Source organism: Cebus imitator, unplaced genomic scaffold (genome assembly GCF_001604975.1).
Source record: "Cebus imitator isolate Cc_AM_T3 unplaced genomic scaffold, Cebus_imitator-1.0 Scaffold18, whole genome shotgun sequence".
Taxonomy (NCBI): Eukaryota; Metazoa; Chordata; class Mammalia; order Primates; family Cebidae; genus Cebus; species Cebus imitator.
Genome location: NW_016107333.1, coordinates 9,866,434 through 9,928,740, shown reverse-complemented (window position 1 = coordinate 9,928,740; position 62,307 = coordinate 9,866,434). Strand labels below are relative to the sequence as shown.

The 62,307-nt window shown below is 52.8% G+C and overlaps 3 protein-coding genes across 5 annotated transcripts in view; 1 reads left to right on the top strand and 2 right to left on the bottom strand.

The window, feature by feature from the left end:
* Positions 1–16,589: 16,589 nt before the first annotated feature.
* On the top strand, positions 16,590–32,321 carry MYLK2 (myosin light chain kinase 2). The gene is made up of 13 exons (XM_017514823.2): positions 16,590–16,714; positions 16,827–16,926; positions 17,419–17,839; positions 18,741–19,039; positions 20,748–20,853; positions 21,534–21,627; positions 24,141–24,250; positions 24,332–24,473; positions 28,369–28,439; positions 28,564–28,692; positions 29,255–29,407; positions 29,555–29,687; positions 31,360–32,321. Exons 2-13 carry the CDS (start codon positions 16,875–16,877, stop codon positions 31,438–31,440), a joined length of 1,791 nt encoding a protein of 596 aa, XP_017370312.1. The 5' UTR covers positions 16,590–16,714; positions 16,827–16,874; the 3' UTR covers positions 31,441–32,321.
* A 10,197-nt stretch (positions 32,322–42,518) lies between these two features.
* FOXS1 (forkhead box S1) lies at positions 42,519–43,850 on the bottom strand. The gene has a single exon (XM_017514810.1). It carries the CDS (start codon positions 43,778–43,780, stop codon positions 42,779–42,781), a length of 1,002 nt encoding a protein of 333 aa, XP_017370299.1. The 5' UTR covers positions 43,781–43,850; the 3' UTR covers positions 42,519–42,778.
* An 11,466-nt stretch (positions 43,851–55,316) lies between these two features.
* The window catches only part of DUSP15 (dual specificity phosphatase 15), a 10,598-nt gene continuing 3,607 nt past the window's right edge, over positions 55,317–62,307 (bottom strand). For all 3 annotated transcript variants that reach the window (XM_037733424.1, XM_017514772.2, XM_037733431.1), the window contains exons 3-7: positions 61,278–61,360; positions 59,458–59,507; positions 58,117–58,191; positions 56,786–56,957; positions 55,317–55,928 (exon numbers count right to left, since the gene is read on the bottom strand). In XM_037733424.1, the coding sequence (XP_037589352.1) occupies positions 55,656–55,928; positions 56,786–56,957; positions 58,117–58,191; positions 59,458–59,507; positions 61,278–61,360 (653 nt within the window). In that variant the 3' untranslated portion in view covers positions 55,317–55,655. The remainder of the gene's footprint in view (positions 55,929–56,785; positions 56,958–58,116; positions 58,192–59,457; positions 59,508–61,277; positions 61,361–62,307) is intronic.

Below are 62,307 nucleotides of genomic sequence, written 5' to 3'. Positions count from 1 at the left end.
TGAGCCACCGCGCCCGGCCCTTATATTCCTTTTTTTATTCAGTGAACATTTATGAATCTCTTATGTACAAGCCGTTGTAGTCTCAGCATTAGTTGACAAAGCAAGATAGTGTTTCTCCCAGTATGGTTTGCAGGTGCTGGTCCCCTGAATTCCCATAAACGGATGTGTGGAGGGTAGAGAATGAGGGGGTGTCCTGGAACCAATCCTCCATGGATACTGAGGGATGACTGTAGATGCCTTGGCACTGTTCTCGTCTCTGGGAATACAGCAGTGAATAACAAAAAGAAGACCTTGCCTTCATGGAGCTCACATTTTAGTAGGGGAGATAGACAATAAGCTAATAATTTAAGCTCTTGTGTCAGGTGACAGATATGCTGACTGCTGTGTGAATAGCTGGGTTGGGAGTTGGGGGGCATGTGAAATTGTAATTGGGAAGGTGAGGAGGTTCTCCATTGTGGTCCAGGTAAGAGCTGACAGTGACTTGGGTTAGGGTGGTAGCAGTGGCAGAGAGAAGTGGCTGGATTCTGAATGCGTTTTTTTGGTTTTTTTTGAAACACAGTCTCATTCTTGTTGCCCAGGCTGGAGTGCAATGGCGTGATCTTGGCTCACTGCAACCTCTGCCTCCTGGGTTCAAATGATTCTCCTGCCTTAACCTCCTGAGTAGCTGTGATTACAGGCCCCTGCCACCATGCCCAGCTAATTTTTGTATTTTTAGAAGAGACATGGTTTCATCATGTTGGCCAGGCTGGTCTCAAACTCCTGACCTCAGGCCATCCACCTGCCTCAGCCTCCCAAAGTGCTGGGATTATAGGCGTGAGCCACCATGCCTGGCCCTGAATATGTTTTAAAGTTGTAACTAGCAAGACTTCCTAACAGATTGGATGTAGACAGCGAAAGAAAGGGAATTATAGAGGGCACCCAGGTGTCAGCCCCAAACAGAGACAGGGTCCATCTCTTGTACTGTGAGGAATCCAGTTCCACCCCAGTTCTTTTATTTCTTGTGGGTTCACAGCGGCGTTCATTTTTTTTCTGGTTACCTGTTGTTTTGTTTTTTCCGCTTCTGCTCATCTCTTGATCTCTGTGTCTGTTCTATGTAGATTTTCTCTCTACTGGTATCAGCAGTTCTCTATCACTATCTTTCATGCGTTTTTGTCTGGTATCATTTTTCCATATATTTTGTCTAGTTTTGTTTGTTCTTGCTTCAGGTAGGGGAATAAATCCGGCTCTCAGATTGAGGGTTTTGGGAGTATTACTGAGAGATACTTCTGCCCCATTTGCTCCGTTCTGGATAATCTCCTGTGCAAACTCATGTCAGTGGTAATAAGTGACAGTCTGTTAGAAGCCACAAAGAAGAGTTAAATGACTTTAGAGAAAGTAGTTAACATTGAGACATCAGCATTCAGTGCCTATTCCTTCCCAGAATTGCTCAGCTTCCCAGTGGCAATCTGTTTCTGCACCGCATGGTCTCTCGCCTAGTACTGAGCCCTCTGCTTCTGGGCCACCTCATATCACTGTCATTTTTCTAGCACACTCTCCCATTTTCCCCAGAAACTCAAACTTTCTGCTTTCATTTTACAGAAAAATTATTTTTTAATCCCTTTAGGCTATGTGCTAATAGGAGCATCATCTTTCCACACTCAGGTCACTCAGGAATTTTCCTAAATAAAGAACATGTCCTGAGATAAGAATCTACTGAATTTTAAGAAATTTGGCTGCTACTCTTTGCTTGCCTTTTTTTTTTCCCTTGGGAGATAGAGTCTTGCTCTGTCACCCAGGCTGGAGTGCAGAGGCATAATCTTGGCTCACTGCAATCTCTGCGTCCTAGGTTCAAGTGATTGTCCTGCCTCAGCCTTCCGAGTAGCACACGTCACTGCACCCAGCTAATTTTTTTGTATTTTTAGTAGAGATGGGGTTTTGCCATGTTGTGCAGGCTGGTCTCGAACTCCTGTCCTCAAGAGACCTGCTCACCTCAGCCTCCCAAAGTGCTGGGATTATAGGCATGAGCCACCATGCCTGGCCTTTGCTTGGCTATGTTGCAAAGCTCCTGGCACATGCACACATGCAGATCGTCAGAATTCCTGCAATTCTGGGAAGCATGCTTTGTTTTCAGTGCATTTTTAACTTGGCTATGATTTCTTCTTGCTGATATTTTTGTACTAATTAATATACACATAAGATTACTGCTCACTCTTAACTTTGGTTGATTGTTTTGTCTTGTATAATTGCTTGGTTACCATTTTGCTTGTTTTATTCCTTACCAGTTCTTTGCTGTAGAGTCTTGTCCCTGGGAAGTGGAGCCAGTGTGGCAGAGAGACTGCAGTTGCAGTTGCTCCAGTATTTAACAGAGATGAGACCTGGACATGAATAATCGTAACACAAGATGGGATGTGAGTCAGTAGCGTGAGACAGAGTGCTGTGAGAGTTTAGGGATTGTTGATGAAAGTGAGGTTGCAGTTTGTAAAGAAGGTTTTTTTCTTTTTCTTTTAAAGTAAAATTTGCCAAAGTAGTACTGCCTTTTGGACACAATTAAAATGCTACTAACTGTATGAAATAAAACACGAAAGTGTCCTTCCTTCCCTAACTCCCATGTTCCAGAGTAACCTATGGTTCACAATAGGATTCTTCCAGAATGTTTTCTATGAGCACACACATTTATAGAGCATTTTTTGAAGAAATAAGACAGTAGCATTCTGTATTTTTAAAAATTTTAATTTGTTCTTTAAAAAGTTATACGTTCACATAGTTCTGAATTGAAAAGATACAAACATCAAGTCTTCCTCCTATTCCTCCCAACTGTTCAGCTCCACCCCCCAGAGATAGTGCTGCCAGTTTAAGTTTCCTTGCAGAGATGGTTTCTTCCTATACATTCCACCTACCGTCCTATTTTTTTTTACACAAATAGCATCATACTTTACACTCTGTACCTTGGTTTTTTCATACGTGTTGTGCATTTGAAAGATGTAGTCTGGCCAGGCACGGTGGCTCACACCTGTAAACCTAGCACTTTGGGAGGCTGAGGCAGGTGGATCACAAGGTCAGGAGTTAAAGACCAGCCTGGCCAAGATGGTGAAACCCAATCTGGACTAAAAATACAAAAATCAGCCGAGTGTGGTGGCACGCACCTGTAATCCCAGCTACTTGGAGGCTGAGGCAGAGAATTGCTTAAACCCGGGAGGTGGAGGTTGCAGTGAGCCAAGATTGTGCCACTGCACTCCAGCCTGGGCAACAGGGTGAGACTCCATCTCAAAAAAAAAAAAAAGAAAAAAAATGTAGTTCAGGTCGGGTGCAGTGGCTCACGCCTGTAATCCCAGCACTTTGGGAGGCTGAGGCGGGTGGATCACAAGGTCAGGAGTTCAAGACCAGCCTGACCAACATGGTGAAACCCTGTCTCTACTAAAAATTCAAAAATTAGCTGGGCATGGTGGTGTGTACCTGTAATCCCTGCTACTCGGGGGGCTGAGGCAGGAGAATCACTTGAACCTGGGAGGTGGGGGTTGCAGTGAGCTGAGATCACGCCATTGCACTCCAGCCTGGGTGACAGAGCGAGACTCCATCTCAGAAAAAAAAAAAAAGATGTAGTTAAGGTGTTAGTTACCTCAGGCATGTCCTGGCTTCCTTCCTGACTGAAGAATGAAGACTTTTATGACAATGTAGTGACATGGAGGCAAACTTCTGCATGACGTCCTGGGTTTGTGACCTAGGGTCCCAAAGACTAGAGGGCAAGATAGCAGCACCTGGTCCTCATCTCCTCCTGGCTCAGTTGAGCTTTGGGGGCTTGCTTATTGTCTTGAGTGTTTGGTTGAGCCTGTGTATCCTATTGGGTCAATCTTGATATTGCTTCCTTTTCAGTTCTCTCGATGAAGGCTGTCTTACTGGATCTTGTCTGCTGGGGAAGTTCCTCGTTGCTGAGAGTAGCAGTTAAAAAAGCTGTTAGCCACGTGGCTGAGCTCCTATTTCTGCACAGGCAGGCTGAGTTACAGCTCGGTGGTGTGGATCCAGGTAGGAATTGGTCAACATTCTGAATCCTGAGCTGCCATCTGCCTTGCAACCTGCTGGGATGCTCAGTTTAGACAACATATAAAGTTTCCTGGATACGGGACAAACCCAGGCCTATGGAAAGAGCAGGAAGGTTAAAGTGTGTGGTACTTTGGGCAATGACGAAGGCGTAACCAGGGAGCTGACATGTTTGCTCCAAAGCCAAGAATTCCAGGACAATTTGTTATCCAGCTGAAGCCAGTGTAGTTGCTACAAAAAAGCCTGGAGACAAAAACGCTTTTTTCTTGTTTCCTTGTCGTCTTGCACACCTACTCTGTTTCCTAGCGCTGTAGTAAAGGTTGCTGACGTTGGAAATGTCTGATGATTTTTGCTCTTCTCCTTGTAAATGAATAAGAGTCTGGGCTCAGGCCACACCATGGCTTTAATGTGCTGAAAGTATCAGCTTCCTGAAACAGCTTCACAAATGCTGACATTTCACTCAGACCAGGAGGGCAGGGGAAAGGCTTAAGCAAATACTATGTTTTATCATGAAAGAATGATTTCAACAGACTAAACCTGGTCTGATGGCATCAATTGCCCTCCCCATTTTTAAAAAAAATTTTTTTAAATTTAAGCTTTATTGGACAGAGAAGAAATAGAAACCTGGCCTGTCAGATCTGAAGAGACCCATGTATCATGGGACTGGTGTCCTAGAACATTGCAGGTGTGTGAAGGTGCAAAGAGTTGCATCCAAGTGCCATTGCCCAGCTTGTTTTTGGCACTGATGGTCTTAGGTCTTCTTTCGGGAGCAAGGGTGGGAGAAATTTCCAGTGGGTTAAGATACTAGTCAGTGGTCGTAACTTGTAATGTGAAAAGCAGTCTGGGGCAGCCTGCTTGCTTAGTGGTAAAGAGAGAGGAGAAGGCTCTAGCCTTGCACTGACATACCTCCATTGCCACACTTGGGGACACCCTATTACACAGATGAGTAGGTTTTTTCTTTTGTGTAAAACTCTGTCTGGTTTTATACATAGTAGAGCTTTTCTCTATATATATATTTGGTATTATTTTTCATTTAGCATAATGATAACTCATTTTTCCTATATTTTTGCATACTTTGTAAATACCAATTTTAACAGCAGGATGCTATTCTATTGTTCTGAGTTTGCTTCTCCAGATTGAAAAGGCTTGTGTTGCAAGGATTTTTCTGAGCTCTATTTCTAGGACAGAACTGTCTGTGTTTGCTTTCCCCTAACACATCATGTTTGTCTCTAAACTTTATTATTATTATTGTTTACTAGTTATCTTTTATGTGGAGGTTTATTTACATTTGGATATAAAAGATTTAGCAATGATCACCTTCCTCATGGAAGAAGGGCTCTGGGCCAAGGAGGTCATGGACAGGAATGTGGAGTGTGCTCTCCATGCTGGCCGCTCTTCAGTGGTACCTATGTTTGAGTTCCTTATAAGAAAGGCAGTGGCCGAAAGGCATGTAAGCTGCCAGCATCATAGAAACCCCGGCAACACTCCCTTTCTTAATAGTACCTCAAGTACTATTAAATACAACAACTCTCTTTGAAATGCTTCAGCAGTGCCTTTGGTGGTAAAAATCAGCACCCAGCTCCAGCTTGGCAGCTCCCTTAATTTGACATCCATGAGTTTCTTGTTCACTGGTATGACTGATGCCATTGTGGGGTCCTGGTGCCTGCTATTTCTAAACTTTAAATGGTTGTTCTCAAACCACTTACCAGTCTATGTTTGTAATTAATATATAAGCTTGAGAGAGAATAGGAGCCCTTCCCAAAAGCATAGTTAACAACATTATCCTGGCTTGCACATTTGCTGAATGGAAAGCTCTTTTTGGCTGATGTGATGTCAATGTTACTGACATCCATGCCTGGAGATAACGTTCATTGGCATTTAGCAAAGCCTTTCTGGAGATAATTCTAGTTATGTTCTTTAAAGTCTTGGAATGCCACATTTTCAAGTAGATTTGTTGTCTCTACTTTAGATCAGATTTGAAAAGAGAAAGCTCTTTGTCTTTAACTCTACCTAGAGGCTGGGTGTGGTGGTTCACACCTGTAATCTCAGCACATTGGGAGGCTGAGGTGGGTGGATCACGAGGTCAGGAGTTCGAGACCAGCCTGATCAGCATGGTGAAACCCCATCTCTACTAAAATTACAAAAATTAGCCAGGTGTGGTGGCATGCACCTGTAATCCCAGCTACTCAGGCTGGGGCAGGAGAATTGCTTGAACCTGGGAGGCAGAGTTTGCAGTAAGCCAAGATTGCGTCACTGCACTCTAGCCTGGATGACAGAGCAAGACTCTTTATCTTGAAAAACAAAACAAAACAAAACCTCTACCTGGAGCTGTGATGTGTCTTTCAGGAAGAAGGGTGGGGATTATAATCTCACTCCTGTCTGTGAAATGATTGGTGACCTTTAACGAGTTACTCCTCTTTAGGGGTCTTCAGTTTCCACATTTGTCAAATAAGATTGAGCTGAAACAATTAATAAGGCTCCTTTTAGCTTAAATATTTTTAGATTTTTTTTTTCTAGGCAGTTTTTTAAAGCTGAACCAGCCCTACTTTTGCATTTGTATGTCTTCTGTACGCAGTTGTGTAATCCCTGCAAGAGCGCACCTCTAGCAAGCCCTCCTGTCCCTGGGTTTCCGTGTGGACTTCGATGAAGTATGGTGGAGGCCAGTGTTCTGTCTTGTTGAGGACTTTCCAAGGGTTGTTCTGGAAATGGAAATCTAGCCCAGATCACTCCAGGGGACTAATCCCTGAATAATGTTGTCCCTTGACACACACATATTTTCTGATGTTTCTCTTGACCTTGGAACTGGTTAAAGACTGCACAGAATGTTCAATGAATTCTTAGAGACTACCACAAAGAAGTCCTTCCCAAGCCAAGATTGATTTTTTTTCCCCCAAAGATTGAGTATTTAGGAAGTGGTCCTTCTATTGTTAGAGGCAGTTTAAGGACGTCACCATAAAACTGAGACTTCACCTTCTTCCTTTTCTATTTCTCTCCATTGCAATTCGATTTTTATGTGTTCATGGTCAAGGAGACCTGGGTTATTTTTGGATAACTGGCACAGGGTTCAGGAGGAATACAGAATCATTTCATGGAATAAATCCTAGATTGGGAACTGGGACAGCTGCTCTCGCTTTGTGACTTTGAAAATGTTGTTTATATTCTCTGGGTTTCAGTCTCTTCATAGAAGTTGGGATGATCTTTGTAGAAAGGACCCTTCCTCCAGTGCAGTGGAGAGGAATTTTCCCCCAGCTTTAACGTGCCCCAAAAGCACTCTGGGCAGCAATGGTGACTGTTACCCACCCAGCTGGCCAGTGCGACTCAGTGTGGCTGTGCTTGAGTCACATATTCAGTGTTGTCAGTGGGTGTGTCACCGGGGATTGCCAGAAACCCTTGCTGTTTACCCATAGCTAACAACCTGACAGGACAGGGTCAGCAGCTTCTAGTTAAGAGCTGGCCAAAAGAAGCTGGGAGACATCTCTGCAGGGGAGGACGCTCATGGGAGTTGGTGCAAGCAAGAGAGCCTTTTTCTCCCTCGTGGTAGTTTGTTACTGCAGCAATAGAAAATGAATGCTGGAAGCAACATGGAGCATGCAGTCACTCAGGAGCTGGGAGGGGGTGCCAGTGTGCCACCCCTTCACAAAATCACTTTAATTTAATTTTTTTTTTTTTTTTTTTGAGACAGAGTCTCTCTTTGTCGCCCAAGCTGGAGTGCAGTGGCGTCATCTCAGCTTATTGCAACCTCCACCTCCTGGGTTCAAGCAATTCTCCTGCCTCAGCTTCCTGAGGAGCTGGCCAGCCACCACAGCCAGCTAATTTTTTTGTATTTTTTGTAGAGACAAGGTTTCACCATGTCAGCCAGGCTGGTCTTGAACTCCTGACCTCAAATGATCCACCCACCTTGGCCTCCCGAAGTGCTGGCATTACAGGTGTGAGCCACCATGCCCGGCCATAGCTTCACTTTCTGTGCATCTCTCTCTCCTTGGAACATTCACTTTACTGATGACTGGGTCTCAGTGTTCTGTGTTCCCTCACACATCCCAAAACACTACTCTTGTGAGCTATTCAGAGGCCTCATGCACATGGGTAGGAACTGGAAGGTCACCGTCTTGGCCTGTGGGACTTTTATTCTCCAAGACAGTAGTCCTCAGAGTGTGGTCAGCATCATCAGGGACTAGAAATGCAAATTCTCTATTCCCACACTGGACCTACTGAGTCAGGCACGCTGAGAGTGGGGCCCAGCAATGTATATTTTAACAAGCACTCCAGGCCACAGTGATGCATGCCCAAGTGTGAGAACCACTGTGCCAGGAGAGGAACCTGCAAATCCTGATAGACCACAGCTCTCCTAACACAGGTACCTGTGGGCAGGGTCTTCTTCCCCCAGCAGCCGCTCTCTCCTGTGACCTTAGTGCCCAGCCAGTCAAGAGCCTATCTCAGGGTGAGAACACCTTCCTTCCTTCCACAGCCCCTTGTGGGGGTCACCTTTGTACAGTCTGACTGAGTTACACAGGACAGCTGCCTGAGTTTGTTGAGTGGATATTTATCTTCTTAGCCAAGACTGCATTCCCAGAATGAAGATGGAGGGAAGAATGCTTTTCCATATGTTCTTCCAACAAGTCATATGACAGACGAGGAAACCGAGGCTCAGAGTTTAAGTTACTCATCCAAAGTCACGCTGCTAATAAGTGGCAGGGTCAGAATTTGGACTCAGGTCCATCTGCCCTCAGGTGTCCTTTCTACCACAGCAACTTGCATCCGTTGGCCAGAACCAGCTCCAGGAGGATAGGGCCTGGCTCTTTCTGGATTTGAGCTGGAGCCCTCACTGAACTCCTGACCTTGCTGTGGGAACCTCCAGCTAAGCTTCCCAGACACTGGGAGGCAGGTCCTCTTTTTGCTTTCACCCTGTCAGCAGAGCAGGCATCTTAGACCGTGCTGGATCCTGTCAGGGATGTGGCAGCTGCCAGTCAATTAAGTCACAAGCCTCAGCAGGCCTGAGTGAGAGCCAAGGTGGTCACCATGCCAAGTGGCCTGCAGCCAGGAGGTGCCTTATCCAGCCCACCCCTCATCCTTTATTTGGAGGCCCCTCCCCATCTCAGGCAGGGTCTTCTTCCCCCAGCAGCCGCTCAGAGCTTGATGTGCACCCCCTGGATCTTATGGTAGCCCAGTTTAGCAAACGGACCTGAAGTTTTATAAATAGCGCAATGGCGGGCTGGGAAGCTGTCCTGTGCAAGAGGACAGAACATGCATTCCCTGCTTCTTGAGCCATTTCCTGGGATCGGGTGATGGGAGTGACTTCTAGTGCAGATGAAGTCAAATTACTCTTATCTCCTGGGTGTATGCTCTGCACTTGGTCTTGCTTCTACCCTTTGGCATGTCTGTGGTTCTCCCCCCACTGCCTCTGCCTTTGTGTGATTGCTGGTGCTTCCAAGTCTGCTCCTGGGACATTTCCTGTTCTTGGAACAGCTGCACCAGCCTGGGGTACCCTCCTGCTACTTGATCCTATAGGGAGGTGTCCAGTGGCTGTGGGCAATTTTCAGATGACCTTGTTCCTCTGACGTCATTAGATAGCTATTTTTGGATTTGCTGTTTATGCTGCAGAAGTTGGGCTGGGTTGGGATAGAAGGAATGAAGGAGGGGCTGCTCTTGGTTCACCATTGTTCCAGGGTCCTACCAAGTAGGTGCATTTATTCTTCAACATTTACAGAGCACCTACTGAATGTCGGGCCCTAGGGCAACCAAACTGATTCTTCACTCGCTTGTTAATTTATTTTCAATGGGCATTGCTTTGTAGTACAGAGTAGTCATTAAACGTGGGGCTCTGGAGCTTGGGTTTAAATTCCAGCCCACCATTTACTACCTCTGAAACTCCTCTGTGCCTCAGTTTCCTTTTGGAAATGGGAGTGATTACTAGTATCTACCTCATAAGGTTGCTATGAGGATTAAAAGAGTTAATATCTCTGACGCATTGTAAATGCACAGTAAATGTTAGTGGCTATTACTACTAACTACAACAGCACCACATATTGTACTAGGTACTTGGGATATGAAATTGAATGTGATGTAGTCCGTGTCTATTTTGCACTGGCATCTGGTGTCCCAGGGTCTCACATATTGGGATGGGGCACCCAGTCAACACCAGTCAGAAATAATACCTGTTGTGTGTACTACTTTTTCCTACCTTGTGGTGGAGGGCATTCAAGGGAAACAGAAAATGAAGTTCCAGCCTGGGTGTGGTAGCTCATACCTGTAATCCCAGCACTTTAGGATCACAGGGAGGCCGAGGTGGGTGGATTGCCTGAGGTCAGGAGTTTGAGACCAGCCTGGCCAACATGGTGAAACTCCGTCTCTACTAAAAATACAAAAAATGAGCTGGGTGTGGTGGTGCACACCTGTCATCCAGCTCCTCAGGAGGCTGAGGCAGAAGACTCACTTAAACCCAGGAGGCGGAGGTTGCAGTGAGCAGAGATTGTACCACCGTACTCCAGCCTGGGTGACGGAGTGAGATTCTGGCTCAAGAAAAAAAAGAAACAAAAAAGAAAATGAAGTTCCTGTTCTAGGAAAGCCTCAGAGCAGTGGCTCTTCACCCTGACCACATATCAGAATCTTTTGGGGAGAGTTTTAAAAATACCAACATTTTGCACCACTCCAAATGTTCTGATTTAATTGGTCAGAGCCCAGGAAGGGCCCAGACTGCCAGGTGTTTTCAGTGTGCATCAGGGTTGAGAAGTGTGGCTCCAGGTTACAAGGATATGAATCCTGGAAGCTCTCCACTCACTGCACCAGCGTGACTGTCAGGAGACTGCCTCAAAGCTGGTCCCTCTTCAAGGCTCTCAGGATGCTTTCTAGAGGGCTGGCTCTCTGACTTGGCAGGTCTTGAACTTGGATGTGCGTGAAAAATCACCTGAAATGCTGGTTTATAGAGACATTTCTGGGACCTCATTCCAGGGAGGCTTCATTTTATTTTTTATTTTATTTTATTTTTATTTTTGAGACGGAGTCTCACTCTGTTGCCCAGGACAGAGTGCAGTGGTGCAATCTCAGCTCACTGCAACCTCTGCCTCCTGGGTTCAAGTGATTCTCCTGCTTCAGCCTCCTGAGTAGCTGGGATTACAGGTGCCCACCCCCACACATGGCTAATTTTTGTATTTTTAGTAGAGATAGGGGTTTCACCATGTTGGCCAGTCTGGTCTTGAACTCCTGACCTCAAGTGATCTGCCCGCCTTGGCCTCCCAAAGTGCTGAGATTATAGGAGTGAGCCACTGCGCCCAGCCAGGAGGATTCGTTTTAAACCAAATTCTGGGGCTTAGGCACTGAACAGCCCTGCAGTAGCTGAATTGTGAGTTCTCTGAGGCCCTGAGCCCAGAGGTCCTTCCTGATTATCAGTCCCAAAGACTGCGTCTAAAACTCCATGGTATTTTATAGCTCTTACCATTTTCTCTCTGAAGAAATCTGTGTCCATGTTGATATATTTGGAATTAATTATTGATCTGATTAAGAGTTACAAGGGTCATTTCTAAAAAAAATTGGAAAATCTAGATGAATAAAGAATAACAATAATCTCTTCTGACGCCTGTTAATGTGTCCATTTATATCCCTTCAGATATTTTCTTTGTAAATATTTTGAAAAAAAAAAAGGATTCTACTCCATGGCTGATTTTAATTTAATATCTTTATTTATTGAGACAGGTTCTCACCCTGTCACCCAGGCCATCATGCAGTGACACAGTCATGACTCACTGCAGCCTCAACCTCCTGGGGGTCAAGCAGTTTTTCTACCTTAGCCTCCTGAGTAGCTGGGACCACACAGGTGTGCACCGCCATGCCTGGCTAATTTTCTAAATTTTTTTGTAGAGATGAGGTCTCACTCTGTTACCCAGGCTGGTCTTGAACTCCTGGGCTCAAGTGATCCTCTGGCCTTGGCCTCTTAACATGCTGGGATTACAGGCATGGTTGACTTTTATAGTCTTTTTCCATCTAAAATGTAATATGAGGTGATTCTATAGCTCTCCCCCAGTTTCATCTCTGTGTCCCCAAAGTGACCAGTTTAGTCCTTGTCACAGTAGAGCCCCCAGTAAATAATCTTAGCAATAAAATTCTACAATTCTGGGATGGAACAGTGTGTCAATGGCATTTCCAGAGAAATCTATGTCCGGTTTGCACACACAATGCCCATAGAGCTCTGCTTACTAGCTTGGCTGAAAGAACAAGGTCTGCTATAAAGACAGCAACCTTACGTAGGGCTTTTCCAGAGGCCTGAGAGGTCCTGCCAAGGCCCTGGGCTCAGGGGTCCAAGGTGGGAAAGGGCAAGAGAAAACAACGTGCTAATGCAGCCTTGAGTGGCTCTCAAACAGGAGCAGAGGGAAAGCTGTAAGGGAGTTGGCTGCTGTCTTTGGAGTCAGGAAGGTTGTTGCTCAACTCTTTGGATTTTCCATCACAGCCGAGCAGGGAGAGGGTCAGACTGGGCATGTCTCCTCCGAACAGGTCCTTTTAAAGCCTCTTGGCTGGACTGATTTCCTCTCCGGAGCCAAGGAAGCAGTGCCTGGGCGGAGTTAACCCCTTCACCCCCAACACATTCTTCCAGAGCTAGGTGAGCCTGGAAGCCTCGGCTCCTGGAAGGCAGAGCTACACAGGGCAAGAGGCCTAAGGAGCCGTGAACTCTGGCTGGAGAAACCTTCCCTCTGGCCTTGTTAAATCCAACAGGCATAATTGCATCCTGCTGACCTTAATTCCCCTGGCGGATTTAATTGGTCTTGGCATTGCCCCACTTCCTGTCCTGCCCCTGTAGAGGCAAAGAGGGTGTCTGCACAGCTGGTGCACAGCGGGGATGCCCCTTCTTAAGGGTGGGCAGGGGTTCTGGCAGCCCCTAGGTGGGTGGAGGAAGTTTCCCTGTGCCCCACCCCTGTGCCTCCAAGGGAGTGCTGAGAAGCTTGGGGACTCCCAGGGAGCAGCTGGCTGGAGCAGGCAATCCCGGAGTAGATTCGGAACCAGGCCAGCCTCTCATCCCAGTGGGAGGCACTGCAGGGAAGCTGGCGGGAACAGCTAAACCCTCTACCTGGGGTGTCCACGACATTATTGAGCCCCCACAGTGCTGCAGGTACTGTGCCAAGCACTCTATACATGTGTGCTGGCTAAATCTCCCAGCCATGCTGTGAGACGGAGGCAGTGGGGCAGAATGGTTGTGAGCAGAGCCTTGGGTTAGATGGGTCCAGTCCCAACTCTGTGACTTTGCCCTGTGACTCAGTTTTTCTGTCACACCTGTGAAATGGGGATGAAAGAGCTGACATTTATACAGCACCCACTATGCACACACACACACTGTTCTAATGCCTTGTATACCTCCCGTGAGGCAGGTGCTCTTCTTATGGATGAGGGAACAGGTGAAGCTGCTGTTCCAGGCTCACAGTTACAGGTCACAGCGCTTCATTGACAGATCTCCCAGTCATTGCATGGTAGAATGGAAGAACTGAAGGGAGGATACTCATGAAGCCACTTACCCCAGGACCTGGCCCATTTTATGAAGAGTTCAACAAGAGTTATTATTTGGCACTAGTACTTATAACAAAAGTAGCACTAATGCCCCTGAAGTTGTCCCAGCCTGGATTTTGGTCTCATTGGGAGGTGGCTCTGGATTTGAATGTGGGTAGTTTGAGGTCACTCAATAGCTGAGTGACTATGGGGATAAACCACTTACCTTTCTGAGCATCAGTTTCCACACCTTTTAAATGGTTTAACACTTGGCCCCTACAGTCCCTTCTGAGGATCCAGGGAGGATCTTTGTCATAGTCAGGCCTGGCCCTTGGAGGGCACTCAATAAATGACTGGTGTTGATAACCACAGTAATAACAAGGAAATGCCAGCAGGGTCCAGCATAGCGAGGTAACCCCATAAACCCTGTCTAGAGCCTGCTGGTGACTCACTTATTTACTCATCAGACACCCATGGGCAAGTCCACTCTGTGCTGGGGATATGTTTAGCCCCTGCCCTTGAGGGGGCTCCCAGACAGTGTCAACCAATGGTAGGGTCAGCGGGGGCACTGCAGGGAGGCCAGAAGTGGGGTCCCAACATTCCAAATTAAACTAGAACATGCTCTGGGCCAGATAGAGGGCCAGGAGGTCCTAATGATCAGTGTGGACAGGAAACATTTCAACCTTGTGAATGCTGCAAGATCCCCAAAGAGGTTACCGAGCTGGGAGAAGGGGGCGAAGCACAGGCTGGGAATTCAGAGGATTTTGGACTTTGAAGAACTACATTCCAAGCTCAACTCACTTCCTTGCTGAGTGACTTTCGGCAAGCTACTGATTCCTTTAACTCTCCTCACTCTCATCCAGAAAATGGGATGAGTGCTCCCCACAGAGTTATCAAGATGAGGCTTAAAAAAGGCAAGATGGATAAAATGAGTGGGATGTGCTCAGCAAGTGGGAGCTCCCTTTCTGCCGGGTACCTGAGTTCAGGGCTCACTCAGTTCAGCCCCTTCCAAGCTGTGTGACTTTGAGTAATTACATAACCTCTCCACGCCTTAGTTTCCCATCTCTGTAGTACCCACCGCACTGGGTTCTTCTGAAGACCACTTGGGTGGATCCACATAACTGAATGCAGAGTGAGGCCAGGCACATGCCAGCGCCATAGAAGCATCAGCTGTTACTTTTGCTTCCTGGAAGCGACAGGCTATCAGCTGGACTTTAAAGAAGAAAAATGGAGGAGAGGAGGGCCAGGCCTGGAGAGGACAGCCAGGGAGGGCAAAAGCAGTCAAGGCTGGGGAAGGAGCGCCAACTCTGGTTTTACCAGCTTATACCAAAAACCCTTGACATTTGCTCACCAAAATAAAAAAACATCACTCATTTTGAATAGTAACCTGTTCACATAGTTCATGGTCCAAACAAAAAAGTAAAAGTATATTCGGTGATGTTTCCTTCCCACCCCTGGGCCCAGGTCCTTATCCTACCAAATAAATTCTTATGTGTATAAAGTGAAATAGTGTATATTATTCTCCCCTCCTTTTGCACAAATGATAGCACACTCTAGTGCTACTTTGCACCTTGCTTTCCCGCCCCCACTTTTGTGGTCACTTTTTGTCAGTTCATTAACAGCTACCTCAATCTTTTTGTACAGGTCCCTATTTCCCCACTGTGAAGAGGGGCTGCCTTCTCTTTTCTTTCATCGAGGGGTTTTCCATTGGCTTCCCATTCGATAGAGGAGCCGCTGCCATGAACTGAAGTGACCGGTTGGCTGCCGTCAGGACCTGAACCTGGACAACCACTCTACAGCTACTTCTTTTAATTTTACTTTTTAAAATAATATAGAGATGGGGGCCGGGCGCGGTGGCTCACGCCTGTAATCCCAGCACTGTGGGAGGCCGAGGCGGGTGGATCACGAGGCCAAGAGATCGAGACCATCCTGGTCAACACGGTGAAACCCCGTCTCTACTAAAAATACAAAACATTAGCTGGGCATGGTGGCGCGTGCCTGTAATCCCAGCTACTCAGGAGGCTGAGGCAGGAGAATTGCCTGAACCCAGGAGGCGGAGGTTGCGGTGAGCCGAGATCGTGCCATTGCACTCCAGCCTGGGTAACAAGAGCGAAACTCTGACTCAAAAAAAAAAAAAAATATATATATATATATATATATAGAGAGAGAGAGAGAGAGATGGGGTCTTGGCATGTTGCCCAGGCCAGTCTCTAACTCCTGGCCTCAAGTGATCCTCCTACCTCAGCCTCCCAAAGTGTTAGGATTACAGGTGTGAGCCACTGCATGTGGCCTCTACAGCTTCTTCCAATGCACCTAGCTCTGGCGAGTTCTCAAGGGCCCCTCTGAGAAAGGCTCTGGGTGATGGAAAGCTCCTTGGATCATAGCTCTTCCCATCCCATCTCAGCTTGAACACTTCGGGCTAGAGTGCCCCCAAGGGCACTGTAGTGGACTGTAGTGGAGGATCCTTGAAAAGACTCTCTGCCAGTCCCCTCTTCCACGTGGATCATGGGTGAGAACTGGGTAAGCTCAGGGAGAGACACAGAGCACTGTCCATCTCCCATGGTTCCTCAGGGCAGATTCCATGTCCCCAGGAGTCCAAGAAAAGGACAGTTTTAAAAGAAAAAGCTTTCAGACCTATGGAAATGTTGAGAAGTGCCCCCGAGACATTTTCTTACCCAAAGATGATCCAAGTAGGTCCAGATGTCAGGGGCACAGAGCTGGATGCCTAGGTCAGGGTGATTATCCCTGGGACTTTGTGACTCTAGCCAGGTTCTGGGGAGCCCTGGGAGATGTGGCACACAGGTGGGCAGAGCCAGGGCTCAGCCTGGGCATGGTCTTGCCCTTGCGCCCTCCCTGAGTACCCCTCTTCTTCCAGGCCCCCTCTGATCCTGTCCAAGTCAGGGATACTGAGCAAGGCCTGGGGAAAGGGCTGCTCCCCAGGGCCCCAGATACCCCTCCCTTTTCTCTTCCCGCTTGTTCCAACACCATTCTCCCCCTAGTCGGGCCATGGGAAGAATGCCGTGTCCTCTGAACAGGGGCCAAGAGTGACAGGTGGTGGCAGTCCTAGCTACATGGCCCCTGGTGTAAGAGATCCTCTCCTCTGTCCCCGCCTCCTCTGCCCACACCCCTGCCTCTGCCTCTGCCCACCCGGCCCAATCCCTTACAACTGCCCAGGACTGCTCCTGAGCAGCCGCCGGGAGACAGACGGCCACCAGGTTGCCCCTCTCTGCTCCAGGTACCTCTCTCCCCTCAGTTAGCAGGCCTCGGCTTCCTGGCTTCCTGTCTCATTGCAGCCAGATGAGAGGAGGAATCGGAGAGCCTGACACACCCTGCTCTTGTTTCTGCAGCTAGAAAGACTTGAGTTAGACAAACAGCAGCCCACGCCTCCCTACCTCATGGCGACAGAAAATGGAGCAGTTGAGCTGGGAATTCAGAGCCCGTCAACAGGTGCCAAGCTGGGACAGGAGATGGAGGGAGGAGCCTGGGAAGGGGGGTTTGAATCCAGGGCTGGGAAGTTTCCTCAGTGGGAGCTCTGTGCCTGAGCCTTCTTTGCATGGTGCATGGGGGACCCAGAAATCAGAGGAATCTCTGGCTAGAGTTGGGCTGGGTCCAGGGCCTGTATGAAGCCCTTCCTGGAGAGATCAGGAAAATGTGAAGCCACCAGGATGGCTGTTGGGGATGCACCTAAACAGTCAGGGCAAGGGATGGTGGGGCCACCAAGGCCAACCCAAAGGGCTGGAAGCCTCCCACAGAGGCCCTCCAAGGTCCCGGTAGCCCATCTCTAGGGCCCATCAAGTGGCCCCAGAGACTCAGTGGGACAAGCATTTGCAAGTTGTTGCCTGGGTGGTGATCTGGACCCAGAGCTGGTCTTTGCCCAGCCTGGGTGGGGAGGGAGGGAAAGGAGGGTGGATCCTGATGGGTGTCTCACCTCCTTTGCAGGCAAGGCACCTAAAGGTCCCGCAAGTGAAGAACCTCTGGCTGCCGGGAAAGGCCCTAGCCCCCCAGACCTAAAGAAAGCTCCTGGTCTACCCACCCTGAAGAAAGACGCCAAAGCCCCTGCCCCAGAGAAAGGGGGTGGTACCCTGTCCCAACCCTCAGCTAGCAGCCAAGTCCCAGAGGGAGAGGGTGACAGGGGTGGGGGGCCCGCGGAGGGCAGTGCTGGGCTCCCAGCAGCCCTGCCCCAGCAGACTGCAACAGCCAAGGCCAATGTCAAGAAGCCCAAGGCTGAGCAGGGAGCCTCAGGCAGCCAGGATCCTGGAGAACCCAGGGTGGGCAAGAAGGCAGCAGAGGGCCAAGCAGCGGCCAGGAGGGGCTCACCGGCCTTTCTGCATAGCCCCAGCTGTCCCGCCATCATCTCCAGGTGAATACCCCCTCCTGGGAGTTGGGAGGGGTCCTGTGGCTCTATCTCAAGGGGTCCTGCTTCATTCCCTTGTGTTAGGCATGGTTGTCATCACATTCAGTGCTGGGGAGGGTAGTTCTGACATTCGGCTTCTGCTGTCCTGCGCATTGCCTCTACCACCTTGTCCCCTGCAGAAACCAGAAGCTTGCCACAATGCATAGAGGACTGGAATGTCAGACAAGAGAGATCCTCAAAGACACCTAGGCTGGATATCTCTTCTCTAGGCTTCCAGGCTCCAGAGTTCCCCTTACTCCATGGGCTTGGGTCTAGCCAAGGGCAGGATTGAGATGCCAGGCAGAAAGGCTAAAGGTGTCAGGCAAAAGGCTATGTATTTCCCAGGACATCCAGCATTTCCCTGTTCTTCCTAATGTAATTATTAAGATATGAAAAGATGACTAATAACCAGACTGGAGGATCATTGATAATATCTTCAGAACCAAAATAGAGCACATCTGTGATGCAATCAGTTGTACTTACCTGAATGCTAACGAGGTCATTCATGATATAGTGTAAGCCGCAATAATAGCACTTACCATATCAATTTGATAATTATGTATTAATCTCAATTATATCACAATAGTTTGTATGAATCAAGAGTTACATAACTCCCTAGTTGTATCTACATGAGGATTGATCATATCAACAGTCCTATTAATAGTTATTAATGATCTATTAGTGTGTTGGTAGCCAAGATAATGACCACAGCCATGAACATCCCTCAGTTTTGTACCAAGTGAATTTGGCTGTATTATACCATGCATTCGGCATGGGGTTGTGTTAGCTCTGCCGACTGCATTGAGACTTGCCTGATGCCACAGGCCGTGGCTGCTGAGGGCTTCACCTCTGTGTTCTCACCTTCCAGCTCTGAGAAGCCGCTGGCCAAGAAGCCCCCAAGTGAGGCATCAGAGCTCATCTTTGAAGGGGTGCCCATGACCCACAGCCCCACGGATCCCAGGCCGGCCAAAGCAGAAGAAGGAAAGAACATTCTGGCAGAGAGCCAGAAGGAAGTGGGAGAGAAAACCCCAGGCCAGGCTGGCCAGGCTAAGGTGCAAGGGGACACCTCGAAGGGGATCGAGTTCCAGGCTGTTCCCTCAGAGAAATCCGAGGTGGGGCAGGCCCTCTGTCTCACAGCCAGGGAGGAGGACTGCTTCCAGATTTTGGGTAGGCCGGGGGCAGGTGGGGGCTGGGGCTGCCCTGGGGCCAGTGGGAGGGAAGGGGGCTGTCAGTCCCAAGTCTCCCTATTCGGAGGTCTGAACTGTCCTGAGCCACGCCTTACCCAGGCCCATTCATCTAAGGGTCACACAACTCCAGAAAGTATTCCCTTTTTAATGTATATTTATTCATTTGTGGGTTTTAAAAGACAAGGTCTTGCTATGTTGCCCAGGCTGGCTTCAAACTCCCAGGCTCAAGTGATCCTCCCGCCTCGGCCTCCGAGTAGCTGGGACTACAGGCATGTACAACCATGCCTGGCTTTTTTCAATCTTATTTATTTTTATTTTTAAATTTAGAATTCCCTTTTGATAGATGGGAAAAGGAAGGCTCAGAAAAGGGGAAATGAACTGCCCAAAAATATAGTGAAGACAGGATTTGAACCTGTCAGGCCACCCAGACTCCAGAGCCCACTTTTGACTTTCTTCTACTTTGACTAAAATGGGGTTAAGAAAAAGAGAAAGATCAGGCAGCTTATTGGAGTAACACAAACTTGTTGGGCAATGGAATTTGGAGTCAATCTGTAGAAGAGCTCAAATGCCAGGCTTAGTAACTAAACTGCATAGTGGGGCGGGGTCATGGGAGCTATAGAGGGTTCATGAGCAGAGGAGCACAGGTGCCTGTGTGTGGGAGCAGTGACCAAGAAAGCTGGGCATGTGCAATGGGGCAGGACTGTGGAGTGGCCTTCATTGATGATTAGACAAGCAGCGGGTGGCTTGTTTGTGGGCCGCAGAGAGCACGGAGTGTAAGTGAGCTTGGCCAGCAGGTGAATAGGGAAAGGGCCTGGGCAGGGGTGCGGCAGGGCTGGGGGTGGGGTGAGATGGGGTCAGGAGAGCCCAGAGTGTCCTGATACCCCCCTGCCTGCCCTGGGAGATCCGCCAGCCTGCCTGGTGAGCGGCACCATGCCACCCAGACAGGGTGGGAGGACCTGGCGGCTGGGCGGCAGCCAGGAGCCCTGCCTCCGCCCCCAGCAGCCGCGGAGACCTCCGCCCCGCCCCAGAATCACATCCCAGGGTGACGGGGTCTGAACCACCTCCAAAGGCTGTCTGATTTATCACCAGCCCGGCTTCCCCGCCACCTCTTGCTATTTATAAAGAGGTTTCCATTCCTGATGACAGCCTGCCGGCCTTCAGGCAGCGAGGTTCCCCAGACTTGCCGCTAGGTGGTGACATCTTCCCACTAAACAGCCCGGTCCCTGGTGCCGCCCCGCCATGGGCAGTCTGGCCAGCGTGCGGTGTTATTACGATGGCGGGTGGGCAGGTCCAACCACCTATGCCATCACTGAGACAGAGCAACCCCACTGCCTGGCGTTCTGCTTTATAGCTGCTGTGTTTGTTTGGTTTTGGTGGAAATGCAAATAGCTTGGGATGGAGTCCTCGTGCCTTATAATGCAGAGGGTCCCAGAAGTCCAAGCTCCCATTCCGTTTGTCCTGCTGGGAGAAACTGGGTCCTCTCTAATAGGGGCAGAGGCCTCCCACGGCCACTCTGTGAACTGACATTGGAAACTGGGCCCCACAGCCCCTATCCTGGAGCCAGGTGTTCCCAGGTATCACTTAGTGAACTTCCCTGGATGGGGCTTAGGTCAGCAGGAGGGGGTGGTGCCAAGGGAATCCTCAGTAGCCCCTGGCACTGATCATGAGGACTGTGCTCTGTCCCCCAGATGATTGCCCGCCACCCCCGGCCCCCTTCCCTCACCGCATGGTGGAGCTGAGGACCGGTAATGTCAACAGTGAATTCAGCATGAACTCCAAGGAGGCACTTGGAGGGTGAGATCTGGGACCCCAACTGCACACTCATGGACAGAGAGAGCACCGGGCTCCTGTGGCTTCACGTTTTCCCTGTGCAGGACCCAGACACACCCTGCTTAGACATGGCCATGTGGACACGCTCACCCCTGTGTGGTACACACACTGTGCACAGCTGTCACGTGCTGATGTACTCACATCACCTGCTGTTGCTATCACTCACTCAGATGCACCATCAGCCATTCGGTGCTTCGGTAGGAAACACACAGCATTTTCCCGCTGTCTCAGCTCCAGGCACCACACTGACCCCCTCATGGTGATTCCTGCTTTGTAAAAAGCCCTGACTCAGTCTTGTACCTCTGCAGATCCTCCCTCTGCCTCGAGGTGCCCTCCCCCAGGGCCCAGGGCCTGCCTGCCCTAAACCTCTAAGGGTCGCATCCCAGGGCCATCCTCCCTACACATCTGCCCTTCCTGTGCACGTGGCTTGTGTGGTTCAAAGAACCTGCTTCAGCCCTTGTCCTGGCAGAACAGCTCACAGCTTCAGGAGGGAGTCAGGGCTGGCTGGGGTGAGTGCTCCCCTCTCACCCAGGGGGATCCAGAGGCACCACTGGGTCTGGGACCAAGTTAGAAGCAGAACAAAGAATGCCACTGACCCCGGTGGGCTATGGGGTCCCCTCACTCACAGCCTCTTCTCTTTCCAGTGGCAAGTTTGGGGCAGTCTGTACCTGTATGGAGAAAGCCACAGGCCTCAAGCTGGCAGCCAAGGTCATAAAGAAACAGACTCCCAAAGACAAGGTAAGAGGGGGTGCAGGCTACCCAGGACAGGGAGGGGACCCTTGGAGTGGGCACCTCTTGCCTCCCTCCACTGGCGCTGCTGAACCCGGGGCCTGGTATGGGAGTCTGTTGCAGTGAAAATGCTGCACAGATAGAGGGATGGACAGACAGCCCTGCTGCAGGGGCCTGAGGCCCCCACGCGCAACCAGGTACTTCAGGTAGTGAACTTATCTGGGGGCCTCCCTTGTTGGCACGGGCTATTCATGCCCCCTCTGGTTCAGTTCAACAAACACTGGTGAGTGTGGGCTCTGGACCAGGCCCCGTGCTGGGCACTGGGGGTCCCAGAGTGAAGTGGATGTGGCCCCCGCCCTCAGGGAGCTGATGCCAAGGTCAACAAACCTAGTCTAGAGCTTTGCCTCTAGCGCCCAGCCTGGGTTGGGTTCAGAGGAGGCCCTGAGCAGCATTTGTTCAAGGAATGAATGGATTCAGGCAGGCAGGGTGAGGGAGTCTGCTGTGTGAGGAGGTAATAGCAGCCTTGTGTGATCAGAGCTGTCACTCAAGGAAACTGCGGGGTAGCATGGGGGTTCAGGAAGGGCTTCTGACTCAGGCCAAGGGGTCAGGGAGGCTTCCTGGACCAGCTGCCTTTTGAGTGAGGGGTTTGAGGAATGAGGAGGTATTCCAGTGAAGAAGGCAGGGACAGAGTTTCTGGCAGAGGGGGCTATGGCAGGAAAGGCTTGAGGGCCAGAGATAGCAGGAGGTACCGGGGAGTGAGGTTCTGGGCATCCCAGGCAGAGACCACAGTGTGGGCACAGGCCCGAGCCTCGCGAGAGCGTGAGAAGCAGTGCCGGTTGCTGCAGCCCTGAGTCCCCATCACGGCTCTAAGCACACTGGAAGAAGTGCATTTTCTTTTCTTTCTTTCTTTCTTTTTTTTCTGAGATGGAGTCTTGCTCCATCACCCAGGCTGGAGTGCAGTGGTGCGATCTCAGCTCACTGCAACCTCCGCCTCCTGGGTTCGAGTTATTCTTTTTCCTCAGCCTCCTGAATAGCTGGGACTATAGGTGCACACCAGAATGCCCGGCCAATTTTTGTATTTTTAGTAGAGACAGGGTTTCACCGCATTGGCCAGGCTGGTCTCGAACTCCTGAGCTTGTGATTTGCCTGCCTCATATTTCCAAAGTGCTGGGATGACAGGGGTGAGCCACCGCGCCCGGCCAGGAGTGCATTCTCTATGTGATGACATCCTTCTCTGTCTCTCCCACTTGACAGGCCTGGATCTGTATCACTGACTCCTAGGTCCCCGGCCTCTATTACAGACTCCAGCTCCGTATACATGCTCAGTACCTACCTGCGGCTCAGTGAACGGGAGTCAGTTATCAATTGATGGTCATTGAGTGCTTTTCCTCTGCCATTCACTGGGTCAGGGGCTGGGGAAATGTCAGTGAACTAAAAACGTCCCTGCCCTCACGGGCTGACATGCTGGAATGGAGGGAGAGACAGCTAAAACATAAAGCAAAACAACAGCAACTACAACAACACGCAAATGCCTGGGCGCGGTGGCTCACGCCTGTAATCCCAGCACTTTGAGAGGCCTGTGCCCACACTGCGGTCTCTGCCTGAGATGCCCTGAACCTCACTCCCTGGCACCTCTTGCCATCTCTGGCCCTCAAGCCTTTCCTCCCATAGTGTTTAAGGGTTAGTGTTTAACCACTGGCTCTGGGTACGGCAGGTGTGGGGCGAGGCCTGATTTACAGCATTTGCCAATTCCCGTGGTGTAAGTATTCTTATTACAGCTTGTATATCAGCCTGCCGATGTGACGGCTGGCTTGCGACGTTCTGAAAGTGACAAATAATGGTGGCTTAGACTAGGAAGGCAGTTGTGGAGGAGGTGAGAATGGTTGGATATATCATCTAACTTGAAGGTAGATATGCTGAAGAGTTGGGTTGGATGTGGGGTGTGAGGATGCAGGAGTAAGGGAAGAACCTAGTTCGGCTCCTAACTTTCTGTCCTGCATGCTTGGACAAAGTGTGGGGGTACTTTTGCTGCCGGGCAAGCTGAGAGCAACTCAGTTGTAGGGAAGGGGTAATGTCAAGGGTTTAATTTTGGACAATTTTGATAGATTTGAAATGTTTATTAGAAAACTAAGGCAAGTGGACAGTTGGAGATATTGGAGTCTGGAGTTCAGTGGAGTGCTCAAGGTTCAGATATGTATTTGGAAGTTGATGACTTTGGATTAAATGTAAAGTCATGAGACTTGATGCAAATGCCCAGGGACAGAGCAGAGAGAGGGAAGGGATGAGGGGAAGGGTGGAGCCCTCAGGATGTCAGTACTCAGGAGAAGAGCCAGCAGAAGGAAGATGTCCCAGCAGGAATGACTTGGAGTGGTGAGGACCACAGATGTGGGGCTGGTGGGAGGGGAGAGACAAGGGGACCAGCACAGAGGAGGTGGGGCAGTGGTCCGGGCAAGGCCTGGTCAAGGGTAGGCGGCAGGGAGTGATGGTGGCCGGCTGGTACCCTTGACTTCCCTGGTCCCCAGGAAATGGTGTTGCTGGAGATCGAGGTCATGAACCAGCTGAACCACCGCAATCTGATCCAGCTCTACGCGGCCATTGAGACCCCGCATGAGATCGTCCTGTTCATGGAGTAGTGAGTGCCTGCAGTGGGGGTAGGGGCTGGGCGGGGGTACAGCAGGCACAGAGCAAGCCGTGGAGGGGTCTGTGCACACAGCATCGAGGGCGGAGAGCTCTTCGAGAGGATTGTGGATGAGGACTACCAGCTGACCGAGGTGGACACCATGGTGTTTGTCAGGCAGATCTGTGACGGGATCCTCTTCATGCACAAGATGAGGGTTTTGCACCTGGACCTCAAGGTATTTTGGACTGGGGCCTTCTGGGAAGGGTCAGGGGCAGCATCTGACCCCCTGAGATCAGCGCTGTCACCAGCCATCCCCCGCCCTCCATCCCTCCCTCTGTTCCTTCATCTATCCTTCCCTTCACAGAGTCAGAAAAGGTTTATGGAACACTTGCCAAGTGCCAGGAGATGGGGACACAGCAAAGAGAGAGACAGAGAGAAAAAGAGAGAGAGAGAGAGAGAGGAGACATGGTCCCAGCTTTCATGGAAGTTCTAATCTAGTACTAAGTATTTGTTGAAAGGCCTTTTGCAGTCCTGTAAGCCCCAAGCTCAGTGGGTCGCACAGACAAGTGGCTAATAAGTGTTGTAATAGCACCTGCCTCAGTGTTGGCCCGTGATAGGTACAACACATGTCTGATCTTCTATTCAAAATCAACTAATATATCTTGAGGGCCTACTTTATGCCAGGCAGTACCCTAGGTTGTGGAGATCCTGTGGTGAATCAAACAGATAAAAATTCCTGCATTCTTAGAGCTCTCAAATAAGTCAGTGCAGCAATGTGCATGAGGTAGGCGCTAACAAAAATGTTTCATGAAAGAATATTGATATTCCTCTTCTTTTTTTTTTTGAGGTGGAGTCTCACTCTGTTGCCCAGGCTGGAGTGCAGTGGCAAGATCTTGGCTCACTGCAACCTCTGCCTCCTGGGTTCAAGCAATTCTCCTGCCTCAGCCTCCTGAGTAGCTGAGATTACAGACATGTGCCACCACACTAGGCTAATTTTTGTATGTTTAGTAGAGATGAGTTTCACCATGTTGGCCAGGCTGATCTCAAACTCCAGACCTCAAGTGATCCACCCACCTTGACTTCCTAAAGTGCTGGGATTACAGGCGTAACCCACTGTGCCTGGTCTGATATCCCTTTTCTGACCTTGCTCAATACTGTGCACATAATAGGTCAGGAAGACCAGATAGGCTTTAAACATTGCACCAACTCCAATCAGTTGTCAGTAGCTGTCCAGAGCTCATTGTGGAGCTCTGGGTGTGGGGCAGGTAAGGGCAGCGGGAGCGCAGGGTGTTGGCGGTCCCGATGGCAGGTGTCAGTGCTGTAGGTCAAGTGACAAGGCTAGCGGAGGACATGGAATCTTAATGTGGAGGCACGTGAGCACCCATCAGCAAAGTGGATGATATTTTCATTCATTCATTCGAGAAGCACATGCTGGGCACTTTCATTCATTCATTTGAGAAGCACGTGTTGGGTACTATAGGGACTAGGAAGGAAATGGTCCCTATCTTTTGGAGCCTCCAGGGGAAACAGACACTCATAACACTCATAAAACAATGACTAACTACATAGGTCATTTTAAGCAATGAAAAACTGTGTGAGAAAATACATGAGAGTAATGAGGAATTGCACTGGGTGAACTTGAAGTCAGCACGGGTCTGAAGCAGGCAGGAGATGCTATTGCCGCCTCTGACACCTGTGCCATGTTTGCTCTATGCCCGGTGCTGTGTGAGTGAGGGTGCCATCTGCCCAACAGCCCCCTGGGTTAGGTGTGTTAGTATCACTGCCACTGACAGAGGAGGTCACAAACAGGGTGAGGAGGTGGGTTTCAGTGGGGCCAGAGTGGATGCAGGGAATTTAGAGGCTGACGGAGTAAGTAAGCCAGGAGAGAGGTGCTGGGGGCTTGAGCCAGAATGGCAGTGGGGGGTGGGGAGAGAAAGGGGCCCAATGGAGGATACATTCTGGAAATAGAGCCACTCTAATGTGCTGAGGGTTTGCATGGGTGGGGGCTAGGAAAAGAAAGGGTCAAGGGTGAGTCCCGAGTTACTGGGCAGATGGCGGCCCCTTCACTGAGCTGGGGGCGGTTGGTGCCTGCGTTATGATGTTGGAGGCCTGCCTTTCCCTTGTGAAGGCTAATTTCTTTGGGGTAGAATAGGGTCCCCCAGTTAAAATGCAGTGCTCTGAGGAGCTCAGTCATGAGCCTCTGCCATCTAAAATGTGTTTTTTTCAGGATAACAATAGGTTTTTCCATCAAAAAATTATTTCATGGTCAAGTAGGTTGAGTGCACCCCAGTCCAAAGGCCGTGTCCTGGGTCTCTTGGCTGCAGGGCTTCTGAGGGCCTCTCATTGGTAGACTGAGAATCTCTGAAGGGAGAATTGAGTCTGCTTCATTTCCCCAAGTACTTGTACCCCGGGACCCTTCTTTTCTTTCCCGTTTTGTGGGACACCAGGCCAAGCTATTAAAATCATTAGTATCTGCTCTAAGTGAATCTATCAGTCCTAAATACGCCTTCAGAGAGCATTTCATCAGGGGACTTGAATCAAATGCCCACAGAACCCAGACAAATACCAAGAACATGTTGAATGGGAGGGATGGCGGGGGTGGCGGCGATCACGGGAGAGCTGGAGGACTGTTGTCCCGTCTCAGGGTGTCAGTGGCAACTTGCTCCAAGGCGTGTGGCCCATGTGGCCAGGACTTCCAGTGTTTAGGAGACCCTGGAATTCAGGGTTTTGTACAAAATCTCCTGCCTTTGAACCATTGTTAACTTAAAAATGTTTATACCTGCAACCTCAGGTTAGCCCTGAGTCCTTGTGTGATAGGAAGAGGAAACGGAGGTCCAGAGTGGACAGGATCTGGCTTACAGTCACTTCATCCACGTGTTCACTTGTGCGTGGGACACAGGTTCCCCCTGAGCCTTGGCTGAGCCCCTACTGGGTGCCTTTGTTGGACCCTGAGGGTGGGAACCGGGAGGCCAGGAGAAGGTGGTCTCCACCCTGGAAGAGCCAACCCTGTCATGTTACATTTGCCCCAGAGTGCAGGGCCAGTGGTGGGAGAGGAACATCACAAGGCCAGTGCCGGAGTCAGCCCTGCGTTCAAATCCTGGCTCTGTCGCTTATTTGCTGGGCGACTGTGACCAGGTCACTTCTGTGCCTGAGCCTCAGCTTTCTCAGCTGTCCAATGGGAATGGAGGGTAATAGTATCTCAATGCCACAGTTTTCTCTCAAGGTAACAGCGTGTGCCTCTTAGGCCTTCGTGGAGGATTGGTCAGCCAAGGCGAGGAAGTGAGTGGTGCTGGGCCTCATGTTTTGCAGCTCAGCATCTTCCCTAACTGGGGAGACAGGAGTAGCGCATCTTCCAGCGACCCTGGAGTGGTGTGAAGCCCTGTGTTGTGAGAGGCTTACTCTCAGGAACTGAGCTGACATCTTTCTCTGCTCTCTGGAGTGTCACGTATCTGGTGGTGGTCCTGCATTGGCCCCCCAGCCTGGGGCAGGGAGTAGCGGGCTGTCATGCCTCCTCTCTGCAGGCTTCCCTTTCCCTATCCTCAGAGCCACCAGAATGTGGTTGTTCTGCTGGGCGCGGTGGCTCACGCCTGTAATCCCAGCACTTTGGGAGGCCGAGGTGGGCAGATCACCTGAGATCTGGAGTTTGAGACCAGCCTGACCAATATGGAGAAACCCCAACTCTACTAAAAATACAAAGTTAGCTGAGCATGGTGGCACATGCCTGTGATCCCAGCTACTTGGGAGACTGAGGCAGGAGAATCACTTGAACTTGGGAGGCGGAGGTTGCGATGAGCTGAGATCGACCCATTGCACTCAAGCCTGGGCAACAAGAGCGAAACTCCATCTCAAATAAAAAAGCATGTGGTTGTCCTTTCCTGGCCTTAGATGAAGGGAAATCTCACCCGAACCCCTTGCAGCAGGTCCTGTGCTTCAAGGCCTCGCACAAGTCCCTCTTCGGGACTTGCCTCAAGATCTCTGTGCCCAGAGCAGGCAGGGCTGCAGGGTCTCTGGCAGCTGCCTACTCTGGCAGCCTGGGCCTCTGCCTCAGGGAGCCTGGGACTCACATGGACCTGGGAGAGGGAGGGTGAGCTAGGTCAGAGGCCAACCCAGGCCACCCCCTTTCTCCTCAGCCAGAGAACATCCTGTGTGTCAACACCACGGGGCATTTGGTGAAGATCATTGACTTCGGGCTGGCACGGAGGTACCACCTGGGTGGGTTGGGGAGGACAGGACAAGCCTCTGAGGTTGGCAGGGGACGGGGTGGGGTGGCAGGGGCATGGGGACATGCCAGGAGCTGTGCTCTCAGCCCTTGGTCTCACCTCCAGGTATAACCCCCACGAGAAGCTGAAGGTGAACTTTGGGACCCCAGAGTTCCTGTCACCTGAGGTGGTGAATTATGACCAAATCTCCGATAAGACAGACATGTGGAGTATGGGGGTGATCACCTACATGCTGTGAGCTCCGAGGCGGGCAGTGCTTATGGGGTTGGTGGGGCATGGGGGTGACTGGCCGAGGCCAAGATTGGCCCTTGGGTCCTGGTAAGGTGGTCCCGCCTCCCTGATCCCTCAGTCAGGGGTTTGCTGGGGTTGGGAGTGCTAGGGAGAATAGGAAAGGGGAACATGGTACCCATTTTATAGATGGAAAAACCAAGGTCCCTATAAGGGCATAGCATCTGGATAGCACATCTCGGATGACCTGGGGCGGGCAGAGAGGCAGTGGTCATTTCCCATGTGCTCACCACATGCCTTGCACTCGTCATTCCTCATCTTCACTGTCACCCGGGAAGCTGGGATGATTATGCCCATTTTACAGATGAGAAGAGTGAGGCTCAGAGAGGGGAAGTGACTTGCCCAAAGTCACCCAGCCAGATTCAAACCCAGGTCTGTCCCATGAGAGGCTGGGGGTCTTTTCAGCACATGGTGCTGCCTCCTGGGACCTGCCCCTATTTCCTACCCCCGAAGGTGACTCAGCACCTCCAATCTCACCTCCCTGCCCCCTGCTATCCCCTCCCTCTAGGCTGAGTGGCCTCTCCCCCTTCCTGGGAGATGATGACACAGAGACCCTAAACAACGTCCTATCTGGCAACTGGTACTTTGACGAAGAGACCTTTGAGGCCGTATCAGACGAGGCCAAAGACTTTGTCTCCAACCTCATAGTCAAGGACCAGAGGTGAGGATCACCCCAGAAGCTGAACTGTGTGTGTGCAAGCTTAGCGTGTCTGTGTGCCAGCAGGGCGGGAGCCAGGTGGAGAGGCCAGCAGAGCCCCCCGAGCCTCATGAGCATGCTGCCCACCGCCACCATGCTGCCCTTCCCCAGGGCCCGGATGAGCGCTGCCCAGTGTCTTGCCCACCCCTGGCTCAACAACCTGGCAGAGAAAGCCAAGCGCTGTAACCGACGCCTTAAGTCCCAGATCTTGCTTAAGAAATATCTCATGAAGAGGCGCTGGAAGGTACAGCTGGATTCGGGGTGGGGAGAAGGGAGGGCTTTTGGGTGGGAAGAGATCCTGGCACCAGATCCAAGCCTCCACCATCCGTGCCTTGGCAGGTTCTGTTGACCAGGCTGGGACCTGTCTGGAAAACAGAGTTGACTTTTCTGTTTTTGTCCTTGGGTGGCTCCTGCACTGGAGTGGAGGCCTCCACCTAGCCTTCCACCCAGCCCCACCCATCCAGGGCTCCGGCTTTCTTCCTTCATTTTTCAAATATTTCTTGAGCATCTACTACTTCTAGCCACTGAGATACAGCAGTGGACAAGAGAGACGAAGATCTGTCTTTGTGGACTTACTTTTGGTGGGAGGTGAGGCATTTTCTTTCCTTTTTTTGAGACAGAGTCCCGCTCTGTCATCCAGGCTGGAGTACAGTGGTGTGATCTTGGCTCACAGTAACCCCTGCCTCCCGGGTTCAAGCAGTTCTCCTGCCTCAGCCTCCCAAGTAGCTGGGGTTACAGGCACCCACTACCACACCTGGCTAATGCTTGTATTTTTAGTAGAGACAGGGTTTCACCATGTTGGCCAGGCTGGTCTCGAACTCCTGACCTCATGATTCACCTGCCTCGGCCTCCCAAAGTGCTGGGCTTACAGGCGTGAGCCACTGCACCTAGCAGAAGTGGGGCATTTTCTAGAGCCCTGGGGAAGTAGGCAGGGTTAAGGAAGGGCTCTAGAAAAAAATAAGGGCTGTCTGCCAGGGGAGAGGTTGAACTTTTATTTTTATTTTTTTGGAGACAGGGTCTTACTCTGCCTCCCCAGCTGGAGCGCAGTGGCACTGTCACAGCTCACTACAGTCTTGACCTTCTGGGCTCAAGCAGTCCTCCACTTTGGCCTCCTGAGTAGCTGAGACCATAGGCACATGCCACCACATCCAGTTAATATTTTTAAAAAATTTTATGGAGATGGGGGTCTTGCTGTGTTGCTCAGGCAAGCAATCCTCCTGTCTCTGCCTCTTGAAGTGCTGGGATTACAAGTGTGAGCCACTGTGCCCGGCCTGCACTTCTAAATAGGGGGGTCAGGGAGTCCTCACTGAAAAATGTGAACAAAGACATGAAAGTGGGGAGCGGTGAGCCATGCCAATACTGGGAGAAGAGCATTCCAGGCAGTGGGAAGAGCCAGTGCAAAGGCCCTGTGAGGCGGAGGTGCTGTTGGTGAGTTTGAGAAACAGGCAGGAGGCCAGTATGGATGGAGTAGGGTGAACAAGGAGGTAAGAATGAAGTCAGAGAGGAAGAGGGGGACAGGATGTGGAGGGACTCATCAGCCATGGCAAGGGTTTATCTTTTACTTGGAGCCAAACTGGGGCCATAGAGTATTTGGAGCAGAGCTGTCCTCCATTCAGGTCTGGCTGACCCATCTGTTGAATGAGGGAAGGAATCCTGGACAATGCAGTGTCATGGCGCCTCCTGTGGCCGTTTTGGGCACTGCGCCTTCCCTAGCACTGGGAAAAAGCAGGGAACAGTCCTCTCCCCTGAGGCTGCTGGGGCCCCACTCCAGCAGGGTGGCACCAGCGGCCTCAGGGGAGAGGATTGTTCTCTGCTTTTTTCCTGGACCCAAAGGTACTAAAGGAGGACGCTCAGACACCCTGCAGCTTCCCCCCTGCCTGGGCGTTCACTGGGACTCCCTCTCTTCCATCCTCCAGAAAAACTTCATTGCTGTCAGCGCTGCCAACCGCTTCAAGAAGATCAGCAGCTCAGGGGCACTGATGGCTCTGGGGGTCTGAGCCCTGGGCACAGCCACACAGCGGCCGGGGCTGAGGTCACACAGTCCAGAAGGCCAGAGAAGGCAGCCAGGTCCCCAGGGCAGGCTTGCCAGGACAAGGCTGTGCCAAGCTGGGAGGCTCGGGGCTCCCCATGCCCCTGCGCAGTGACCGCTTCCCCGATGTGAGCTGCCTCAGAGTGTGGCCTGAATCCATCCTGCTAGCGCCTCCCCAGACAGGGCTCCAGCCTGTCAGCCACACCCAGACTCCAGGATCACCCCCACCCCGTTGAAGCCGCTCCCGGTTCCCTCCCCAGCTCCCCCTCTTTGAACTGCCACCCTGGTGACCCCTGCTTTTCCCCACTGGGGGCATCCTCAGCCTGGGCCTGCTCCTAGCTGGGGTTCGATGGCTGGGGGTCTCAGCATGTAGGGCTTCTGTGGTCGTGGATGGGAGGCTCCTGGCGGGGCAGGAAGGCTGCAACACCGATTCCTGAGGCCCAGCTGCCAGGGGAGACAGAGCAGGCTTTGTGAGAGAGGACCTCCGTGCCCCACCGCCCCACTCCCAGCAGATAAGGCCGAGCCCACACCATCTGGCCCAGGCTGGCCCCCACCCACCTTCCTTGCAACCACCAACACACAGGAACTCTGTGTGAGAGAGGGCGCCTAGCCCAGGCCTGGTGGAGGGGGAGGGGAGAAGCCAGGGGACACAGGAGACCACCCCGGAGCTTGCCTCAGGGCCAAGACGGCCCAACCCAACCACTCAGGGCCCCCATCTCGGGGGTCACCCATGGCCTCAGATGATGGGGTCAGCAGGCCCAGGATAAGTAAGAAGGCCATGGGGCAGCCCCCAACCTGCTCTCAGCTTGTGCCTTGTAAATAAATGTACAGGTTGGATGTGGCCTCCTTCCCTCTGTGTGCGCCTGCGCTGGTGTGAGGTTGCCAATGACCACAGTTCACTGAGCACCTACTGTGGGCCGGGCACTTGAGCAACATCCAGCAGCTCACAGTGCAGTGGTTCACGCAGGCTCAGGCGCCAGACTGCCGAGCACGTGATGTGGGCAGGTGGCTTCTGCACGCTGTGCCTCAGTATCCTCACCTGTGAGAGAGAGATCGCAGCAACAGCCTACACCGGGTGGGTGATTACTGTGTGCCCAGCTTTACTTAAAGCACCTGTGCATGTGTTAACTCAGTTACTCCTCACAGCACGGTTACAAGGCAGGTTTTATTTATTTATTTATTTACTTACTTACTTACTTAAGATGGAGTCTCGCTCTGTTGCCCAGGCTGGAGTCCAGGGGTGCGATCTTGGCTCATTGCATGCAACCTCCACCTCTCAGGTTCATGCGATTCTCACGAGGCAGGTATTATTATTTCTCTTTTACAGAGGGAGAAACTGAACCAGAGACAGTGGCAGTGCTGGGATCTACCTCAGAGGGTGGGGCCCTAAAGTTGCTCAGGGCTGTTCTTGACCCAGGGAATGATAATGTTCTTATCCTCACTCCACAGAGGAGGAAACTGAGGCTCAGAGGGGAGAAGGAACTTGAATGCCACTCAGCAAATCAGGGGCTGGGGCTTGAAACAAACTCTTCTGTCTCCCAGAGCAAGGCTCTGTGCATGCGTTCACTCTGCCTCTTACCAGGACAGGGTATAAGCAGAGAGCCAGGTCTCCAGGTGGAGGCCAGGTTCGGCGAGCCTGCGATGCCTTTGCTGGGTCTGCAATGAGGGGGGCTCCAGTGGGCCTCAGGGGACAGGACTATTCTCTGCTTTTTCCCAGTTGTCATAGCCCCCTCACCCCAGGTCAGCAGTGCGGGGCAGGGGAGGCTCCATCTGTTGGAGGGGGAGCCCAGAGGGCAAGAGAGCTGAGCCCTGATAGGTAGCAGCCTTTCTGGCTGTGAGGACGACTAAGTGGGACTGGCCTGTGGGAACACAGAGGTTCCAGCAGGAAGAGCAGAGACAGCAGTTAACATGTGTCAAGCACCTGCCGGCTGCAGGCCCTGGGCGCCGCTTTGTGTTCATGACCATGTCAGCTGCACCCAGTGACTCTGCGAGGTATTGTGTCCATTTCTCAGAGGGGGAAGCCAAGCCTCAGAGAGGTTCAGCCACTTGTTCAGGGCCACACAGCTAGTCAGTGGCAGAGCCAGGATTTGTACCCAGATGGTCTGGGCCCAGAGTACCTGCTCTTTACCACTGCCTGCCTCCTGAGAAACCTTAGACTTGCCCTCGGACAGAAACCTTGACAGGTCATACTGTCCCTTCCCTGCCTTCAAGAACACTGTCCTCACTGTGGTCCCTGCCCTGTTTGAGCCAAGGAGTTCAGAGTCCCATTGCAGTAGTATCACTTGGGGTGGTGAATGGGTGACTCTGAGGCCTGAGCCTGACTCTTGCAGTCTGGGTCTCTGGGGGCCTGGGGAACCTGGCTTGGGCTCTTGGTGGGAGGTGTGCTTATGGGCAGGGCTGTGGATTCCTGCCTGCCTGCCCGTCCGCCACCTGCCAGCTGGGCCAGGCCTGTGGTTTCCTCCGAGTAGTTTTCTCGGCCTTGCTGGCCCCCACCCAGGCTGAGCGTCGGCCACACAGCGTGTTGATGAGGGATGAGTCACCACCATGGGGGGAGGGAAGGAAATGAAGTCCAGCCAAAGCAGAGATGCAGGGCCTGGATCCAGCTGGGGAAACCGAGGCCAAGATGGGGAAGGTCCTTCAACAGAGACAGTAACAGCTGGAACTAGAACCCAGGACTCCCGACTCCCAGTGCAAGCCTCAGTTTCCCCCTCTGTAATATGAAGATGACAACGTCAGCTCTTTTCTCCTCTGCCACTCCTGGGGCCATTGTGACAGTTGAGAGATGGGATGGGGTGCTCATGCACCATATTTTACAGGTGAAAAAAACAGATTCAGAGAGGGAAAGTGACTTGGCTAAGGCCACACAGCAAATTAACATGTCCTGTGCAAGAAGCTCATTCAGAGGCCGGTGCAGGGGCTGACGCCTGTAATTCTAGCACTTTGGGAGGCCAAGGTGGGCAGATCACCTGAGGTTGGGAGTTAGAGACCAGCTTGACCAACATGGAGAAACCCCGTCTCTACTAAAAATATAACATTAGTCATACGTGGTGGCACATGCCTGTAATCCCAGCTACTCAGGAGGCTGTGGTAGGAGAATCGCTTGAACCTGGGAGGTGGGAGGCAGAGGTTGCCGTGAGCTGAGATCGTGCCATTGCACTCCAGCCTGGGCAACAAGAGCAAAACTTGGTCTCAAAAAAAAAAAAAAAAAGCCCATTCAGAACCCAGCCCCACCCCTTCCCAGGAGCACATCTTAGAAAGCTCTTTATGACTCATCAGGTGCTTCCTTTGGGCCTCCCCTGGTCCCCAGAGGCAGAGACTATAAACTCGATAACATGGGTGGGGAAATGTGGGTTCCAAGACACCATGTTCCCACTGAGGGCCATGGAGCACACTCAGGGCAAAGCTGCGGCCGCGGCCCCTGTGGAGAGCGGGGTCTGCCTCTCTGCAGGCTGAGGCCCCAGCCCCATTGCTTTCAGGAATGCTCCCATCCTTGGCAGCTACAAGGAAGAAAGATTTTTCACCCTAGGAGCTGCCAGATGGAGGGAGGGAGCCCATAGCTGGTTTGGGACTGCCAAGCTGGACCAGGACTGAGCAAGGGTTCCCAGGGCATAAATTTCCCCGGTGTCAGGCTGAGCTTCCCTGTCCCTTGCATGGTTTGCTCTGCCCACCACAGGCACCAGGGCCATGGGCCTCTCCTGCTCAGTGTCCTTCCCAATGCTGATGCTGTGGTCTTCCCCTGTAAGGCGCCTCTGCCTGGGCTTCCCCTGAATGGGGTCCTGGGCTCTCTTTGTGAGCTAAGAAGGGTTAACAGCCTCAATGGGAGTGCTCCTCCCAGTTGGTCCCAGCCCAGAAAGCTTTCCTCCAAGACCATTTCCTGACTCAGGGCCTTAGCCAGGCCCACAATGACCACCCCCAAGGGTCTGGAAGCCACTAAGGCCACATCTGGTTTGGATTACATCAGGGCTGGTGACGCTGCCTTTTCCTGTCTGGGTCTGGTGGCCTCGAATTCCACTGGCCACCTTGGACCCAACAAGACAGTGGTGGGTAAAGATTCAGCCAGTGACAGGGCTACCCTGAGGGCATGAGGCAGCCGGGGCTGTCCTGGAGGATGTGCCCACCTGGATCAATCTACCTGTGCTGCTGCCTACACACCTGTTTCTTCCTTCGTGTTAATGGGTAATATTGATTGGGCACCACACACTATACCAAGTGATTCCCATCAATTAACTCATTTTGTCCCCACCCCATGAGTAGGTATTTTCATTATTGGCATTTCACAGATGAGGAAACTGAGGCACAAGGAGTGTATGGACAAGTCCGTGGGCTCCCAGCCGGTGAATAGGGGAGGCAGGATGCGAGGCCGGCCATCTGACTCTTCCCACACAGCGGCCACTTCACAACCATTTGTTGAGCCTGGCTCTGGGCCTGGCCCCTAGTGAGAGCCTGGGGGTGACTGAGTCATGGTCCTTGCCCTTGAGGAGCTCCCAGCCTCTGGAACCCCAGTGGGAGGATGGGGTTCATGGTGAAGCTGGAAGGAAACTCGTCAAACCATGAGGAAGGAAGGAGACATTAACCCCTATTCTCTTCAGCTCACACCCAAGCTGAGGGCACACACGGAGCAGGGTTTTCCAGACAGGGGAGAATGCTGTCCAGAGACTTGGAGCTGAGAATAAGTTCACCTTGGAGCAGGCCAGTAGGGCTTTCGAATCAGATGAAGCAGGAAATAGGTCTGGAGAAGTTAGCAGGAGCCGGAATGGCAAGCTAACTTGGGACAATGAGGAACCGTGGAAAGGAGATCAGATCCAGGCTTACAAAGGATCCCTGCAGCTAGGGAGGTCAGTGAATCAGAGAGAGAGGCTGGAGGCAGGGAGACCCGGTAGAGGCTGGGCCATGTCTGCTTGAGAGGCTGTAAGAACTGTTGGGAGGGCCGGGCGCGGTGGCTCACGCCTGTAATCCCAGCACTTTGGGAGGCCGAGGCGGGTGGATCACGAGGTTAAGAAATCAAGACCATCCTGGTCAACATGGTGAAACCCCATCTCTACAAAAAATACAAAACATTAGCTGGGCATGGTGGCGCATGCCTGTAATCCCAGCTACTCAGGAGGCTGAGGCAGGAGAATTGCCTGAACCTAGGAGGCGGAGGTTGCGGTGAGCCGAGATTGCGCCATTGCACTCCAGCTTGGGTAACAAGAATGAAACTCCGTCTCAAAAAAAAAAAAAAAAGAACTGTGGGGAGGAGAAGAGGGAGACGCCTCCAAGAGAGAAAGGCTGGTAGCAGAGAGATTGGGCTCCAGGTCAGACAGAACAGGGTTCCTATCTACTTATTTGCCCTCCCTGAGCCTCAGTTTCCTGTCTGTAAAATGGGGTAAGAAGTGTACCTGCTTCTCAGGGTCAGTGAGAAAGTTACATGAGATCTATAGGTGGAACCTGGTACAGGCTACTGAAATTATGTTTGTTTCACAACTGTTTCTCTGGCCCCGGCTATATTCCAGACACTGCCCTAGGTGCTGGAGACAAGCAATGAATAGACAAAAATCCCTGGCCTGGTGAAGCTTCATTCCAGTGGGGAGACAGACACTGAATGGCAATAATGAATTTAGAGTATGTTAGTGGTGGGGAAAGTGGGGAATGTGGTGGTCAGGGTGGTCAGGGCGGGCTTCTCTGAGGATGTTTGAACAGGAACTAAAAGATGAGAGGGAGTGAACCCTGTGGACATTCATGGAAGATAAGGCAGAGCCAGTGTACAGGCTGCTTGGAATGCATGAGGGGGAAGGAAGGAGAAGCTGGGGCCAGACCACAATGGCCCTCTCCCATTAGCGAAACAGGGAACCTTGCTGGGGGGTCTTTGAGAATTTTTTTTTTTTTTTGAGACAGAGTCTCGCTTTGTCACCCAGGCTGGAGTGCAGTGGTGTTATCTCAACTCACTGCAACCTCTGCCTCCTGGGTTCAAGTGTTTCTCCTGCCTCAGCCTCCCGAGTAGCTGGGATTACAGGCATGGGCCACTACACCTGGGTAATTTTTGAATTTTTAGTAGAGACAGGGTTTCACTATGTTGGCTAGGCTGGTCTCGAACTCTTGACCTGAGGTGATCCACCTGCCTCCGCGTCCCAGTGTTGGGATTATAGGCGTGAGCCACTGCAGCCAGCCTTGAGATTTAATTCATGACGAATGAATGAACAGGTGACCATGACTCCATCCATCCACTCCTAAACCTTTATGGAGGGGTTACTATGAGCAAGTCATCGAGTTAGGGAAGATGACAAAATGCATAAGGCAGACCCAAACGTGGCCCTTGAAGTTTACATTCGAAGGCAGAGACACAATAAAATGTGAGGACACGCACACATGTGTAATACATTGCAGCAGATGCTGTCAGGGATGCAAATGGGAGGCAGAGGGAGAATAATCTGGGGGCATCTAATTAGACAAGGAGGTGCAGGAAGGCTTCTCAGAGAAGGGGATGTGATGTGGGTCCTGGGTGTAGAGAGGCAGCCATTGTAGGCAAAGGGAACAGCCACTGCAAAGGCCTAGAGATAGAAAGGAAACTTATGGGAGGCAACTGTCCTAAGGGAGTGGGAGGGTTGGTCCTCTCTTTTTTGTATTCAAGTGAGCTCAGGGAGACCTCAAAACTGGCCCTGAGGGCTGTGGTCGAGAGGAGGCAGCCCTGGTCTTTCTGGGGACACCAGGCTGGGTTCTGGCTGACAGTGGTCTGTTTTTAGCTATGGAACTGCTTCCTTCTGCCCCACAAGCTGCCTCCCCAAGTCACCACCCAGTACCAGCAGGGTCGGAACAAGGGATTAGGCACCTCTAAGCCTGTGGGGATGTGGGTTTTGCTGTGTGTGAAGGGAGGGATGGGGAGCACTGAGGGTGTGAGGTCCTCCAATGGGGTTGTTTTATTAATAAATTCTAATTTCATTCCTGCTGACTGAATTGTACAAGCAGTGTGCAGGACAAGGCTTCCCACATACCAGTCCTGGGGGCTGGAATCACTGCCCCCATTTTACAGATGAGGAAACAGACTCAGAGAGGTGAATCCACTTGCTCAAGGTCACACAGCAAGGAAGTGAAGATGCCAGGAACTGAGTCAAAAGCCTTGTCTATGTAACAGCCCTTCTTGCCTCTGAATCCTGCCCTCCTGCCTCCACAGCAGCTAAACATTCCTTTGGGGCATAAATCAGGTTAAGGGAGACGTGTTCAGGACCCAAATACCTATTTATTGTACTTAACAAACATTTATTTATTTATTTATTTATTTATTTATTTATTTTTGAGACAGAGTCTTGCTCTGTCGCCTAGGCTGGAGTGCAGTGGTGCAATCTCCACTCACTGCAACCTCCGCCTCGTGGGTTCAAGTCATCCTCCTGCCTCAGCCTCCCAAGTACATGGGACTACAGGCATGTGCCACCGCACTCAGCTAATTTTTGTATTTTTAGTAGAGACAGGGCTTTACCCTGTTGGTCAGGCTGGTCTCAAACTCCTGACCTCAAGTGTTCCTCCCACCTTGGCCTTCCAAAGAGCTAGGATTACAGGCGTGAGCTACCAGGCCCAGCCAACAAATACTGACATCGTAGCTTCCACGTGCCAGACCCTGTTCTAAGTGCTTTGCCAATGTTAACTCATGTAATCCTCACAATAGCATCATGGGGGTAGGTATTGTCAGGGTCCACATTTTACAGACGGGAGAAACCCAGAAAGAGGAAGCAACTTGCCCAAGGTCACAGTCATAGTTAGGACGCAGCGCCTGTCCATGGGTGGATGGGAGTCTGGGTGGGGAAGGGATGTTTTGGCGGAGGCCCGGATTCCTGGGTTCCATACGCTCCCAGCAGGCAGCATGCCAGGCTGGTCCACACAACCTCCCCGCTTTCCCTCATCACGAAGGCAGCCTTGCAGGGGCCTACCCTCCAAGGGAGAGGGTCTCCTTCCTCAGCCAAGGCACTGTCTGGGGTGTGGGCAGGAGTGTCTAACTCTGGACCATGGAATGCCATAAGCTGGGGAAGGAAGCGGGTGGGCGGAGAGCAGGCTGGAGATAAGGCATCTGGGAGGAGGGGCCGGCTAAGGAAGGCTAGCCCTGTGGGTGGGGGAGGGTGGTCTCCCTGGGGCCTAGGAGTCCTCCTGTCTCTTGGGAGAGCAGAGACTGAGGCCCAGCAGATGAAGCTTCCTGACGGTCCTTCAGAGCTGCCACACTTGGGTGGGAAGGGGCTGGCCACCTGGAAAGGCAGTGGGCTCCCCGTTCGTGGAACCCACGTGATGTTGACCACTTGATGTAGAGAGGATTCAGAAATCAGGCAGGAGATGCCCTTCCAGCTCTGATATTCCAGGAATCTGAGCTGCTATGATTAAAAACTCTAGAGGATTCTGAAATACCCATTTCAGATTCTGATTCCCATGTTAGGATTGGATTCGTCTAACTCTGCAAGGTGTCTCAGTATCCTTTTTGGCTGTCACCTGCTAAAGAGGAGGAATGGGGACTGGGATTCCTTCCTGGAGATGGACATGCTTCCTATGAGGATGATCCTAGATGCAGAGTCTGATGCGATGGCCCCATCCCTCCCCTCCAGAGTGACACAGTTAAGGCATCAGAGGGGGTGCCATGGATGGGTTGAGAAGTGGCTCTGCTCCTGCTTTGCTGTGTGACCTTGGGCACATCACCTATCTTCTCTGGCCTTGGTCTCTCCCTCTGTGCCAAGGGGCTCTCTCTAGGTCGACACAGGCATTCACTGTCCCCCGCAACCCCTGTCCAGATGAGGGTGGTCAGGTGGGAGCCGGAGGTGAATGTTGGTCATGGAAAGAATGTGAAGGCAGGAGGCCCCATGGGTGGGGTCCCCAAGCTGGACAGCTAGCCAAGGGCGCATGAGATCATGGTGTGTCTTTGCCCAGCACCTCCAGAGAAGGGACCTCCTCCAGCCATCCCTCAGGTCAGACCCATTCCTGGGACTCAGACCCAAAGAGGCTGCCCCTTCCCCCAACCGCTGGACAAAGGGAGTGAAATGCAGAGAGGCGGGCGCTGGTCCAGGCTCATATAATGGGTCCAAGACGTGCACTGAGCCCAGGGTCTTGCTTGGGGGTTGGGCGGGGGGGAGGGGCCTGTCTTCACTTCTTGACTGTGTTGGAGGCCAGAGAGAGATGTGCAGGGGGCTCTGAGCCTGCATTGGGGCGACGCTTTGCACTTTCCCCAAGGGCGAGGGGTGAGCAGGAGACTCAGACTCCTTCTCCACAAGTTCCACCCTAGTGCAGAGCTAAACCCCCATGGGTTGGGGGGATGCTGGGGACTGTGGCGGCCTGGGCTCCCCCAGCCCAGCCAGCCTCCTATCCTCCTAGTAGCTCAGAACCCAGGCTGGGAAGGGACTGGGGTCACCAGGGCTCCACAGGAATTCGAAACAGGAACGGTGCCCAGCAGAGGCCTCTTCCCTGACCCAACTGAGAAAAAACTCTCACCCCTTTGAATCTGTCTGTCTCTGCCTCTGCAGGGTCTGTCTCTGTGCATCTCTTTCTCTGTCATATACATCCACCCAGCCTGAGACATACTGATCCACACAGGCACATTTGTTGTACAGACTCACACAAGCGCCTGCTTCCCCATCCTCACCATGCCCTATGCACAGAGGGCCTTTCCCCTCCTCTCTGCCCTTTGAAGCTGCACATAGGAGGCAGCACAGACCCTTGCTCCTTCTCCCCGTTGTTTGATGGGTTCCAGGCTGGGGCTCAGCAGCCATGGTGGGGAGGGGTCCCACAGCTGGCCAGGCATTTCCCAGCCCCTCTCACCCTGCAGGTCCTCCTCCACCCCGACTCTGAGACTGTGGGAACCAGACAGTTCAGGCTGTCCAGCCGGGCTCACTTCCTTCCAGGCCCCAGGGGACCTGTTGGGGGAGGAGGGAGCAGCAGAGGCTGGAGTCCATGGGGCTGCCTGGCAAGGGAGGGCCTCTGGAGGGGACAGGGCTGCCTGCCCCAGAAGGGGTCTCCTTGGTGTAACCTCATGGAACATAAGACCCTCTAGACCCCATGCCAAAAACCAGAATGAGGGAGCCCCAGCATTCCTCTCTCCTCTCCCTATGCCCATGATCCAGATAGAAGGACTGAGGCTCTGGGGAGGAAGCAATTGGCCTTTGCTCCTCCAGTGCTGGGGGCTATGGGGACAGTGACGTTTCATGTTCCTCTGTCTGTTCCTCTAACAGGGGCCATGAATATCCCCATTTCTCCTGCTTCCATGCAAAGCAGTAGAGAAGGTTGAAGGTCAGGGTTCAGTCAATTTTGAATGATACCTAGGACAGTCACAGACCATGCCTCTGGCCCCAGAGAAATGCCGTCTTAAAGAGACACCAGAGGATCTCAGAGAACTGGGGACTCAGGGGAGCTCCCCGGTTAATGTGGGAAGTCCACAGAGGGGATAGATGCTGTCTTTTGAACCCTGGGTGCCCTGTCTGCACAATGGGCGAAGGGTGCCTTTCTAGCCCTGGCCTTCCAGGATTTCAGCAAAGCCCTCCCACCCCTGGGTGTCACCACCAGCTCTGCTCTGACACTCTTCTCCACCCTGTGTCCTTACTCAACAAGCTGCAGGTCAGAGGCTGGAGGGTAGAGCCACACAGATGTGGCTTTGATATCCTCTCTGCTACTCATTTGCCATCTGAAGTTGGAGCTGGTGAGCCTGTTTCCGCCACTGTAAACGGGGCCAACATTCTATATCACACAGGTGAGATGATATACAAGCCCAGGACAGGATCAGTGTCACAAATTGTCAGAGTTATAATGACTGCTCCTATGGGGGCTGTTGAGTCCCAGCGTCTGAGACGGGAGAATCGGTCGCTCAGGCCAGCCCAGCCTTGCCCCTGCCCAGTCTCTCCCTTGCCTGTATCCTCCTCTCCCTGCCCTTGTTCCCTGCCTCCCCTTCCTCTCGCTTTCTGGGAAACTCCCTGAGAAAGTCCCCAGCAGGAGAAAAACCTCATGTGAGACATTCCTACCCGGGGGCTCTGCCCCAACTACACAACCCCCCGGCCACAGCCACCCCACATACAACCAGGTGCCCTGGCCCTCAGCCACCAGGCAAGCTGACCCTCATCATCACATGGCTTTATTGGCCCTCAGAGCCACAGAGTAAGTCCCAAGGGGTCCCGCTCCCCCTCACCCCCAAGTTTGTCCGGAGGCCCCAGGGGCGTGGCTGAGCATCGCTTCCATCTTGGATTTTCGTCCTGGTTGTCCTTGGCTCGCCAGGGCTGGGGCCTTTGAGAGTTCTCCAGGTCCTAGAGCCAGGCTCAGCCCAGAGGATGTAGTTGGCAAGGGCCCTGTAGGGACTGCCCGAGGCGAGGCTGCCTTTACTCAAAGAAGAACATTCCTGGCGTCCGGTATAGGCAGGGGGTCAGCCCCAGTGGGTAGCCGGAGCCTCCCTGGACAGGGAAGCCACCTGCAACCCAGGGTTCCTTGGGGTCAGCTGGCAGGGGCAGTGGGGCTCGGAGTGAGGCTGGAGAGGTGGGTGGTGCAGTGGAGGGGGCTGCTGAGGCCAAGAGGTGCTCAAGGCCTGGGTCAGTGCCCATGCAAAAATTCAGCGCCTGCAGCCGGCACTGGTAGCTGCTCCCGATGCCTGCTTCTGGGGACAAGGCGGGTGTAGGGGCCTTGTTAAAACCCTCAGCCTCGGAGAAGCCAGCAGGAAAGCCAAATGCTGGGCATGAGGAAGATGCGGTGGCCACGGGGAGCTCCCCTGGGCCTGCAGGCTTGGGCGTGGAAATCTCTTTGGACTCCATGGGTGGCCGAGGCCTGGCATCAGTGATTGCTGGGCATATACTGGCTGGCATGGCCCCCACCAGACCCCCAAAGCTTAGGCCCTTGGGGTCTGGCAGCTCTGGCAGGAATGAGCACTGCCTGGCGGTCGTGGTGTTGGGGTCTCCTGGGTCCTGGCTGGTCGCCCTGAGGGGTCCACGGCGTGGCTTAGTAGGGCCCCTGGTGCCCTCCGCACCTGTCCGCCGGGTGAAGCGGCGGCGGCGGCGTAGGAAGCTGCCATGCTCAAACATGTCATGGCAGTCAGGGTCCAGCGTCCAGTAGCTGCCCTTGCCTGGCTTGCGGTCATCACGAGGCACCTTGACAAAGCACTCGTTGAGTGACAGGTTGTGGCGGATGCTGTTCTGCCAGCCGGGCCGGTTGTGGCGGTAGAAGGCAAAGCGGCCCATGATGTAGCGGTAGATGCCACTGAGGGTGGCCCGCTGCCCCGGTGAGCTCTGGATGGCCATAGCAATAAGGGCGATGTAGCTGTAGGGAGGCTTGGTCGACTCGGCCGCAGGGACCCGGGGTCCAGGCGGGGGCTGCTGCTGCTGCTGCTGCATCCTGGCTGCGCTGGCCGGGCTGCCGGGACCTGGTGGGTCAGGCTCCGCGTCCAAGGCTGGCGTCGGGAACAGCCTGCCCGGGCTGGTTAAAAGGTCCACTGGCCCAGCCTCCCAGCCTGGAAAGGCAAAAAGGGGTGGGTCTGCTGAGCCGTCCTCCCCTCCTCCCTCGCCCCACTCCCTCAAGGGCCAAGAGAGGCGGGCAGGAGAGGCCAGTAGTGGGAAGCCGAGCAGCTGCCAAGGATGAGAAAGTGGGAAGGAAGGGACTGAGACCCTCAGCCCACGTGTGCTGGGTGGTGGTGGCTGGGGAGGGACAGGATGTGAAACTGAGCGGGCCAGAGACAAAACCAAAGTGAGACAGGCAGAAACAGAGACAGGGAAAAAAGAGAGACAGAGAGAGGGAGAGACATCACAAGAGGGAGAAAGAGAGGGAGAGACAAAGATAAGACAGAGGCAGACACAATGAACAGAGACACAGAGCCTCTCAGACACACACACATAGACACACAGACACACAGACACAGAGACACACACACAGAGAGACACATAGAGAGACACACAAACACACATAGACACACAGACACACATAGACATACACACAAGCACAGACACACAGACACCCAGATATACACACACAAACACACGGACACGCAAGCACACACACAGACACACACGCGGTATACAGAGAAAGTGAGAATCACTGAGCAGGCAGAAGGATATCCACAGAGCCAGAGAGAAAGGAGATACAGTGAGACGCAGGTGCAAACACAAGGAGTGACAGGAGCGAATAGAGAGGAGAGGCAGGCCTGAGCCCAGTCCCCCTAGAGTGAGAAAAGCCCCAGGGGCCTCTCTGATCTCTGCCTCTACTCCCGCTTTTCCCTCTCCTCCTCCCAGGCCTGTAGTCTACTGCCTCCTCCTGTGGGGCAGAGCCCTTGGGGCCACACCACTCCTACCCCACCCTCCTAGCTCTGGGGTGTGTGCAGGGAGGGGCACCTAGGATGGTAAGGAGAGGCCACGAAATTCAGTTCTGCTGAGCCCCTGTCGCCCCCTAGTGACTGGTGTGGGAAGGACAGCTTTCTGGGGAGAGATCCTCCCTCCCAAGAGGCCCCTCAAAACCCTGGCTGAGCCTCAGTTTCCCCATCTCTAAAATGGAGCTGGTGACTCCTCAGCTGTCCAGGGCATGGTGAGGAGGCAACAGGTTCCCCTTACACAGAATCCAGCACCCTCAGAGAGAAAGTGAAAACGGATAGGGGTATGAACATGGCTGCGGATTGTCACTCTGAACTGAGGCTACCTCAGCTGCAGCCTGGGGTTGGGAGGTCCAGACAGGTCAGACTTAGAACAATCAGGCCTTCTGAAGCAGGGAGCAGCATCCTCTCTGCTCTCCATTCCCAAGTCACACAGGCCAAGTGTACCAGGCCAGCTCACCTCCCCAACCCTACACTCACTTCTCCAACCAAGCCTGCTCTGGAGGGCTTCATAGCTTCTTTATTTTATTTTATTTTATTTATTTGTGACAGAGTCTTATTTTTCTTGAGACCAGCCTGGCCAACAAGGTGAAACCCCAACTCTACTAAAAATACAAAAATTAGCTAGGTGTGGTGGGTGTCTGTAATCCCAGCTACTTGGGAGGCTGAGGCAGGAGAATTGCTTGAACCCAGGAGGCAGAGATTGTGGTGAGCCCAGATTGAGCCACTGCACTCCAGCCTGGGTGACAGAGTGAGACTCCATAATAAATAAATAAATAAATAAATGGCCTGCTATGTGGGGTGGAAAACACCTGCTTTACTCACATGGCAGGGGAACCAACTTTCTGGCTGTAGTCCCCCCTCCAGTTCCCAAAGATTCCCTACAATTTACAGCTTGCAAAGACCAGTGGGGCTTGGAGGAGGGCCGGTCTTCTCCATCGGCCTCTGCCTTAGGGCTATGTTTGGAGGTCTGCTGCCGTTTCTTCAAAGACAGCATCCTACAGATTCTGGTGGTCCAGTGGTTACCATCCAAAGCCCAGAGTTCAGCCAAGTCCTCTGTTTTGGGATCCTTCCCAGCTCCCTGAATAAAGACGAGAGACTAGCTTCGGGGAAGAGGAAGGGTCTGGAAATTCAAGGCCCCTGAGAGGCCAGGCAGTTTTGTTATGGGTTGGTTCCACACTAAACAACCCTGATGATCTAATTGTTGGTAAAAGCTTTAAACAAACTTATCATGGACTCAACTGCAGGTTAAGGCTGGCTCTGAGACAAGTGCTACAGACAAGTTGCGCTCTCAGCAAGAGATGAAGTCTTGCTTCTGCCCCAGTTGCTGCTTTTTGGAGCCTCAAGGTCAAGTTCAGTTTTGTGCCAAAGTCCCATGCCCAGCTGCGGGGTGGTGTGGCCTACTCTCAAGGTCCGGGGCCCATGGCAAAGGAGTGGAAGCTGCGATCCACCTCTGCCATCCAGCGGACCCAGGTGACGTGCTGGGGGAGGCTCATGTCCATGGGCTTAGTGTGGGCAGGGTTGGGTGGGAGTAGGGAGCCCCTATTTTGGGGGCTGCCTTCAGCAGGTACAGGAGAAGGAAGCGGCCTGTTTAGGACGGAGGCAGCTGCGTTGAGGCAGCTACGCCATCGGGGATGCCAGGCTGAGGACCCATCAGGGAGCTCGGCCAAGGCACTTCGAGTGCAAAACAAGGTCCTAGGCTGCACCTGCACCTGCTGGGAGGCGGGCGGGGCAATGAGCAGACCCTCTCCATTTCCTGCCTCGGGTGTCCCGGTGCCGGTGGGAAGTCACAGCCCTAGTTACAGCCCTATCCCTACCTCCATTTTCCAGGTAGGGTCCTATAGACCCAAGGGTGCTAGAAGGGACAGAGGCAGAGCTGGGACTGAGGACGTGGGAGGGGCTGTCTGAAGGGGACTGGAGGGCACTGCAGGGCGTGCTCCTCAGCTGGAGTGGAAGGAATGACTCATGTGAGCCATGATAAGCCGCTTCTCTGGCTGCTCTGGGGGACCCAGGTCCTCCTGGCCAAAGCACAGATGGATCCGGTACTCTGACTCTGGGTTACCATCCTGCAGGTGGGTGCACGTTTCTACGGTACTGAGACCGTGGGGACTGGGCAGGAACTAGGCATCCCACTGGTGTCCACCTTGTGCCCACTTCCTGTGCCCCGAGTCCTGCGAGCCCACGTCCCCATTATATGCCTGTGCCCCGGGCCCCTGTCCACATCACTAGGCCCGTCCCATGTCCCACATCTGTGCCCACTTCCAGGGCTCATGTCCCTTCCTTGGCCCCTATGCCCACTCCCACACCTTTATGCCCAAGCCATACCCACTCACATTCGCCTATACCTACCTTGTGCTCGGTGCACCTGACGCCCTATGCTCCTAAGCCAACACATGTAACCAAGGCCTGTGCTTATGCTCCACACCCAACACCTCAAGCCCGCCCCGTGCCAGCACCCCATGTACCCTATATCCATATTTGTGCCCAGCCCTTCTGGTGCCTGTATTCTTTCCCATCCCTGGAGCTTCTGTGCCATATTCTTTGTGTCAATGTCCAGCTTATGCCCAGCACCCTTAGGCTCGTTCCCCTGAGCTCACATTTCATGCGCCCACTCTCCTCTGTCCATGTTCCTTTGCCCGCCCTGTCCTTATGCCCCCGTGCCCACGCCACTCTGTTCCAGTCCCCCAGCGGTCCTACAGCTTTGAGGAAGCGGCGTGTGTTCAGGAGCTGGCAGGTGGGTGCGCCCCCGCTCCAGCTTTTTGGGCTGCGCTAGGGGCAGGGCGAGCAGGCCGCGCCAGTACAGGCGGCCCTGGCACAGGCGCTTGGCGAATTCGCCCTCGGGAGCCACCTAGAGCTGCACATGGCACTCCAGGGGAAGCAACAGGCGCTGCAGCCCGTGAGCGCTGGGCGGTGGTTCGGGAAAGTGAACCTGCGCGCCGTGAGGCTGTGGCCCCGGCAGGTGCTGGGCAGCGCGGACGGCGACTCAGACGGCAACGCTGGGCTGTGCGCCTGGTGGCTTCTCGCACCAGCGAAGAGCCACACGTGCAGCCAGCAGGCTGTGGGGCGAAAGAGAGGGTGCGCGGGCTGGGAGTGGGCGGCGCCAGCTCCCCCCACCTTCTTACCCTCCCCTTCACAACCCTGCCGGACCCAGAGGTCGTCCCAGCCTCCACCTCCGGAATTGTTGGTGCTCGCACCCTATCAGTGAAGATAAGAATTCTAGTAATAATAGTTGTAAATAATAGCTTCCAGTATAAATGAACTGGTAGTTGAGCTCTGTGGTTAAAAGCTGGGGCCATCTGTACAGTGAGGGCATGACCCTCCCAGCAAATCCTCTGGGGTTCTAGGAGCTTCCTCCCAGCAAAGATTTTGATGCAGGTAGAAATAACTAATAGCGACAGTAATGACAGCCCAGCAGTGTCTCCTGTGAGAAACCAGCCATCGCGCTCAGTGGTTAGGATTGTGGGCGCTGTAGCCAGGCCCTTGGATTCTAGTCTGTCACTGCCACTTACAGGCTGTGACCTGTTAGTAACTTTTCCAGGGTTACCAGCTGTGTGACCTCAGGGCAAGGTTTTTCACCTCTGTGTCCTCATTTGGGTATACATACAATGGAGCATGGAAGGGTGTCTGGCATAAACTATGACCTCAGCAAATGTTGACTGTTGTGTCTATTATTGGGAGCCTGGGTTGGGTGCTTTGACTGGGAGACAGAGGCTGGCTGGCCCTACCCCAGGGCCCTCCCCGGTTCTGGACCCTGGTCATTCCTTACCAGGTTGCTGAAGTCATTGGAGGGCACTGGGCACCAGGGGTGTTTGAGATCCTATGCCTGGTACCCTGGCAAAGGAGAGGAAGCAGTCAGGCACCACCTCACCCTGACCCTGGACCCATAGGTCAAGGAGGAGGCCAGGGAGGAGGAAGGGGTGGGTGCGGAGACCCAGTCCTTACTGTGGTCCACCAAAGGGCCAGGAGGAGGATGGGTGGTAGTAAGGGACCCTGCTGGGCCAGCCTGTGGAGCCACTCCTTGTCCTCATCCCCTGGCAAATCTGGAGCCATCCTGAGCATTGGGAGAGGGGGCCACAAGGGTGGAAGATGGGTGCGCTCCCGCTCCAGCTTTTTGGAGGCCTGTGACTCAACAGGAGTTCCCAGACCGTCCCCACCAGGACGGAGAGAGGTCTGAAAGGACTGAAGGCCAGCTGGGGTTGACAGTTGCAGCTATGGGATCCATGGATAACGAGGGTTGACTGTGTGTGGTGGGTGAAGAGCAAGAGAAATTAAGGAGGAAGAGGTAGGTTGAGCTAGATCATGAATGTCCTTGAAGGCCAAGTTTTATTCCATGAGCTTTGGGCACCAGAAGGGCTTGAAGCCAACGAGTCACATGTATGTGTCAGTGGTAGACTGAGGGATGTGTCAGAGCAGCCAGAAGGATGGGGAGGCCAGCCGCCAGAGTCTCTTGCCTCTGAACAACAGCATATAAGCCTTAAGGGACAGGACATGCAACCATCCATTCAACGCTTATTGAGCACCTACAGTGTGCCAGGCAAAGTGTTTGGTGTCACCACCCTCAAGCGGCTCATGGTCTGCTGGAGAAGACAGACTCACACCAGACATTTAAAATTCATAGGGAAAGTTGTTCAATGAGCCTTCACCTATGGAGTCAGTGATGACTTGGAAGAAGCACTGAAGTGGAGCTTAAGAAATGCATTAAATAAATGAATGCATCGGGGAAGGCTCTCTCTTTTATAAAACATTTTTTATTTCCATAGGTTTTTGGGGAACAGGTGGTATTTGGTCACATAAGTTCTTTAGTGGCAATTGGTAAGATTTTGGTGCACCCATCACCAGAGCAGTATACACTGAACCCAATGGTAGTCTTTCATCCCTCACCTCCTGGGGAAGGCTGTCTTGAGGAAGAGATGGTTACACTGAGGAGGGGGGAGCTGACCAGTAAAGGGGAAGCGAGAAGGTGTTGCAGGCAAAGGGAACCGCATGTGCAAAGGTTTAATGGTGATAAAGACATGAAACATTTAAAACGAAAAGAGCTAAAGTAGGGGCGGGGAGAGGGTGGAGACAGATGAGGCCAGCGAGGGGCAGTTCTTGCGTGACTTTGAGGCCGTAGTGAGGAGTTGGGACTCCTTCACAAGGGCAATGGGGAGCTATGGAAGGAGTCTGAGTAGGGGACGGTCAAGGCCAGATTTGCATTTAGAAAGATCCCTTTTGAGGACTGTGGGGATTGCTGAGGGACGGGGAAGCAGGAAGCCCGGGGAGGTCACTACAGAGAGCTGGTAGAAAGGGGTTCCGGCAGGTGGACTGAAGAGGTGTTCTGCAGGGAGAGCCAGCAGGCCTTGGTAATGGAGTAGAACGAGGCTGGAAGGTGGGAAACGGCCAGCGTTCCGGCACCCAGGTGGAAGTTTGTGGGGCTGAGCTGCTGAGTGTGATGTTTGGAGTGTGTTGAGTTTGAGGTGCTCGCGGTCCATCCAGGAGACAGCGCCCAGCAAGCAGCTTGATGAGCAGGCTTGGGGTTCAGAGGAAGACCCAGAGCCGCCATGCTAAGGCCATAGAAGGGGAGAGTGGCACATGAAGAAGTGGGTCCAGGAGTGAGTGCTGGGAGCACCGGCAGAGGAGGGGACGGGATGGAGGCTGAGAAGCAAAGGCCTGGAGGGGTTGTGGGGCAGGCAGCGGAGATTCTGGAAGCCATATGAGAGTGTTTCAAGGAGGACAGAGGGCCTATGAGATGCAGACCCACCCGGGAGCCAAAGAAGATGACGACAGTGACATATGCTTGGATTTGGCAACTAGAGGCATTACCAAGAGGGACAGAAGCGGGACTGGTCACGGGCAGCTGGGAGCCTGAGAGGGAGGGGGTTAGTGTGAGGAGGCTCTCCAGGTGCTTCCCACTGTGGAAGGCGGGGAGGCCACAGAAGGAGGGCTGGAGGTGACTTTGGGGTTTGGGGTGGTGGTGGGCAGATGTGCAGTTGTTTGCTTATTTCTCAGGGGAAAGATCCCAGAATTGAAATGACTGCAGCTCTCCCTCCACAATGCCAGAAGTCCTCTAAGGGATGTTTCTAAATGCAAATCTGGTCTTTTTTTTTCTTTTTATACAGCTGGGGTCTCACTATGTTGCCCAGGCTGGTCTCAAACTCCCGGGCTCAAGTGATCCTCCTGCCTTGACCTCCCAAAGTGCTAGGATTACAGCTGGGCCACAGCTCCTGGCCACAAATCCGGTCTTCACCCTCCCCTACTCAGAATCCTTTCATAGCTCCCCATTGCCCTTGTGAAAGAGTTCCAACTCTTTAAGATGGCCTCAAGGCCATGCATGAACTGCCCCTCCCGGGCCTCACCTGCCTCCACTCCCTCTCCTCCCCACTTTAGTTCTTTTCGTCTTTAAATGCTTCATGTCTTTATCACCATTAGACCTTTGCACATGCGGTTCCCTTTGCCTGCGACACCTTCTCCTCTTCACCTTTACCTGGCAAGCTCCCACCATCCCCAGCTTAACCATCTGTTTCTCAAGAAAGGAGCTCATTTGGAAGAAGTTAATGATGACTGGGAAAAGAAGGACATTCCTGCAGGAGGTCTCTGAGAAGGGCTGGTGCTGGGAGCACTGAAAAGTTTCTCGAGCTGCAGAGGTTGGTGGGCTTGGGGGTGGGGGGCTGAGGAAATTCCCATCGGAGCGTTGGTAGAGTGGGAGAAGAGGCCCTCGGCGGGGAAGGGGGTGCATGCCATGGCCACCTTGGCCGATTGTTTTCAGAGAGTGTCCAAGGGTCCCTCATATGTAGAGAACACTACCCTCAGCCCTAAAGGCCAGCAAGTGGCCCAGGGTCACCAGCTATCAGTCAGTCCCCGTGCTGGGGCCACGTGTGTCCCGAGCCTGCCCAGTGCTGAGCGTCTCCAGTCCGCTGTCCCCTGACAATGCTGAGTCTTGCTGTGCCTCACAGCCCTGCTTGGCTACGTGCTGCCAGGGGATGCGAAGAGGGTCTTGCCCGAGTCCTCCCAGCGCAACCCCACCCAGCAGACTCTCAATCTGCGCCACCCCAGTCCCAGTGGCACAGGGGACCTCTGGCTCTGCCACCGGTCTGCCTGCTGTTGGGGACCTTCCCTTCCTTCTGGCCATCGGGGATGCAGTGTTCAGGGGGCCTGGTCTTGGGCTCGAAGTGGCTGGATCCACGTGGGCCCGGGACTCTGGGGCACCTGAATGGTGTGCAGAGGCGATGAAAGTGAAAGTCTGGGTGGGCAGGTCTCACTTTCTGTTTTGACCCTTCTTCTGGGAGGCCCTTTCCTTTTGCCCCTTCCTGTGGCTGCCTGGCCTGGAGGGCATTGAACCTCTTCTGTGGGTAGGCAGGAGGCGCTGTGGGACACAAGACCCACCCAAGTGGGGTAGCCTGGGCTCTGCGGGCCCCAGGAGGGGTGGCCCCCACGAGCATCCAGAGACACAGCTTTCCCCACCCTGCACCCATCACCTGCTCTTCCTGGCCCACCTGGAGGCTGTCAGTCTCTTTTCAGGACCTGGACCATTGAGATTGGAAAGATATAGGGCTTCTCAAACTAGCTCCTGCCAGAACGGGGAGGCAGCAACTCGTTTCAAATGCACACTCATGCCCTCCATCCCAGACCTGCAGAAGCAGACTTTCTGGGCAGGAAGCCCAGGAAACCGAATTGTAATGAGTTCCCCTGAGGGGTTCTGACACAGGTGGTCCAGGGGTCACACTTATTTCCTTAAATTTTAGGAGTTCCCACTTACTGACTGCTCGTCACAGTGCTGGGCCTGGCTAAACACTTTCCTGAAGTGTCTCAATTGCTTCTTACAACAGCATATGAGGTTAGTAAATTGCCCTGTTTTAATATTAAGACTGAGGCTCAGAGAGGTTAAAGCCCTCTAACAAGGTCACAGAGTTAGTGGGTGGTGGAGCCAGGAGCCAGACTGTCTCTCTCCGCTCCTTAGAGCCAGGGAGCCTCAGCAGTGCCCACACTGCCTGCCGACAGCTACACCTGCACTTTGCGGGTTCTTGGTGGGGTCTCTGACCTCCTAAAAGTGAATGTAAATCTCATGTCTATGCATTTTTTTTTCTGGGGTTTGCAGCTTTCATTAAATTGTCAAAGGATATTTGAGATATGAAAGAGATCAAGTTGCTCAGATTACTCCACTCCTTTCTGTATTTATGCAACTGAGGCTCTGAGTGACAACGCCCCCCACTCCCCACACCTCTGCTCTGCAGTGGGCACAGAGCTGGGCACCCAGCCAGCATTGACCAGAAACTGGAAGCACCGTTCCTGATGTGTACCGGTTGGGAGGGCTTCCTTAGTGCTCCTCCTTTCCCCCCGCCCCAAACTCCAGCAGCCACTTGGCTCTGGTCCGTCCATAGCTGCAGCTGGGATTCAAACTCAGGCCTGTAAGGCTCTGAAGCACAAAGCATTTCATACGATTAAATACAAGAGTAATAATTACATTAAGCAGGAGTCTTGAGGGTGTCAGATGATCCTTTCATTTTTCTAGGTTGCAGAGGGAAATAATTAAGAGGTTGGGGTCTGCAGCCAGACTGCTTGAGTTCACATCCCCGCCCCACCACTTGCTAGCTGGTGACCTTGGGCATTGGCCTCCACGTCCTCCCTTGTTAAATAGCAACACCTACTCCATGGGGTTGCTTGAGGATGAAAGGTGATGCAGGGAAAGTGTTTTGCACACTGCCTGGAGTGAGAACTCAATAAAGGAGTGGTATATTTTTGTTGTTGGGTCAGAGTGTGGTGAGGTAATCCTGGAGGGAGGAGGGAGCATCTTGAAGGATTGATCAGATCATCAGATCAATCTTACAGATGATGGGGGCATAGAGGCTTTCTTTCTTTCTTCTTTTTTTGTTTTTTAAACATGGTCTCACTCTGTTGCCCAGGTTAGAATGCAGTGGCACGATCTCCACTCACTGCAGCCTTCGCCTCCATGGAGGCTGTTAAATAGGGGAAGACACCCTCAGAGGTAGAAGGTGTTTTAAATGGGGCAGATGGCAGCACCACTAACCAGCCTGGAGGACTGCAGGCTCCCTGCACTCTGCTGAGTCCTTGCACTTTATTTTTTATTTTTATTTTTTGAGATGGAGTTTCACTTTTTTTTTGAGATGGAATTTCACTCTTGTTGCCCAGGCTGGAGTGCAATGGCACGATTTCGGCTCACCGAAACCTCCTGCCTCCTGGTTTCAAGCGATTCTCCTGCCTCAGCCTCTCAAGTAGCTGGGATTAAAGGCATGTGCCATCACTAATTTCGTATTTTTAGTAGAGATGGGTTTCTCCATGTTGGCCAGGCTGGTCTCGAACTCTCGACCTCAGGTGATCCACCCGCCTCGGACTCCGAAAGTGTTGGGATTATAGGCGTGAGCCACCACGCCCAGCCTGCCCACTTTGCTTTTCACATTAACTGTGAAGGGACAGGCCCTAACTCATGATGGTAAGTAGTTAGGAAGCAGCTCCTTCTGGTTTTGGAGGTTACTGGCAAGGAGGTTATAACTCATGGCCTTTCCTGAACGCTCCATCTGCCTGAATGCTTCCCCCAGATAACCAAATGGTCTACTCCCTCACCACCTGGTATATTTTTTCTTTTGTTTTTTTTTTCTTTTTGCTTTGAAGCTACTGCGAAATATTTTTTCTTTTATCTGGTGTCTTCTGAACCAGAAGGTCAGCTACATGAGGCAGAGGTTTTGCTCATTGCTGTATACCCAAGGCCTAGCACAATGGCTGGCACACAGTAGGTACTCAATGGACATTTGTTGAATGAATGAGGAGGAGGAAGTTGGCGTGGAAGCTGAAGGGTATTTTGTCCATCCCCCAACTCCAGTGCTGGAATGGATGTCTCCCCAACAGCCCTGAGCACAGTGATTTGTACATATTAAGAACTCCATATAAGTGGCTAGTGGGTTATAGCTATTTTCCATCCCTCCCAACTTTGGGTTAATTTTGGTGTTGGAAATATCAGCTGCAATGACTTCTACGCATCTTCAGGGTCAGCTGCTGCTTTGATGGGCAGCCCTGGGCTTTAAAGTCTTGGCGGGAAGGGTCAGTCCTACTAGTTGGGGGTGGAGCCTCCTTGCCAGGAACCTCCCAAACCAGAGGAGCCGCTTCCCAACTACCTATCATCACGGGACTCAGACTAAATTCACGTTCAGCTTCCCCTGCTCTAGCTGGGTGTGCTTGGGCAAGCTGCCTGATCTCTCTGAGCCTCTGTTTCCTCCCTGAGGATTAAGTGAACTCATGCAGTAAAAGGTCAGGTTGAGGGAGGCACTACCTTGCCTTACTAGCTAGTATTTGTGCGTAGGGAAGGGAAGGGAGTCGGGGAGGGGAGGAGCCCCTCAGGGTGGAGAAGCGTTCAAAAGGCGGAAGGGGGTTCCGAGAGGAGGGACTCGGGCCTTGTCAGGCGGGACACCGTGACTTTGGAAGAGATAATTGTTAGAGAAGCCAGTGTGGTCCCAGGAGGCAACTCCGCAGGCTGCAGTGGCGGGAGGGTAGTGGGCTGCTCCCATCCCTTTTCCTGCAGGCTGCTGGCCCCTGGCAGAGTCCTGCGGCCCGGCCTTTGTTGAATGACTGGGAGGCACTCGGACAGGCAGCTTCTTCTGTGTCTCTTTAATATCCTCCAGGCCCGTCCAACCTGCCGGTCTCCCTCCCCCACTCCCGCCGCCTTTAAGGGTGGGCTCCCTCCCCCAGCCCAAGGACTAAGGCACCAGGTGGCTGCAGCAGGCCGGCCCGGACACAGAGACGCACAGGTGGGGGACGCCGCCTGCCGACCCGGACGAGCAGGGCGGGCGCGGGAGGCAGGGTTCAGGCCGCCTCGGGGCTCCCCCAGGCTCTGGGCCCGTCCTGGGGGGCGTGGAAGGCGCAGACAGCCCCCCAAGGCAGCCAGTCGGGAGGAAGTGGGGAGTCACGGCGGGACTGCATCCTCACTTGCCGCCCTTGCGGGACAGACACCGCGGGAGGCAAGAGAAAGTCTGCTTGACGCGCGCCAGCAGCGGCAGCGGTCGGTGAGCTTCCCCGGGCGAGCGCGGCACTAGGCGCTGCAGGGTTCCCTCGGAGGCGGCGGCGTGCGGCCCGGCGGAGGCGGTCGAGGTCGCGGAGCCCTGCCGGCAGCGCCTGCACAGCGGCAGCAGCGCGCGCAGCTCCTCCTCGTCGCGGAAGGGGCTCTCCCCGAAGCGCTCCTCCAGCTGCCGGCGGAGCTGGGGTGGGCAGGTGGGGCGGAGGGGGGGTCATGGCCGGTCGCCGGGCGGGGTCACGGCAGCCGGCCCCGCCCCACCCTCCCGACCTTCGCCGTCCTCCGAGCGTCCCGCGCCTCGCTGAGCCCCTCCCTTTCTGAGCGCCTTCTTTGCTTCCCTTTAACCGGATTCCATCCTCCTCACCGAGTCCCCCTTCCCTCTCCCTGGCCCTTCCTTCCCGCTTTGACACTCCAGCTTCCAGACCTGCCAAAGTGACCCCCAGGAGCCCAACGGGGATCATTCCTCCCGCTTTGCACCTCTGTGTTCACAACCCCACTCCCACAGGGCTCTTCCTTGCCCGATTCTTTCCCAAAGCCGTCCTGCAGATAAGCCTCTGGGTAGCACCCTCCACCTGCTGAGAGCCCGCCCCCTCTCATCCTTCGTTCCCCAGGAGGCCTCAGTTCCTGACATTTCTACAGGGCATCTGCCCCAGGGGTGTGAGAGGGAAACAGCTGTGGTCTCTTCAGGGACGCAGGGGTGGAGTAGGACATGGACAGTTCTTCCGGATGGGGTCAAACACTCAAATCCTTCAGGTTCCAGCCAGGTAGGACAGGCAGTGGGGAGGGCTGGAAGACCTGGTCAAATGAAAGGGCCCGCACTGATCTAAAGGCATTCAAATTCCAAGTTGAAAAGGAAAACACCTGGCTGTCAAACAAAATACACCTAGGAGCTGGATTGGCTCAAAGGCTATGAGTTTAAGATCCTAGAAAAATCTGCTGGGTCTGAGGCACAGGCTAAATTCATTCCAATCAGTGATCAGTTCGAGTGTGAAGAAGGATCTCCTCCCCCTGGCCCAACCCAGCCCTTGACCCCATCCCTACCTTCCGGGAACTGCCCCAGCTGAACTCTTCAAGCTGTTGCCTAAAGCCTGGGTTGGGGTTGGCGATGGGCCGGGTGGCTTTGATGGCTTCAAGTACGTCCCGCCAGCCTAGCCCCGTCACAGTCATCACATACGCGGTCACAATCGTGGTGCTGCGAGAGATACCTGCAAAGCTGGAATCCCGACAACGCTTCAGGCTTCAAGTAAGATCCAGTGTCCTCCATGACCCCCAGGCACCCCATCCCTGCTTCAGCTCTCCCGTGCTTGCCTCCTGAGCTCCAACCGTAACACACCTGTCAGGACCTGCCATCCCACCTCCAGGCCTTTGCCACCCTGTTCCCTCTGCCTAGAGCATCCCCTGGGTTCTCCCACTTCAAAGGCCTGAGTGAAACACCATTCATTCAGTCAGCAAATATTTCCTGATCATCCGTTCTTTTTCAGGCACTGGGGATGTATCGGGTATAAAACAGACATGGTCTGTGCTGTCCTGGAGCTTACAGCATGGTTCGGGGACAGACATTGACCAGAGAAACAATTCCAGGTGGTGACAATAGCTTTGAGGATGAGTCTAGGGACTAGGAGATCCACATAAGAGGTATTAATCTATAGGTGGGTGGGGTTAGGGAAGGGGTTCCCAAGGAATAAACATCAACAAAGTTTGAAAGATGGATAAGGGCTAGTCAGGAACTTTCTAGGCAGTGTGTATAAAGACCATGAGGCATAAGCCTGGTGGATTTGGAGGTTGGGGAGGAGGTTAGTACAGCTGGAAAGGGGAAGGAGAGAGAGAATGGGGAAGGAAGAAGAGAGAATGAGGCTTGGAAAAGCTGGCCTCATTGCTGGGCCTCCGGCAGAGCCAGCCTGAGCCTAAATAAGATAGGCGCTTAGTGAGAGGAAATGAATGACATCAACTGAGTGAGGGGCACCTGGGAAGACCCATAGTTCCTGTCTCCCAGCTTGGGGTTCCCCACTGCCCTGCACCATCACCTCAAAGGCCTGGAGGGGAGGAGGGAGGTCCAGAACTGCTGGAGGGTGACAATCTACCTGCATGACCGCACCTGTCCCTCCCAACAGTCCCATCAGGTCAGCTTTCTTTTCCCTATTTTACAGATGAGGACATTTAAGTCTCCGCGAGAAACAGCTACGTGGCTGTGGCCACATAGCTGTTAAGGAACAGAGCCCCTGGCTGGCCTCTTCCAATGAGTGGTGGGCCTTCAGAACTGTGACAGGCTGGAGAAGGTCCTTCACAGGTCCAACCTTCCCACAGGGTGAGTGTACATTCAGCAGAGCACATAGCCACTTCTTTCCTCCCCCACGTCACCCCCCTTAACTTACCAGTGCACAAGGCAGTTCCCCCCATCAAGGCGGCAGCAGTGGATGAAGTTGATACATTCTTTGAAGTGCTTTTTGCTAGAGGAGAAAGCAGTAGGGTAGGGAGCACTTCAGGGCAGATCTCTCAGGAGTTGTTCTGCTCCCACCGCAATTATGGGATAGCAGGGGACACAGAACCCTGGGGTCCCCAGGTCAGCCAGCACATGCAGTGGATAGGGGCCAGTACTTGGCATGAGGTGGAGGTGTGTGTGTGAAGGAAGAATGGTGGCATTTCAGGCAGTGAGTGAGGCCAGTCATGGCAAATCTCACGATCTGGGCAGGAGTGCTCCTCCTGTGGACACTGTTTTCATGGTGGGTTTATTGGGGCCTTTCAAAGAAATGTGTGGGAGGAAACACAGGGGTCCCATTCTTCTGGGGTCTGCAATCAGAGCACCTGGGCACAATGATGGGCAGCAGCCAGCTGGGAGCAAGATTCCTAAGGGGCAGGACTGTCTGCCTGGCTCCATCCCAAGCGGAGAGGCACTACTGCTGATGCCACAAACAAAATCCCATTATCTGAGCTCGATTACACTCCAGACCCTATCCTCGATCCTTAACCTGTGTCATCTGATCTTTGAACGCCCTCCCCGACTCTGATCATGCACTCCTGATTTACAGGTGAGGCCCAGAGAGAGGAAGTGATTTGTTCAAGGTCACATAGCAAGTAAATGGTAAGGCCTGGCTGGAACCCAGATATTAGCCCCAAGGCCAGGAACAGGCTGAATGTGACCCCTTCTTTTCTGAGACAGTTTCGTTCTTGTTGCCCAGGCTAGAGTGCAATGGCTCGATGATCTCACCCAGCAACCTCTACCTCTTGGGTTCAAACGATTCTCCACCTCAGCCTCTCAAGTAGCTGGGATTACAGGCATGCACCACCATGCCCAGCTAATTTTGTATTTTTAGTAGAGGTGGGGTTCCCCATGTTGGCCAGGCTGGTCTGGAACTCCTGACCTCAGGTGATTCACCTGCCTTGGCCTCCCAAAGTGCTGGAATTACTGGTGTGAGCCACTGTACCCAGCCTGAATGTGACCTTCTCAAATTGGCCTGTGCAGCAGGTCCCAAGGTACAGTGTCCTTTCCCCATTTCATAGCTGATGAGACTGAGATTCAGGGAGGTCAAGAGTCTTGGCCAAGGGCATATCACAAGGGCATGATTGAGACAGAGTCAAACCTGGGACTAGTTGAGTTGACCACCTGTGACAGCTTTCTGGTCTGAGTACTCTCGGTCCTCCTTCAAACCCCCTTCCCCTCCCCACCACAGGAGGCAGCTGTCTGTCCATCTGTGGGTCCATCCAGGGGAACTTACATGGGTACCTCAGGGGTATCAGCCACCGGGATGCGAAGGTAGGTGATATCCTACAAAGATGAAACACACTCAGGCGGGAGAACTTGCTGCCCAGTCAGGAGATGACTCTAGCCCAGTTCCCGCCCCTCTCTGGCCCACCGTTGTCCTCTCTGTTCAAAGAAAGTAGATGTCATCTCTGAGGCCTGCTGTGCCCATTTGTGACTCCTGAACCTTCTAAGCAGATGGTGTCTCCTAACCTTATTGGCAACTTGGGCATGAGTTAACCTATCCCTCCCAATAGGGACCCAGGGACCTTTATCAGATATCCATTAAAGGGCTACTTAAAGGGACTCCCTTCTGAGGCCCTCCTTGCTTTTCTCAAGAAACTGTCTTAACATTTTGGTACTCAAATGGCTCTTTTCAGGTGCCTGGGACCACCAGCCAGGTTCTCACTTGTCCATGGCTTTGTGTGAGATTCCAGCCCTTCTCCCACTCACATTCCACAAGGTCGTGACATCCTGCGTCTTTGGCAAGGTTTGCAGTTTCACTTTGCAACACATTTGGCCTTGGGTTTGAGTGGTATGATCAAACCCTGCTTGGTAAAGTTGCTGATGGAGGGGGAGGGAGAGACGCTCGGGAGAAGCAGGAAGAGCCATAGGAGCAGAGACTCATTGTGCAGGCTGTCACTTCATTAGTAAATACACTCATGACTTGACAACCTTCCCCATGCAATCTAGTGACTGCTTACTCCAAATACTCCCAAACAAGGCTGCCCTGTGCGGCAAAATACGACTCCAGTGACCTGGAAATTTCTTCTCTGAATGACATTGAACATCATAGATTATTGGAGGTTGCTCTTAGAGAGTATCAAATCTGATATATGGGAAAACTGAGGCCTAGAGAAGGTAAGGACCTTGCCCAAGGTCACACAGCAAGTCTATGGCAGAACCAGGTCTTTGTTTCAGATCTCCAGGACCTTTTCACACCCACGGCTCTTTCTCTTCAGTGGATGACATAGACTCTAATAGATAAGGGGGAAGAGGCTCTGTTTATGGGCTAAGAATATGATTAGCTTTGCTGTAGTATCATTTGTAATTTGTTAGACACCTATTTACGCAGTTCTCAACCACTCAGTGAAGTGGGTACTGATGTAAAGTTCCCATTTTACAGATCAGGCAACTGAGGCTTAGAGGGAGCAAAGTGCTATCCCCAAGGTCATAGAGTGAATAAATGGTGAAGATGTTCCTGACATGAGCACGTGTAATCTGGATTTATGGCTTTCCTCTGCTGGGTCCTAACACCCTCCCTCCCCTTTCCCAGGACTTGATAATACCAGCAGCAACCCCTCTGGAGGGGACCGCACTTTACAGTGTGAAAGCATCTTCACCATCCTGCAGTCCCTTTGCATCCTCACAACAGCCCCCTGGGGGCAGACAGAGCTGAGGGGTCAAAGGCCCAGAGAGGTGAAGTCACAGCCCAGGCTTGCATAGCAAGACACAGAGCACAGAGTCATCCATTTGGACTCATCCATCCAGTTGGGCCATGGGAAGCCCACATGGGGGTCTTTTTGAGGGTCAGTGTGAGACTTCTGGTGCTAGATGGCCTGTGTTCATATCCCAACTCCTCAGCTTCCTGGATATGTAACCTTAGGTGAGTTAATTGACCTCTCTGAGCCTCAGCTGCCAAATAGGGACGATCATGTAAAACCGCCCGGTGGTGGAGACCAAATGAGTTAACATGAGTCACGAAGGAAGCATCGCACCCAGCACATAGTAGATATTTGATAAACTGGTCTGCACCCTCCCACCTTCTCATAGCCCTGGGAAGGGGGTAAGAAGTACCTGCAGCAGAGGCTGGGGTGACTCATGGATAGAGATAATGTGTGTGATCTTATTCCGGCCCAGCTGATCCAGGTCTTTGGCATCTGAAAGAAACAGGATGCTAGGGCCAATCTGGCGGGTGTGACTTATTTGTCCCTGACGGCCAGTTGCAGAGGGAGTTCACTGCCTGCCCAGCTCTCCTCCTTACGCCTGCCACTCCACCTTGGCCCACCCTCTGCTAGCTCCTTGCTCCTCTTGCATCTGGGGCACATGCAAGTAAACAGTCCAGCATCTCCCCAGCCTTGCTCATGCTGTTCTTTCGGTCCGAAACACCCTTCCCAGGCATACTCTTTGACCCAGCAATTCTACTTCTAGAAATCCTGTCTACAGAAGGGCTTGCTCACACAGAAAGCCATGTGTGGAGGACGATGTCCTCTGCAGTCCTGCTTATGTCACAAATAGCTGAAACATGGGAACAGCCTCGTGTTCATTAAAAAGGGACGGGATGATTGACGGTACAGACATACTTTGGCACAGTGTGCAGCCATTAAAAACCATTAAAAAGTTTTATATGGGCCGGGCGAGGTGGCTCAAGCCTGTAATCCCAGCACTTTGGGAGGCCGAGGCGGGTGGATCACGAGGTCAAGAGATCAAGACCATCCTGGTCAACACGGTGAAACCCCGTCTCTACTAAAAATACCAAAAATTAGCTGGGCATGCTGGCGTGTGCCTGTAATCCCAGCTACTCAGGAGGCTGAGGCAGGAGAATTGCCTGAACCCAGGAGGCGGAGGTTGCGGTGAGCCGAGATCGCACCATTGCACTCCAGCCTGGGTAACAAGAGCGAAACTCCATCCCAAAAAAAAAAAAAAAAGTTTTATATGCTGATGTGCAGTGATGCCCACATTTTTTTTTTTTTTTTTTTTGAGACAGTCTTGCTCTGTCGCCAGGCGCCAGACTGGAGTGCAGGTGGCATGATCTCGGCTCACTGCAACCTCCGCCTCCAGGGTTCAAGCAATTCTCCTGCCTCAGCCTCCCGAGTAGCTGGGACTA

Bases quoted from the DNA above. Each gene is read 5' to 3' on its own strand.
- MYLK2 (XM_017514823.2), top strand. From the start codon at position 16,875: ATGGCGACAGAAAATGGAGCAGTTGAGCTGGGAATTCAGAGCCCGTCA. The intron at 24,251-24,331 runs GTGAGTGCCTGC...CTGTGCACACAG, and splicing joins ATCGTCCTGTTCATGGAGTA to CATCGAGGGCGGAGAGCTCT. The intron at 28,693-29,254 runs GTGAGCTCCGAG...CCCTCCCTCTAG, and splicing joins GGGGTGATCACCTACATGCT to GCTGAGTGGCCTCTCCCCCT.
- FOXS1 (XM_017514810.1), bottom strand. From the start codon at position 43,780: ATGCAGCAGCAGCAGCAGCAGCCCCCGCCTGGACCCCGGGTCCCTGCG.